Source organism: Heloderma suspectum, chromosome 2 (assembly GCF_057233095.1).
Source record: "Heloderma suspectum isolate Gila_16-S chromosome 2, 16-S_ref, whole genome shotgun sequence".
Taxonomy (NCBI): Eukaryota; Metazoa; Chordata; class Lepidosauria; order Squamata; family Helodermatidae; genus Heloderma; species Heloderma suspectum.
The window spans coordinates 249,174,597-249,246,685 of record NC_139459.1 but is presented as its reverse complement, the minus strand read 5'-3'; positions in this window follow the sequence as shown (position 1 = coordinate 249,246,685).

Below are 72,089 nucleotides of genomic sequence, written 5' to 3'. Positions count from 1 at the left end.
AAATTGTGCTAGGGGAGCTCTATTGAATCCATTGAACAAGCACAACCAGTTGTGCAAGCAGTTGTGCAAATGCGTGCACAAGAATTATGTGCCACAGGTTGCACAGCAGGTTGCACAAGAGTTATGTGCAATGGATTTCACAATGGGTAGAATGCACAACCGCTCACACAATCGTGCTTGTGCAAACATAAGTTGAATTCCTCACTTATGCATAGTTCAGAACCTAGTTTCCGCTAGTGCAACATCATTTGCACTAACGGAATGACGCAGTTGGATTCTGCCCGTGGTCTTTACAGTGATAGGTTCAGGTTGCTGGAGAGTTCTTCTTAGAAAGGTTCATTGGAGTTTTCTTTTAGAACATAAAAATCGCTGGGCTGGTTCAGACCAAAGGCCTATCTAGTCCAGGCAGTCCAGCATTGTCTTTAAGGGAAGCCCCATAAGCAGGATATGAATGTAACAGCACTCCCCTACTCATGCTCCTTCCCAGCAACTGGTATGAAGAGGCATTCTGTCTGTGGTATTGATGATAATGGCTAGTAGTCATTGATAATTTTATCTTCCATGGATATGACAAATGCCCTTTTAAAGCCATCCACATTGGTGGCCATCACTACATCTTGTGCTAGTGAATTCCATGTCCTGAATGTCCCACCATTTAGCTTCATGGGACAACCCTGCATTCTAGTATTATGAGAGAGGAAGAAAACGTTCTCACTACTATCCGTTTTTTCTGCACCATGCATAATTTTGTACACCTTTGTCACGTACCCGTTACCCACCTTTTTTCTGCACTAGAAGTCCCAAACGTAACCTTTCCTCATCGGGGAGTTGATCCAACCCTTTGATCATTTTGGTCACTCTTTTCTGCTAGGAAACACATGGTAAAACATGTTTTGCTTAAGCAAGCTTTTAATTTCCCCTAGGAGCTAGGTTTGGTAACTAATGCAGAAGGGAAAGGGAACAGAATAACAGGAACCAGGATGACACAGAAAGAGAAAACACTGGGTGTCAGGGATGCCTCTGAGCATACGCAGTGGCAGAGTAGCTCAGAGTCCAAAGAGGAACCGCAAAACATGAGGGAGAAACTTTCCCAGACAGGGAGGGACAGACTCCTCAGGTTTCAATTGTCCAGCTGGATGGAAAGAGCCTCTCTTTACACACACCCATGAGACATAGTGAACAGGGAGAGGTGGGGCTTGGATAGCCTGAATTCTTAAGACTCCAGGAGCAGGCGCAGAGCCAAGAGAGAGATGGCAGGGGCAGAGCTGAGGCCCGACTGGCCTGGCAGGAACAGCTACACGTAGATTTCTCTGGAGACAGAGGGAGATCCCCCCCCCTTAAGTTAGGGAAGCATGACCACCTTTTCTCAAATGGTAGGCAACTTTCAATCTTCCTAGTTTCTCTTTGAACTTCCTGAAGACATTTCCTTTGTAGACTGTGAGTTACTGATGATTGGCATCTGTATGACCCATTGAAGTAAAAGGATTAAAGAGTCATGGATAGAAGCCTCTTGTCTGTGTTTTGATTTTGGCTATTGAAGTTCAGCAGGGACAAAAGAGATACCTGACACTGGGAGAGAAAAATAGATGTACATTTAAAACATAAAAGGAAAGCATGATCCCCAAGAAACAGGGAAAGAATTTAGGATATGTAGAGGGAACAGGGATGTGGGTCTGGAGGGTTCAGATGGGCCATGAAATCTGGGGGCCTGTGGGGACACTTGAAAGAAATGATCCTCAGGAAGAATAAGAACAGACAACTGGAAGATGGAAACTAACCAGAAGGGTACAATTATTTCAATGTTTTACTGAATGTCAGTGACAGGGGAAATGGCGATACAAACAGTGCTTTGTGTTTTGTGGCTTGGGAGCTGTAATGGAGTGGGGATTAGGGATGTCAGAGAATTCCACCACGGACTCCAGTAGGCCTCCCCCCTCTGCAACCCCACGGAATCCCCCCGGGACGGAGCTTACCTGGCGGTGGATGCAGCGGCAGCTCCGGCAGCGGTGGCTCTGGCGGCGGCTCTGGCGGCGGTGGCAGATGCGACAGCAGCGGCTCCTCCAGCTGGTCTTCCGGCCACTGCCGGGCTGCTGTGGCTGCAAATGGCGGCCGTTGTAGCGGCCGCCATTTGCGTCCTTGCAGGAAGCCGTGATAGGCTACGTAAGTATTTACGTAGCCTATCACGGCAAAAGGCAGGGGTGCAAATGGCCACCGCTACGCCATTTGCGCCCCTGCTCTTTGCCATAATAGGCTACATAAGTATTTACGTAGCCTATCACGGCAAAAGGGAGCCACGCAAATGGCATAGTGGCCGCCATTTGCGTGGCTGCCTTTTGCCGTGATAGGCTACATAAATACTTACGTAGCCTATCACGGCTTCCTGCAAGGACGCAAATGGCGGCTGCTACGACGGCCGCCATTTGCAGATGCAGCAGCCCGGCAGTGGCCGGAACTCCGGCTGCGGCTGGCCCTGGCTCGCAGCTCCACATAGCCGCCATGGAGCAGAGCCAGCTGGGGAGTGGAGCCAGCCAGGGAGCGGAGCCGGCCAGGGAGGATTCCAGGGGGAAGGACGGAGTGCCTCCCCCCCACCGCGGATGCACCGGAGCAGAATAAGGTAAGTGTTTCGTACATCCCTAGTGGGGATTACATTGTCCTTGAAAAGGTTAAAGAAAAAAATCCAGCCTTCATCTGGAATGTTGGATATCATTTGTGGGCTGATGGCTCTCATCATCAGATGCACCTGTAGAAAACACATATAGCATGTGCACAGAGTAAAAGGCAATCCAAGTACAGAAGTAGGTTTTTTGCACATACATACAGGTCAACTCTGTTGCCAACACAAAAGTTGAACTGGGAAGGGCATGCAGAGCTTGACAAGCAGACTCTGCCCAAATGTCTTCACCATTGTCACCTGGCTCTGACTGCCCAATCACCTCTCTTAAGCACGTAAGAAAGAGGAAACAGACTTAATCTAGCCCTGCTTTCCTTTCATCTACTGAACACCTCTGATCACATCAAAGACAGAGGATTGCTCTGCAAACACAGCAGTAGGCATGCAAGCCTCTACTGAATTCCTGTTTACTTCAGTTAGAGCTAATCTGGCTTAATCCTGCAATTAATCCCAAAGGCAACGACATGTGGCCTGTTCAAGTAAGTCAGGAAGGGGCCATTTTTTAATTCTATTTAATAGAATAAATCAATCAATATGGTCATTTCAGGTAAAAATAATATCTGCATCTTCAAATTTTCTGCTTCTGCTTGGTAGATATTTTCCATCTTATCTTTGTACTTTTTATACTAGCAATGGGATCAACCAGTTTAAACTCCCCATCATCTTTTGGTTATCATCCGGAGGATTTTGGTTGATAAATACTCACCCCAAAACACCATGCTTCATTAAGTCATGAATTCAGAAAGGGGTTTACCACTGAGAAAGATCCAGCTGATTCTAGCCAACTAAATAAAAAGGGGACGGAGGGACTTCTGATTTTTGTTCAGTTCAATTACTTTTGGCTGTGCAGCAGGTAATTCATGAGCCCTGGGGAACAGAGCAAAAGCTTCGGTTTACTCAGATTTCTTCCATCAAACAAATGTTGGTCTTTGGAGGGATGAACATCTTAGGAATGGGTGTTTGTTCTTAATACTAACGTGTTTGTTCTGAAAATCTCTCTCTTGCCATCCTCAGGATCAAAGTTCTATCTTAGTCAATGGACAAAATACTCTTTTAAAATTGGCAGTCTCATAAGTACACCACCACTGCGAGCACATTGACTTGGAAGTAAGATCCACTGATCTCATGGGTACTTATGCATGCATTCAGCTCCATGCAGTGCATCCTCAGGCTCACTGTGTGAGATGACGGTGAGCCAAAGTAGGCAGATGAATCTGCTGTATCTTGCTAGTCTGGTGAGCTGTTGGGGATAGATGTGAAAAGTCAGTGCACAGCCCCTCTGGGATAGCTTTCTACATGACCGCTAAGAACTGGGCATGTTTAGCCTTGAGAACAGAAGACTAAGGGGAGATAGGATAGCGCTCTTCAAGTATTTGAAAGGTTGTCACAGAGAGGAAGGCCAGGATCTCTTCTCCATCATCCCAGAGTGCAGGACACGGAATAACGGGCTCCAGTTACAGGAAGCCAGATTCCAGCTGAACTTCAGGAAAAACTTCCTGACTGTCAGAGCAATACGACAATGGAACCAATTACCGAGGGCGGTGCTGGGCTCTCCCACACTGGAGGCATTCAAGACGAGGCTGGACAGCCATCTGTCAGGGATGCTCTGACTTGGATTCCTGCATTGAGCAGGGGGTTGGACTCGATGGCCTTGTAGGCCCCTTCCTACCCTACTATTCTATGACTCTATGATCACTGAAAGCCACACCATCTCCACAGTCCCTCCCAAAATTGGTTGTGCCTAATGCAGCCTGCAAAGGAGCTGTTACACAACTTTGTGACAAGGGTCTCCACAAGAAATACAAGAGCAAAGGGACACATGAGCAGCTGGACTTTTCAGAGTACATGTTGTATTGCCCCTGCAGTAGGCTTCGAACTCTTAATTTAGAGGTGCCAAGATAGTGATAAATCAGATCCAGGTTTACTTACAAGGAGATACTTTATTGAGTACAATCAGCACACAGGCGTACTCAATGGTTGGATCAGACAGCTTCTCTGAACCCAGAGCCATGGGGTAAAATGGGTTTTATACCATACATGTTAACAGTGAGGCAGCATGACAGCAGCAAGCACCCACTAGCGTTCATTCTCAGCATAGATTAGCAGTGCTTGGTTCTCAGCTAGGGGTCAGAGAATTCCGCGACAGATCTCGGTGAGGCTGAATGCCAGTGCATTCAGCTCCCTGAAATCCATCGCAGAATGGCCCGCCACCCCCCCCCGCCCCCTGCGGATCCCCCCCGGGACAAGACTTACCTGGGGCAGATGTTCTGGGCGGCGTCGGCTCCAGTGGCGGCTTCAGCGGTGGCAGCGGCAGTTGGTCTTCCGAACGGCTGCCGCTGCTGCCATTTGCAGTCTGTGTCTTTTTTTTCCCCCATAGACGTGATAGGCTACGTAAAGACTTACGTAGCCTATCACGTCTGGGTTTTAAAAAAAAAAACGCGTATGCAAATGGCGGCAGCTACAGCCGCCGCCATTAGCGTTCCTTATTTTTCCCCATCTTAGTCTACATCAATATTTACGTAGACTAAGACAAAGACAAGAAAGGGGAACGCAAATAGCGCCCACTACGCTATTTGCATTCCCCTTTCTTTTCTTTGTCTTAGTCTACGTAAATATTGACATAGACTAAGACGGCGAAAAATAAGGAATGCAAATGGCAGCGGCCGTAGCCGCCACCATTTGCGTATGCGTGTTTTTCTGGGTTTTTTGTTACCCAGAGCCCTTCACGGCCAGAAATCCAGCTGCAGACAGCCCTGGCCTGGGCCTGGCCGGCTGCTCCGCGGAGCTGCCACGGAGCACAGCCGGCCATTGAGGATTCCGAGGGGGAGGACTGGATCGCCTCCCCCCCCGTTGAGGATTCCGGGGGGAGGGACGGAACACCTTCCCACCACCACCATGAACAGAATCCGCAAAAAGGTAAGTCACTTTCGTACATCCCTATTCTCAGCACAACCACCTGCAGCTTGACATAAACATAGCCTCACTTCCCAGGCGCATCCTGATAACACGTGCTTGAGGCTGCCTTATGCGCTTTGACTCATCCTGGTAAATGAAGAGGCCTGTTAGGGAAAACAGCAGCCTTCTGAACCAAAGTCAGAGAGCGTTATGGGGTATCTAAGCCCCTCTAACACTACTAATAGCTTGGTTCAGGCCTGGGGCCTTACCCATGTCTTCAGGTTGGGTAAACATTTGGAACTGCTTAGCATCACCTTGCATTCATTCACCATCCTTGGCTGCTGATAGGAGTCAGAGACAGGAATGGTAAATGGCTAGGCAAGACTCTTTGGGAAGTGACAGATACTACAGCCTCCTGTCCTTTGAAATAATTTCAGGACCTTTAGCATCACCTGCAGCTCAGTAAGAAACGATGGCACACAAGCACTTGGAAAAACCCAACCTATCCTTCTAACATTGCTATGCAACTGGGCTGGTCAAGAGGGGAAGGCATTTTACTGACACCAACACATCGCTCGCTGGTAGGTACGTGTCCCAGAGACTGTACACTGTATCCATGAGATCACTCTTACATGTAGAATAGGCTCTGGCAAGTCATGCATATTAGAAAACTGTGCACCAAAAATGAGGCAGGAGCGGTTTCTACTGTTGGTGCACTAATCTGTAGGGATTGGAGAGAAATGTGTTCAGTTTTTATTTAAGGCAGATTTACCTAATTGCACACTTTCAAACCTGCACACAAACTGAAATGCAGTTATCCTTTAACACGTGCACTTCCCTGTATATTAGGGAACAGCGTGCAGCTAAACTTGTACATTAGGGGAAATAACATTAAAAATGCGTGCATCAGGAGACATGTGCTAAAAGTGTGTACAAATTTCATCTGAACTTCCTTTGAAAACACCCTGAAATTTTCATCTGAACATTAAAAAAAAAAAAAACTCATGTGGAAATGGGATGAACCAACTGAGGTTAAAACTGGGAAAATGAGAAACTGAAAGAATCCTAGAATCATAGAATAGTAGGGTTGGGAGGGGCCTACAAGGCCATCGAGTCCAACCCCCTGCTCAGTGCAGGAATCCAAGTCAGAAACCAAAATTGATTGACATATTTGTCTATCACTACTCGTCTGACCTGTAAATCTACTTAGAAATTTGAAGACAAATGCCCAAATAGCAAAAATGTGCTTGATTGCAAATATGTAGATATAGATAGATAGATAGATAGATAGATAGATAGATAGATAGATAGATAGACAGACAGACAGATAGATATTCAGAAATCCAAAGGTTCACTTTCTGGTTAAATCTTCCCAGCACATTTCAAGAAGAACTCAAGTTCTTCATCAAGAAAAGCTTTTATTCAGAGAACCAGCTTGCTTTGAGAAGACTGTTCCCTTTAACCACATGCTGTTCCCAGTTTCCATCATCCTATCATTTTCATTATTTTGCTCCACCACCCTGCTTTTTTCTGTAAGAAGCTGAGGCTTCCTCTATGTTTGCACCCAAGAATGAGAGACTTTCCGTGAGGGCGTGTGCTCCAGCTTGTTGGTCATGCCATCTTTAAAGGAAGAAGCGCGCCACATGGATACAGAGCTGCTTTTCATTAGCTTCACTAAAATGAATCCAGCTCCTGTGGAAGAAATTACTGATTATTTATGGATGGAATGGAACACTTATCTTTCCAGCTTCATGTCGGTCCACAAGCATAGCAGCTGGCTATGCATCCATAGGTGTGCTTGAGGGGCCACAGGAAAGGCTTGCCTCAGAGGGACACAAATGCAAAAGTGAAATGGTCTGGAAATGGTCAGATTCGCCGATTCCTACAATTTAGTGGTGGAATCCACATACATGTTCTAGTCTGTGTTTCCTGAGGGACAAAACACATTACTTTAAATGTGTATCTTGAAGCTACATCTTTTTTTTTAAGATCTCTAGAGTAGGGGTAGGGCCCCTGACCTGGATTGGGACCCTAGCATGGGGGGGGGGGGGGTAGGGGAGCTTTTAAGATCTGGTTTGGGTCCTCTGCGCCTACTCTGCAGTAAAACTGCAAAAACGTCTTAGGGCAAAATCCTATATAGTTGCCAGCCTCCAAACACGGAGGCTGCCAAGCAGGGATTTACGGACTCACCTCAGTCCGTCCTCACCGGGTGCTTGCCAAACTGCCTCTGCCTGCCCCCGCTTGCTACACCACATGAGCTGCTGGACGGCTCAGCGAGCGCCCGATGGTTGCCTGTCCCCTCGCCGAGCTACCATTTTGTGAAAAAATGATGGCTCACGTTTTTCTGTAAAAGTAATGTTGCACAAATGGCAGCCATAAAGGGGCAATTTATGCAAAATATATTGGGCTACTGCCCCAGTCTCCTCCCTGCCCCACCCCCAAAAACACACACCCCTTTCCTGTCTCCATGCCCCATTTCTGAGGGGGAGGGGGTGGGGAGTGCCATTTCTGGGCTCTGAGGTTGGCCCTGCAACCACTTCCCCTGCAGGTTCAGGCTTCTTTGGGACTGGTGGCAGTCCCTGAGCTTCTGGGGCTTCTAGCTCCTCCTCTGAGGAGGGCTCCTCCAGTCGGGGCATGACAAACTGAGGGTATAAAAGGAGTGTGTGTGTACTGATGTGTAGCATTGCATAGACTGGGGAGGAGTTGTAACCTGGGGTACAGCACCAGCTCATGTGCAGAGGAGGGAAAGAACCAGTGGTGAGGTCAGCTGCACTGCATCTCCAATCCTAAGACTTCTTTTGAAATACCAAACAATATAATAACAAATATAGGGAGCGTTACTTTTCAGACATCATCCTAACAGCGATGACAATGAAAGCAGCAATACTGCCCCCCCACACCCACACACTAATAGAAATCATAGAATCATAGAATAGTAGGGTTGGAAGGGGCCTACAAGGCCATCGAGTCCAACCCCCTGCTCAATGCAGGAATCCAAGTCAGAGCATCCAGCCTCGTCTTGAACGCCTCCAGTGTGGGAGAGCCCACCACCTCCCTAGGCAGGTATCATCGTGAGTCAACTAATCATCGTGAGTCAACTAACACAGGGTTACCTTTGTCCATAACAGAATGAAGATTATATCTGGTATACCTCAGCAGGCTACAGTTTCATATATCTGAAGACACCAGCCACAATTGAAGTAATTATAATACATAATCATTATTATTATTCTAAATAGGTAATTCCATATAAATGTTACTCTGCTCTATGATGATTTATGTTTATACAGCAGTCAAACCTGGAGTGAATTTGGATTATTGCACTTTGTCATCGTTCCTCCCACAATTAACAGGCCTCCATTGTCCACTGCAATATCACAATTACAGTTAACTCTGAGAATATGGATGTTCAAGAAAAAAAAAAGTTGATGGATAAGACTGGCTTCCAAATTGAAAAGAAACTAAGAAAGTAAAATATTTGGGAGTCTTTTTGACAAATATGAATTGTATGCTCTTTCAAAATAACTATGTTAAAGTGTGGAATGAAATTAAACAAGACCTATCAAAATGGGAAAAATTACAGCTATCACTTTTGGGAAGAATTGCAATGATTAAAATGAATGTATTACCTAGAATGTTATTTTTGTTTCAAATGATACCCATTATTATTTCTGATTTACCTTTTAAGCAGTGGCAGAGAGATATAACAAAGTTCATATGACAAGCAAAAAAACCAAGAGTTAAAATAAAAATTTTACAAGATGCAAAAGAAAGAGGTAGCTTGGGATTACCAGATTTTAAAACCTATTTTTCTGCCTGCTGCTTGATGTGGATGAAGGAATGGGTGACACAGAAAAATAGAAGACTTTTAGAATTAGAAGGACATGAATCGAGATATGGGTGGCATGGTTATTTGTGGTATGATAAATCAAAAGTGAATGTAGATTTTAATAATCATTATATAAGACGGGCTGTATTAAGAATTTGGAATAAATATAAATTAAGGTTTTATCAAAAAACACCATGTTGGATAATCACAGGAAGCAATGCATAGAAGAGAATTTGATAGCACACGTAAATGGATAAGATATAATGATTTACTGGAATGGTCACAAGGGAAATATAATTTGGAATCAAGGGAAAACTTATTGGAAGAAGGTCATGTTTGCCAATGGTTTTCATATTAATAGCAAATTAAAGAAAGGTTTAAAACAGATAGGGATGGCGGTAGGGATGTCAGAGAATTTCGCCATGAATCTTGAGGAGGCCGAATGCCAGTGTATTCGGCCCCCCGAAATCAGTGGCGAAACGGTCTGCCCCCCCCCCGGGATGGGACTTACCTTCGGCGAATCTTCCTGGCGGCGGCGGCTCCGGCGGCAGTTCGGCAGCGGTTCGGCGGTGGTTCGGCCGCAGCGGCGGCCGGTCTTCCGACCGGCTGCCGCTGCCGCCATTTCCAGTAAAAAACAAAACAAAAAATGTAATAGTCTACGTAAAGATTTACGTAGCCTATCACGGCTAGATTTTTAAAAAATACCGTGATAGGCTACGAAAATGTTTACGTATCCAATCACGGCTGATTTTTTAAAAAACAACAACAACGCCCATATGCAAATGGCAGCGCCCATGGGCGCCGCCATTTGCGTTCCTTATTTTGACATGTCTTAGTCTACATAAACATTTACGTAGACTAAGACGGCGAAAATAAGGGGAACGCAAATAGCGTAGACGTCTACACTATTTGTGTTCCCCTTATTTTTGCCGTCTTAGTCTACGTAAATGTTTACGTAGACTAAGACGTGTCAAAATAAGGAACGCAAATGGCGGTGCCCATGGGCACCACCATTTGCGTACGCGCATGTTTTTTTTCTTCTTTTAAATCAGCCGTGATAGGCTACGTAAACATTTACGTAGCCTATCACGGGTGACTGCAGGGACACAAACGGCGGCGGCTATGGCTGCCGCCATTTCCGGACCCGGCCGGCCAGGATTCGGGGGGGGAGGGACGGAGCGCCTCCCCCCCGGCCAGAATTTTGGGGGGAGGGACGGAGCGCCTCCCCCCCACCTTGAATCAATTTCGTAAAAAGGTAAGTGACTTTCGTACATCCCTAGATGGCGGAGAATTCCGCCACAGTTTTCAGTGAGGCCGAATGCACTGGCATTCAGCCCCCTGAAATCTGTGATGGAACAGCCTGCCCCCCCTGCGGATTCCCCCCAGGATGAGGTTTACCTGGGGCGGATGTTCCGGATGGCGGTGGGTCCGCTGGCGGGTCCAGCGGAGGCGGCTGGTCTTTTGACTGGCTGCCGCAGGTGCCATTTGCATCCTGGTCTTTGCCGTGATAGGCTATGTAAGTATTTACATAGCCTATCACAGCAAGCCAAGCAAAAACAAAACAAAACACGGCATATGCAAATGGCGGCTATGGCGGCCACCATTTGTGTTCCCTATTTTTCGCCGTTTTAGTCTACGTAAATATTTATGTAGGCTATTACGGCGAAAAAAAGGGGGAATGCAAATAGTGTTGTGGGCGCTATTTGCGTTCCTTTTTTCCCCACCGTTTTAGCCTACATAAATATTTATGTAAGCTATTACGGCAAAAAAAAAAAAAAAAGGAACGCAAATAGCGCCCACTACGTTATTGCGTTCCCCTTTTTTTTTCACCGTAATAGCCTACGTAAATATTTCTGTATACTAAAATGGCGAAAAATAGGGAACACAAATGGCGGCCGCCGTAGCCACCACCATTTGCGTATGCTGTTGGGGGGGGGGGTTGCCTAGCCATGATAGGCTACATAAATACTTATGTAGCCTATCACAGCAGCCTGGCTGGACGCAAATGGCGGCCACTATGGCAGCCGCCATTTGCATCCGCAGCAGCCCATCCGCGGCTGGAACTCCGGCTGCGGACGGGCCTGGCCAGCTGCTCCGTAGAGCTGCCACAGAGCAAAGCCAGCCAGGCAGAATTCCGGGGGGGAGGACTGGATCGCCTCCCCCCCCATTGAGGATTCCAGGGGGAGGGACGGAGCGCCTCCCATAGGGATGTACGAAAGGCACTTACCTGGTCCCTCAGCTTGCTTCGTGGTGGGGGAGAGGCGCTTCAGTTCTCCCCTCGAAATTCAGGCCGGGGGGGAGGCGCCCCGCCTCGCCCGGCCGAAATTCAGGCCAGGGGGGAGTTGCCCCGCCTTGCCCGGCCGAAATTCAGGCCTGTGGGGGAGGGGCCCCACCTTGCCCGGCCGAAATTCAAGCCGGGGAGAAGCACCCCGTCTCCCCGGCCGCGAAATAAAAAAGTGGGGAAAAAAACCCACCCGTGATAGGCTACATAACGATTTACGTAGCCTATCACGGCTAGATTTCCAAAGTTAGCCGTGATAGGCTATGTAAATCGTTACGTAGCCTATCATGGGTGACTTTGGAAAAAAAAAAAAGCGCATACGCAAATGGCGGCGCCCATGGGCGCCGCCATTTTCGTTCCTTATTTGGTCCCGGTAGTTTACGTAAAGATTTACATAGACTATGGCGAAAATAAGGGCACCGCCATTAGCGTTCCTTATTTGGGCCCGGGTAGTCTACGTAAAGATTTACGTGGACTACGGAGAAAATAAGGGCAACGCAAATAGCATTGCCCTTATTTTTGCCGTAGTCTACATAAATCTTTGCGTAGACTACCTGTGCCCAAATAAGGAACGCAAATGGTGGCGCCCATGGGCGCCGCCATTTGCATACGCGCTTTTTTATTTTTCAAAGTCACCCATGATAGGCTACGTAACGATTTACGTAGCCTATCACGGCTGACTTTGGAAATCTAGCCGTGATAGGCTACGTAAATCGTTACGTAGCCTATCACGGGTGTTTTGTTTTTGTTTTTTACTTTATTTTGTAATGGCGGCGGCAGCAGCCGGTCGGAAGACCGGCCGCCGCCCCCGCCCCTGCCCCCGATGAACCGCCGCCGAACTCCCGCCGGGACCCGCCGCTGAGAGGGACATTCAAAGGAGGTACGTCCCATCCCGGGGGGGGGGCGGAGAATTTCACCAACAATTTCAGGGGGCCAAATGCATTGGCATTTGGCCTCCCCTAGATTCGTGGAGAAATTCTCCGCCATCCCTAGCCTCCCCCCACACACAAATCAATTCCACAAAAGCGTAAGTGACTTTCATACATCCCTAAAAATAGATGAGAAAAATGGTGGATTTGAACAAACGGAATCTGAATTTGAAACAGCGCTGTGTACAAATGATGAACATGTTATTGCTAAACTGTATAAATTTCTGTTAAGGTATGAGAGGATGAGCAAGTAAAAGATTGTATGATAAAATGGGCACAAAATGTTGGTCATAGTATATCAATGGAAGAGTGGGAAAGTATCTGGGGAAAAGATCTAAAATTTACTTTATGTACAAATCTTAAAGAGAATTTTTATAAGATGATGTATAGATGGTATATCATATATGTCACTATTCAAACTGTCTAAAATATATAAAGGTGTTGGAAAAAGTTGGAAATGTAAAGGTCAGGATGGAACGTTTTATCAATTATGGTGGACTTGTAAAAAAGCTAAAATATTTTGGAAATGAACACAGTCTTTAGCTCAAAGAATATTAAAGACTGCTCTAGAATTAAAGCCAGAAACTTTTTTATTGGGACAGATAAACACGTAAAAGAGAAGGGGGGACCCCTTCTTTCTCTACATGACAACAGCTGCAAGGTTACTGTATGCACAAAAGCAGAAAAATGAAACAATACCAACTGTGGGCGAGTGGATCATGAAAATGATGGAGCTGGCAGAGATGGCAAAATTTACTATTATAATTAAAGAAGGATCAACAACTAAATTTATGTTAGATTGGAAACCTTTTATAGAATTTGTACAAGAAATTGAGAAAAATTGTATTTATGTATGTGGATTTTGAACTTTGAGATGGTTAGTTCTCCTTTTTTGTTGTTGTTAAAAATTAGGAGAGAAATGAGATAATGTCTGTGAACTCAATGTATGATATACAACTAAGATAAGGAGTAGAGAATAATAATAAGCATTTGTTGTGTAAGTGGAGCCAAAGGTAGATCTCTTACAATCGTAAGAGATATTTTAGTGCATGTGTAATGTGTATTGTGTGTTTATGTTGTTGTTGTTTGTTGTTGTTTTTCTCTTTATAAAAAATAAAAATTGTTATATCCAATTACAGTTAACTCCCTTCTTCCACCAAAGCTTGCTTCAAGTGGCTGTGCTGTTCAAATGACTCCATGCCAAGATCATCTCATTATATGCAGGAAATTGAACTGTCCAGCTCTGTTAGTCCTGTTGGCCATGGAGACTCTGGCCTGCTCCAGGAGACTGCAAAAGTGAACTTGATAAGACTTTGCAAGACCTCAGTTGCAAAAGAAAATGGACACCCACCCTGCTTTCAGTAGCAGCAAGCCCTGCGCAGAAACAAGTTTCCATGTGCAGTTCTGCACGACTGGGTGCTGGGAAAAGGGAAAGTCTGCATCCAGAAATCACTTACTGCATCCAGAACAGAGTGACTACCGTGTGCCCTGCTCCTACAGTCCTCTGTTTGAAGGCATCCTCTGTTTGAAGGAATATTCAGTCCAAGTCTGGCTTCAAGATAAAGAACTATAAAAAGGGAGAGCAGGGCCCATGAGGTTGCTCATAAACAATTAGCACCTGAACAGCAGACTGAGAAGGCACATGGGTCCCCTGATCACACTCTTCCCCACTGCAATGAGATGTATTGTACTTCTATTGAAATGATAGTAATTATTTCTGAATTTGCATCTATACATATACATCAGCATATGCACATTTTATGCAAACGCCTCTCCTCTTTTGTTTTCTTTCTTTGGTGACACATTTCCTCTGTTCTGGCAATGTGTGAGTGGCCACCCTAATCTGCAACTACGTTACAGTGTGAGATTCCTCCCGATGAAGCTAGATCTTCCCTGGCAGATAATAAATTAGTATGTGAGACATTAACATAACAGGAACTATTTTGAAACAACTTATCCCTCTGAGCTATTAGCTTAAAAAAAAAAAGAATTGAAGAAATCTAACTTAACTAGGAAAGGGTTCACTATGGCAGCAAGGCAACGGGGTTTTTTTTTTTTTCATGCTCCCTTTCTAAAAATAAAGTTTTTAGCAAACTAACATCTAATGCTTCCTTTTTCCCACCCTCAGCCTTTCACCCAGTATCCCCATGATCCTGATGGTGAAAGTACTGTTTCCTCCCATCTAATCCTGCTTGTCTACTGCGATTAGCTGGTGATGCTCATCTGCACATTCCCACTACCTTCTGAAGCACGATTGGAGGGAACACATGGAAGGTCCTTTTGGGTTGCAGCTCCCAGAACATGGAAATCCTTGACCTGGCAAGACTCAGTCATTTACATACACACACACACACACACACACACCCCTTCCTCACAGTAATTGATTGCTGGCTAAATACTCTCCATTGTTTAATCCAGTTTTTTTACTTTTTCCATCTGCTGCTTGAACCTGAATTTGCTGTTGGTTCACTGCTTTTTATATCTTGTTATATTGTTTTACAATTTGGTTGTTCTAGCTTTATGGCTTTATTATTGATGTTTGCTGCCTTAAGCGCTGTTTCAGAACTGAAAAGGGGGGACTGAGAAGTCCCTCAATAAATAAATATAAATGTTAGATTCCTGACTTCTGGAACCACTTATCAGTCCTGTTTCCTACCTAAAGATACCTGAATCTACCTACTTCCTAGACCAGCCTTCCCCAACCTAGCACCCTCCAGATGTTTTAGACTACAACCTCCATCACCCCTCACAACTGACCATGTTGACAACGGCTCATGGGAGTCATAGTCCAAACATCTTGAGGACACCAGGTTGGGAATGGCTGTCATAGACTGAAGGCACTCTCCACTGTCTCACCCCACTGGGCAATGTCTTTTCAAAGAGTCTCAGCCTCAAATGGAAGACAGCCCCACTTACAACCCACCTGATGAGCATGCCCATGTATCTCCATCATTCTTTGGCTCCATTGACATTTTCTTTCTGAGCCAGCAGTAGGAGTGGCCATCTGTTATGGCTGCCTTGGCTTGCTTGGCTCTCTTCTGAGCCTCTTTGAGCTGATCCCCAGAATGTTTACTGCCAGTCCTCCCACACTGTGACTGAATCTACATGTGTACCGATAGTTATCATTGCAGTGGTAAAACTGCTATGTGTAGATTCAGCCTGTGTCTATCCCTTTCTTGTTTTCCTGGGGCTGTCTTCGATCTTAGTGGTGGGGGGTAATTCAGTTATCATTCAACATTTGCAATTCTCTGAATTTTACAATGGAGCTCTCCAGTCGAAAAAAGCACACAAAATGTGTATATTAGAGAAAAGTGCACATAAAATATATTTGTGAAAACAACATTAAAAATGCATGAAATTAGGAAATTGCTTGCAAACACATGTGTAGATTAGGCAAAATTGCGTGCAAAAATGAGTGTATTGGGAGAAATGCTCACAAAAATGCACACGAATTTCCATGGGGGTTTGTTTGTTTTTTAGTCTCAACACTTGGGATGAACCAAAGTTATGATTGGAAAGGGGGAGAGAGAGAGAGAGAGAGAGAGAGAAATGGAGAGAAACTAAAATTAACAGGTTCATCCATCCTTAGTCTCTTTACTTTACCAGACTCTGGCACTCCATCATGCTGCAAGTCAGTTCTTACAGCACATTTCCCCTGTATTTAATAACACAAATCAAGCTAAGAAAGTCCTTGCAGCACTAGGATTATTGTGACTCTCTCAAAGAGGGGTGAGTTTCTACATGATGAATGGTACAATGCAATGAATAGGTGTATGAATACCGGCCCATTCTGTAGGGAGGTTAAGAGCAGTCAAATGTTAGCAAAATGTCTTGGAAAGGTACAGGGCTGGCAATCCTGGCAGTGGGCAATATTAATCAAATGAGAGGACAGCATTTGTGTAAAGTATCACAAAAAGAGTAATGGGACTCTTAATGTGAGATATAAGATAAAAGTTGTCATTCAGGCTTAGCAAAGAAGTGATAACGTAGCTCTGGGGAATTTATAAAACAAACTCATCCACCTGAAAGTCACCTACTTTCAACTCCACAGCACAGGGCCAGCACTTCTTAGGCAAGGTGAAGCCCTTGCCTCAGATGGCAGAGCATAACATGGTAAAGGTATGTGGGAGGCATGATGAAGTAAAGGTACAGGGAAGGGGGTGGCAGGTGCAACACGGTAAAGAGGGTGGGAGCGTGACGTAGTGGGAGTAAGGGGAAGGAATGGGGAGGGTGATACGGTGGCAGCATGTGTGCTCTCTCACCTCAGGAGGTGGGAGAGCTTGCACCGGCGTTGCCACAGCATATCAAAACTCTGAGGAAACATGGAAGGGACATGGATTTGCACCAAAGTTGTTCAAGTTCAACCTCAAATATTAAATTTCAGTGCAGAATCTGAGAGGTGAAGCACAATATCAGCCAGCCACCTCAGGTGAAATGTCTGTTGCTGGTTGGATTGTACCACTTCAGACTGGAAGCATTGGACCCAAGTGTTTGAATGTTCTTCCAGCATGTCAAGGAGAAGACTAATTCCGGGACAGCCTACCATTAGGCTGAATGATTTGGGGAGTCATGAAAAGGCGGCCAATTGTTAGTTATTTAATATTTATTTATTATTGTTAGTTATTTGTATTTATTATTGTTAGTTATTTGTATTTATTATTGTTAGCTATTAAATTTATCAATGTATTTTGACTACCAGAAGGAGGAGAAATGCTTACGGGATTTCCTGCCTTTGGTGCCAGAGTAAGCTGACTGGCCTTGACTTGGGATAGGGGGATTGGATTGCCATTTGTTGTTCCATCCAGGCAACAAAATGTCTTGGGCCAGCCATATCTTCCTCTCAGCCCAGAATCTTCCTCTCTGAAATGTCTGGCTTGGGATGTGCAGAGATTTTCATGCGGAGTGGCATTCAGACAAGCAATTGCCCACCAACAGTAAGAAGTGGGATAGTCCAGGAATGTTTATGTGAGGATGCTGATTATGTAGCTTGGCTGGCTCTCGTTCATCCGGGACAACATGAATATAATATGTCATGGATCCTTCCCCTTGCATCTGTCAGGTCAGCCACTTTGGTTCCAGCTGGACCACAATGCTTCAATCTATTATTCTCCATTGTCCCTCTGACCTCGAAAGAGGTTACTGTTTGTGTCTGAAGTTCAAGAGCGCCACCCCCTGCACAGGCCAGTTATGTCTGTCATTCTGGGACTGTGTTGACAAATAAAGAAATATCGTTTTTAAGCAGCTCTTTCAGAATACCTCAGTGGAATGTCAGGATAGTATATATCAGCCTGCTGCAATCCAGGGCCTTCCAGATGTGTTGGGCTACAACTTCCATCATCCCCAGACAATATGGCTGGCACATCTAGAGGGTACCAGGTTGGGGAAGGGTCATATACATTAACAGTAATATTTTGTAGGGGAAGCTAAATTATTATTTAGGTGGTCAAAAGTTAGACCATACATATTTCTTTGGTGCCTTGAACACAGTACGAAAGGAAGGATGATGTTTCCACATTGAAAACAAGATGCCAGGATTAGGATCCCAAGACTGCAATCCTATGCACATTTACTCAGAAGGAAGCCCCATCAAAATTCAGTGGACCTCACTTCTAAGAAAACATGCACCAAGCTGGGCTTTGCCATCTTTGGGCCAAAAAACATGAACAGGCTTGGCACTCTTTCAGTGTCTTCCATTCCGAGTTTATTCTGCTTCCTTGGCAAAGCACATCTTGCCCAAATACCCATTTTTAAAAACTTCAGCCTGCTGCTAGACAATGGCAAATCAATTCAATTTGACAAAGTTGTGTGGCGCAGAGTGATAGGTGGCAGTATTGCAGCCGAAACTCTCCCCACGACCTGAGTTCAATCCCAGCGGAAGCCAGGTCTCGGGTAGCCAGCTCAGGTCGACTCAGCCTTCCATCCTTCCGAGGTCGGTAAAATAAGTACCCAGCTTGTTGGGGAAAGGTAGTCATGACTGGGGAAGTCAATGGCAAACCAACCCGCTACAGTCTGCCAAGAAAACGTCAGCAAAAGCAGCATCCCTCTAGGAGTCAGCAATGACGCGGTGCTTGCACAGGAGGAACCTTTCCTTTCCTTTCCTAGCTTTTTGAGCATGAGATTTAGCTGATGATTCCTTGAGTGGTGTAAGAGGCCTGCTAAGAAACTCTGCAGTATGCTTAATGGCTGGAATGCACGTTAAACATCCTGAATGTGGGATGCTTATCCAGAGTGACCCAACAAAGATGGCGTGGTTCATTTTCTACCCACAGAAGGATATTGGTGTGCATTTCACTATGAAGTGCCCCTCCCCATGGCAGTAAGCATTTGATTTGAGTACTCTGAATGTTTTCGTCTTTCACTGTAAACAATTGAAGGGAGGAGGACAGAGGATGTCAATCAGACCATTACAGGCTGTAACTAAACTGTTATCCACTTGAATACAATAAGATTATAATTGGTGCTTGTAGCCTGCAGAATGACGTCAATCTTCTGAGGAGGAAGGTGCTAATGGCTTAATGAGTATTGCTGGAGAGTGTGTAGTTTTCCCATTCACAAAAGAAAATGAAAAGAAAAACAGTCCATGCTTTTATGCTAAAGTAGAGATTCATTCACTTCTATTTGATTGTAATGCATGGACATCTCCCTTTTCATTTTGGACAAAGGAGGAGGAGGAGGCCCAGAACAGAAGCTTTGGATGTGATTGTGCGTGACTAACGGAACAAGGTAACACACAACTTGAGTTTCAGCCGCCCTTTTAGGCAGCAAACAATTAGCCTATGGTTTTTATGAAAAGAATACGCTAACAGCAGTTCTTTAGAGTGCCACTTCATGTGTGAGTGTGTTTTCCCTTCCAGTGCTGGCAATCTTGATTTGGAAATATCCTCCTCATGTCCTTTTTACTTGGATATATCTTTTAAAAAAAAATCCTTTGGTAGCTTTGGAATGGACATAAATCTACACATAGTGACTGTGGTCCCCTTCACACATAAGTCACATGAAGGTGACCTCACATGAGTACCTAAGGTGGCCATATGTCCTACTTTACAGAGGGCAGTCCTCTATTTGAAAACATCCTCTTTTTAAAGGACTGTCCAGTCCAAGTCTGACTTCAAGATAAAGAACCATAAGAAGGGAGAGCAGGAGCCTCAAAGTTGCCCATCAACCCCAGTTAGCACTGGACAACAGACTGAGCAGGTACACAGGTGGTCTTCTTGTAATGCATTTCTATTTTAATTTGTGTAATTATTTCTAAATTTGCATATATTCATATACATTTTGCACATTTTATTCAAATCGGTGTCCTCTTTTATCATTTTTTTGGAGGGGTGATTCATTATTCCTTTTCTGGTCATTCATAAGTGGCCACCTTACAAATACCAGGGAGCAGGGGTGTGCTCCTGACTTCACTCCTGCAATCGGGCATGTTGCCTGGTCCGACCTTTAGATACCCATTCATAAGCATTGTTGTTGTTGTTCAGTTGTTCAGTCGTGTCCGACTCTTCGTGACCCCATGGACCATAGCATACCAGGCCTTCCTGTCCTGCGCTCTCTCCCGGAGTGTGCTCAAGTCCATATTCATTGCATCGGTGATGCTATCTAGCCATCTCATCCTCTGCCGTCCCCTTCTCCTTTTGCCTTCAGTCTTTCCCAGCATCAGGGTCTTTTCCAGAGAGTTTTCTCTTCGCATTAGGTGGCCAAAATATTTGAGCTTCAGCTTCAGTATCTGTCCTTCCAATGAGCATTCAGGGTTGATTTCCTTTAGGATTGACTGATCTGACCTCCTTGCAGTCCAGGGGACTCATAAGAGTCTTCTCCAGCACCACAGTTCGAAAGCATCAATTCTTCAGCGCTCAGCCTTCCTTATAGTCCAGCTCTCACAGCCATATGTTACTACTGGGAAAACCATAGCTTTGATTAGACGGACCTTTGTTGGCAAGGTGATGTCTCTGCTTCTTACTATGCTGTCTAGATTTTCCATAGCTTTCCTCCCTTGCCCCTTGGAAGGGTCTTTTAATTTCATGGCTACAGTCACCATCTGCGGTGATCTTGGAGCCCAAGAAAATAAAATCTGTCACTGCTTCCATTTCTTCCCCTTCTCTATGCCAGGAAGTGATGGGGCCAGATGCCATGATCTTAGTTTTTTTAATGTTGAGTTTCAAACCAGCTTTTGCCTTTTGCACTCTCCTCTTTCACCCTCAACAAATGGCTCTTTAGATCCTCTTCGCTTTCTGCGATTAGGGTGGTATCATCTGCGTATCTGAGGTTGTTGGTAATTCTCCCGGCAATCTTAATTCCGACCTGTGATTCATCCAACCCGGCGTTTCTCATGATGTACTCTGCATATAAGTTAAATAAACAGGGCGACAGTATGCAGCCTTGTCATAGAATCATAGAATCATAGAATAGTAGGGTTGGAAGGGGCCTACAAGGCCATCGAGTCCAACCCCCTGCTCAATGCAGGAATCCAAGTCAGAGCATCCCTGACAAATGGCTGTCCAGCCTCGTCTTGAAGGCCTCCAGTGTGGGAGAGCCCACCACCTCCCCAGGTAATTGGTTCCATTGCCGTATTGCTCTGACACTCAGGAAGTTTTTCCTGATGTTCAGTCGGAATCTGGCTTCCTGTAACTTGAGCCCATTATTCCGTGTCCTGCACTCTGGGATGATCAAGAAGAGATCCTGGCCTTCTTCTCTGTGACAACCTTTCAAGTACTTGAAGAGCGCTATCATATCTCCCCTCAGTCTTCTCTTCTCAAGGCTAAACATGCCCAGTTCTTTCAGTCTCTCTTCATAGGGCTTTGTTTCCAGTCCCCTGATCATCTTTGTTGCCCTCCTTTGAACCCTCTCCAGCTTGTCTGCATCCTTCTTAAAGTGTGGTGCCCAGAACTGGACACAGTACTCCAGATGAGGCCTAACCAGTGCTGAGTAGAGGGGAACTAGTACTTCCCGGGATTTGGAAGCGATGCTTCTATGAATGCAGCCCAAAATAGCATTTGCCTTTTTTGCAGCCACATCACATTGTTGGCTCATATTCAGCTTGTGATCGACGACAATTCCAAGATCCTTCTCGCTCGTAGTGTGGTTGAGCCACGTATCCCCCATCTTGTAACTGTGCATTTGGTTTCTTTTTCCTAGGTGCAGAACTTGGCATTTGTCCCTATTAAATGCCATTCTGTTGTTTTCTGCCCAGCACTCCAGTCTATCCAGATCACTTTGAATTTTGTTTCTGTCTTCCAAAGTATTAGCTATCCCTCCCAATTTTGTGTCATCTGCAAATTTGATCAGCATTCCCTGCACCTCCTCCTCCAAGTCATTAATAAAAATATTGAAGAGCACTGGGCCCAGGACTGAGCCCTGCGGTACCCCACTCGTTACCTCTCCCCAGCTTGAGAAGGTCCCATTGATAAGCACTCTTTGAGTCCGATTCTGTAGCCAACTGTGGATCCACTGGATCGTTGTTTCATCTAGCCCACTTCGAGCTAGTTTGCTCATCAGGATATCATGGGGCACTTTGTCGAAAGCTTTGCTGAAGTCGAGGTATATGATGTCTACAGCATTCCCACGGTCTACAAGGGAGGTGACTTGATCAAAAAATGAGATCAGATTTGTCTGGCAGGACTTGTTTTTGACAAATCCATGTTGGCTTCGAGTAATCACTGCATTGTTGTCAAGGTGCTTCCAGATGGATTGCTTTATGATCTGCTCCAGAATTTTCCCAGGGATTGATGTCAGACTGACTGGTCTGTAGTTCCCAGGTTCCTCCTTTTTACCCTTTTTGAAGATAGGGACAACGTTAGCCCTCCTCCAGTCACCTGGCACTTCCCCGGTCCTCCATGATTTCTCAAAGAGAATAGACAGCGGTTCTGAGAGCTCTTCTGCCAGTTCCTTTATGACTCTAGGATGCAGTTCATCTGGCCCTGGAGATTTGAACTCATTCAAAGTAATGAGGTGTTCCTTGACCATATGCCTGTCGATCTCAAGCTGCAATCCTGCCCCTTCAGCCTGTACTTCGCCTTTGCCAGGGGGGTCATAGACCCTCTTTTGGGAGAAGACTGAGCCAAAGTAGGAATTGAGCACCTCTGCCTTTTCTTTGTCCTCTGTTATCATTTTGCCATCCTTATTTAATAGCTGAACAACCATTTCTTTCCTCTGCCTTTTACTATGCACGTAGCTGAAGAAAGCCTTTTTGTTGTTTTTAGCATCCCTCGCTAACCTCACCTCGTTCTCCGCTTTAGCCTTCCTGACGCCATCCCTGCAATTCTGTGCTACCTGCCTGTACTCTTCCTTTGTTACTTGGCCTTCTTTCCACTTCCTATATGTGTCCTTTTTTGTTTTCAGGTCATCCCTAAGCTTTTTGTGAAGCCACATTGGCTTCTTCTGTTGTCTTCCACCTTTTCTTCTTGTTGGAATTGTTTGTGATTGTGCCTTGAGAATTTCCTTTTTTAAAAGTTCCCACCCATCTTGGACTCCTTTTCTCGCTAGCATTGCTTGCCATGGGACCTTACTGATCATTGTTCTGAGTTTATTAAAATCAGCTTTCCTAAAATCCAGGGTACGCGTTTGAGTACACTCGGCTTTTGCTTCCCTTAGAACCAAGAACTCAAGTACAACATGGTCGCTTTCCCCCAGAGTTCCTGTAACTGCTACTTTATCCACTAAGTCATCTCTGTTGGTTAGGATCAAGTCAAGGATAGCCGATCCTCTAGTTCCTTCCTCTACTTTCTGTAGGAGGAAGTTATCCGCCACACAAGTCAGGAATTTCCTGGAGGGGCCATGTTTTGCAGAATTTGTCTCCCAACAAATATCGGGGAAATTGAAGTCCCCCATTACTACTACATCATGCTTCCTTAAAACATTGGCTATTTGCTTTTCAAAAGTTTCATCCTTGGCTTCTCCTTGATTGGGTGGCCGGTAGTAGACTCCGACCACCAGGTTCCTTTTATTCTTTGCTCCATTTATTTCAACCCAGATGCTCTCGATGGGGCTACCAAGCTCCTCCTCCTGTATTTCTGTGCAGAGATATGTATTTTTCACATACAGTGCAACCCCGCCTCCCTTTCTGTTCCTCCTGTTCTTTTTGAACAAGTTATATCCTTCAACTGCTGTATTCCAGTCATGAGAGTCATCCCACCAAGTCTCAGTTATACCTATCAAGTCATAATTTCCCTCCTGTATTAAGAGTTCAAGTTCGTTCTGTTTGTTTCCCATACTCTGGGCATTAGTATATAGACATCGAAGACTATGTGCTTCATAGTCTGGCTTTCTTCCTACATGTGTCTGAAGACTATTATTGGGCGCTATCAGCGCTGTTCTCTCCATTGCAGTGCATGCGCCTACGTCCATTGTTACCCCCAACATTACATCTCCCTTCCCCGTAGGATTCAGTTTAAAGCCCTCCTGATGAAGTTCTTCATGCTGTGGCCAAACACGTTCTTCCCAGCCTTTGTGAGGTGCAACCCATCCCTAGCCAACAGCCCATCTTCCAGGAAGTATAGCCCGTGGTCCCAGAATCCAAATCTCTCTTGTCGGCACCACCTTCGTAGCCAGTCATTCACCCGGAGTATTTTTCGTTCCCTTTCTATCCCTCTTCTAACTACTGGAAGGATGGATGAGAAAACTATCTGGGCCCCAAAGTTCTTGAGTTTCCTTCCCAAAGCTTCAAAGTCTGACGTGATCTCTTCGTAGCTCCGCTTGGCGGTATCATTTGTTCCCACATGGATGAGAAGAAAGGGATACCTGTCAGTGGGCTTTATGAGTGCAGGCAACCTTTCAGTCACGTCTCTAATCTGTCCTCCCGGGAGACAACATACCTGGCGAGTCCATGGGTCTTCGCGACATACTTGGGTCTCGATCCCACGCAGCAAGGAGTCTCCCACTACTACCACTCTTCTCTTCTTCTTCTTGTAGGCCTGGGTTTCATCGCCTCTGTTTGACTGACCTTTAGCCTCTTGCTCACTCTCATGCAGGTTCCCCTGTGATTCTTCCTCTGCAGGCTGTCCTCCAGTCTCATCTGCAAGTACCTGGAATCGGTTCCACAGCTCCACCGCTTCCACTGGTGCAGAGTGGCGTCTAGTTCTTCTTCTCCTAACTGTCACCGTTTTCCAAGGAGTATCCTCTACTCCATTTTTCTTCACCTCAGCATTTCCCACTGCCTCATCTTGCTGTTGCTCTTCAAGCTTCTGGTCTGCCCTTTGCTGCTGTAGTTCCCCCATTCTGTTCAAGAACTCTTCGTGTTCTCTTATTCCCCGGAGGGTTGACAGTCGCCGCTCCAGTCCACTTACTTTTTCCTCCAGCAGCGTGATCAACTTGCACTTGTTGCAGGTGTAGGCCATGTTGTTCTCAGGCAAGAAAACAAACATTGCACACACCTTGCAGGTCACCACCACTGGAGAGTCTTGTCCTTCCATTGCCTCTTTTCCCTTTTTGTGTCTAGCTTTGTGATTGTTCTAGACTAGCCTGTGCCTGCTCCTCTACTCAGTAGAGGTTAAAAGCAGAGTCCCACTGGTGTGGAAGTGTGTGTTACAAGACAAATAAATGGAAAAAAGTTAGTAAAGAAAAATAAAAAAAAAAAATGTTAGGGGCCTCCCCCTTGACCTCCCCTGCCGAACTCCCCTGGCCAACTCCTGTTTGCTCCCCCTGACCGCTCGCTCTGTTCGCTCGCTCTCTGGGAGCTTGCCTGCTTCTGTAGTCCCTGGACCAGCTGGAGCAGCTTGCTCTGCTCTGCTCTGCTCAGCTGGGAGGCGGGAAACAGACTGAAGCTTCCCGCCCAGTCAGCTGCTGGGAGTACTCAGGCCACACCCCTCCAATTCAGTTGGAGCTCTCAGAAGCTCCTGGTGAGCTCACAGCCAGTCAGAAGGATAAAGGGCAGCGCCCTGGGCTTCCTGCAACCCACTTACCTCTTAGCCTCTGTCTCCTTTGTCTCCTTTGTCTCTTCAACCACTGCAACTCCCCTGGCCAACTCCTGTTTGCTCCCCCTGTTCGCTCGCTCTGTTCGCTCGCTCTCTGGGAGCTTGCCTGCTTCTGTAGTCCCTGGACCAGCTGGAGCAGCTTGCTCTGCTCTGCTCTGCTCTGCTCAGCTGGGAGGCGGGAAACAAAAAATCTCCATGTGAACAGTTGCTTGCTCATTGGCTTCCATACAATGAAGACACCAGTTTGATTGTGAGCCCCAATTGTGTGGAAGCTTGTGAGCCATGTGAAGGAACAGAATTACCCTACATTTTTTAATGTAGTTTAGTTTTAGAGATTTATATGGTTAAACCTCATGCACACAGCAGTCAGTTTCAGCTAGGGATGGCGGAGAATTTCTCCCCGAAACTTCGGGGGGCCGAGCGCCAACGTGTTCAGCCCCCCGAACAAGTTTCGGGGAGAAATCCTCCGCCCCCCCGCCCCCCCCGGGACGGGACTTACCTTCCCTGAATGTCCCTCCCGGCGGCGGGTCCGGCTGGCGGTTCGTCGGGTGTTCGAGAGGGGCGGGAGCGGCAGCCGGTCTTTCGACCGGCTGCCGCCCCCACCATTACAATGAAAGAAAAAAAAAACGTCCCCTGATAGGCTACGTGACGATTCACGTAGCCTATCACGGCAAGATTTGCAAAGTCAGCCGTGATAGGCTACGTGAATCGTCACATAGCCTATCACGGGTGACTTTAAAAAAAAAAAAGTGTGTACGGATAATGGTGGCCCCCATAGGGAGCCGCCATTCCCCTTCCTTATTTGGTCGCTGTAGTCTACGTCAATGTTTACATAGACTACGGCGAAAATAAGGGCAACGCTATTTGCGTTGCCCTTATTTTCGCCGTAGTCTACGTAAACATTGACGTAGACTACAGCAACTAAATAAGGAACGCGAATGGCGGCTCCCTATGGGGGCCGCCATTCGCGTACGCGCTTTTTTTTTTAAATCACCCGTGATAGGCTACGTGACGATTCACATAGCCTATCACGGCTGACTTTCCAGATCTAGCCGTGATAGGCTACGTGAATCGTCACGTAGCCTATCAGGGGACGTTGTTTTTTTGTTTTTTTACTTTCGTGTTCGCGGCCGGGCGAGGCGGGAAGCCTCCTCCCCGGCCTGAATTTCGGCCGGGCGAGGCGGGAAGCCTCCCCCCCCCGGCCTGAACTTCGCGGGGGGAGCAGCGAAGCGCTCCCCCCCACCGCGAAAAAGCTGCGAGAAAAGGTAAGTGACTTTCGTTCACCCCTAGTTTCAGCCCAAAGCTTAACAGTTGATAGGTCAAAAGTTTTGTTAGAATGTAGAGAGCAGGAAGTTTTTCCCATGAAGTCAGGAGACTATAAAGTTCAACAGAAGGTCAGAGAAAGAGAGAGAAAAGTTTCAATTCAAGACATAGGAACTTCGTTTGAAGAAAAGAACAAGAAACTACCTCACTGCTTCATTGGAGCTGGAGAGAGAGGGAGAATAATTTTGGAGATGCAAGCCAAAGCTCTCTGCAGAAAGAGAGAAAGGCAGAGAAGCAGAGAGAGAGAGAGAGAGAGAGCTTAGATAAGGGACCTGGATAAAATAAGGACCCGGTCTTGTTAGATTAGATGGATGCCCTGGTTGGTTTAGTACCCTGTTACTCACATGTGTGTTTGTACGTGTGTGTGTGTATCCGTTCAGATTTTAAAACTTTCTTATTAACATTTTTCTTCAGTATTCATTCATTCATTCATTCATTTCTATACTACCCAATAGCCAAACCTCTCTGGGCCGTTCACACCACCCAGGCAGTTCTCTGGGCAGTTCTCTGGGTGGTCCTCTGAGCAGTTAAAGCACAAATTTAAACCTTGTTATTTGAAACTTTATGGTGTATTTTTCTGTGCAGTTACCCACCGCACATCTAATAGCCAGCTGCCACACTACCTAGAGCAGATACCTGAGAGACCCAGAGAGCTGGTTTGGGTGGAAGCAGCTACAGAAATAAAGATCTCCACCTGGTGGCAGCAGAAAAGGTCACAGGAAGGGAAGGGCAAAAAGGAGTCTGGGCTGGGCACCCTTTTGCCTCTTTTCCCTTCCACTCAAGGGGATTGCCAGTTCATGACAGGCCTTTTCTTTGCTAATGCATATACATCTTGCATTGTTATCCTTCCCTTTTTTGCTGCGAGTTTGATGTGGATGAAGCATCTCGTTGTTAGCATGAACAGCTCATTGAATGGTTTAATGCCAGCATATGTAGTTATCAATACTGGCTATTGTTAACTGACCTACTGGTATGTCTTGTGCCAATTTAAATGCTGACATGTGTTAAATGAATTGTAATTGAGTTCATCTTGTATTGTAATGTATCTTCAGTATGGCTCTTGTATGTTTGTTTTGTGAACCACTTTGAGCACAGTGTATTGTGGAAAATGCAGTATACACATAAATTGACCATGACATCTAGAGGCAGGGCAGACAGGATGTCTGATGTTGGGGGTAGGCCAGGAGCATGGCCCTGCTCCCCAGTACTATTGGGCTGCCCCCTTCACCCACGTAAGGTATGAAAGAGGCCTCTTCTTTGCAAATATAATACATTAGCAAGCTTTGCTTGGAAAGGATATAACAGGGAATGTGCTTGTTCCTCATTCAGATACTTTTTTTATTAGGGATACATTTAATGTCCTGCTTATATAAATGTGGTGAATTATGAATATTGAAAACTAACAGCACTCCTAGGTAGGGATGCCTACAAAATTTATTTCAGTTCATTTTTGATCAGGATTTACCCAGTTTTCATCTTCAAGACAAAACATGCAATCTGCAGCTGAAGTCTGCACGTTTCCAAGCTTGCAAATAGGGGTGCATTAATTTGATCAATAGTTCATGCATTGCTGGCAGCAGCGTGGAGCACCCAGTGAGCTGAAGAAGCAGGCCTAATAGTGAAGATCTGACCATTTAGAAGTCAAAAAACTCTCCTGAGCTTCTTGGCAGTTAGCGATTTGGGGTCAGCATCCTATTCATGCGAAGTCTTTAATTTACTGTAAATGTTGCCAGTCCTAAATTTATGTTAAGACCAGTGGCAGCTGGTGACTCCAGTTCTGGAGGGGCAGTGATTCCATTCTGGGTTTTAGTAACAACCAGCCAAAGCTCTAAAGGTGATGAATCCATTTGGGGGATAAGGTTCAGCATCCTGGACAGTTCCTTTAGAGTTTTGGCTGGCGGCAACTAAAACCCAGAACGGAATCACTGCCCCTCCAGAACTGGAATCACCAGCTGCCACTGGTTAAGCCTGAGAATTTTTGACCCCAGCATCTTGTGTAACTGCGTCAGAATAAATGAGGAGATGAATGCCGCCTATCACCCACTCTCCATGATTATCAATCTATAGCAATGATGTGTGACCTGGAAAAAAAAAGTCTTGCAGGAATGCTTCTAAATCTAAATTCTCTCATAACACTGCATGGATGAGTTCTAATCTACACCCAGAGAGAGGGCTAGAAAAAGTCTAGAAAATGGAAATGAAACTAGCAAACAGAAGCAGGTTTGGGTTTTGCTTTTCTAATGTGCAACAAGTGTTTTTCCTGGGGACTGTCAAAGCAACACGGCAATTCATCTTCATTAGCACGATTCGTGTTGCAGTTTGTGAGTGCTTAGAATTTTAGAAGATTAATGGACAGAAATGAATTGTGAAAAATAGTCCAAATAGAGCAGCTCTAATTGTCTCTAAGATTACAATATTGTAGCAGAAAAGAGTATTTTAAAAAACATCTTGATCTTCCAAGGAACAAGGCTCATTTCCACCAACAGCACACAGCAGGGAGCTTAAAATAATGTTAAAATTGTGTGTGTGTGTGTGTGTGTGTGTGTGTGCGTGTGTGTGTGCGTGTGTGTGACTTGAAAAGAATTTCTAAGAGAAATGAAGAAGGTCAAACATTTCCCTTCAGTACAGCGTTGGTTGCATTCACCACCTTTCAGGTTCAAGTTGAGATAGTTTAATGCAAGCATCTAATCTGGGTCATCCACACTGGATAATGTTGGTACAGCACTGCCACCATGCAACATATACAAGTATAAACATGGCCAAACATCTCCACTTCAAGTGACTGTGCATTGTCTCTCAAATAAAGTTCCAGATTTCTGCATGTCTCTATGCATGTCTCCCTGAACCTTCAAGAAAAGATGATCTGGTAAGCAGCATCAGCCGTGGTGAGCCTCAGCACGCGCATGCCAGCCCAGGTGCCAATGCCAGGCCTGTTTGCTGTTGGATCCATCATCTGATGAATTCTGAGTGGTCATTTGTGGGGTGCCTGGGCTGCTGGGCTTTGAACTTCATGCTCTCAGTCCAGCCATGGCTGCGCCACTATTGCCATCTGTAGCTGAGCCATATATACCCTTTTCAACCTCTTCCTGACTCACAGGTAATTCTGCTATCTGCATCCACAAGTGTGTTTAGCATAAATGCAGCTCTTCATGAACATCTGCACTTGACAGACCCAACTGAGGCATCCAGAGGCATCCATAGTTGTTCCAGCGTAATCCAAGCAATCTTTGAGATCTAGAACTCCATTTCAGGATCCACTTTCAAGGAAACATTCTCTAGGGAGGCCCTTAGAATAGGCTAGGCAGAAAGTAGAGAAATGCTTCTTTTTTAATTCATTTCATTCATTTCCAACCCACCCTTCTTCCAAAGGTCTGTGGTCTCTGCCCACTCAATTTGATCCTACATGTAACCCAGTGAGGTAAGTTAGGCTGAGAGATGGTGACTAGCCCATGTTCATCCAGTGAGAACATCATGGTTGAGTGGAGATTTGAACCTAGGTCTCTGTGGCTGAAGGCCAACACACTGTCCTGGAAATGGGAGAGTCTAGACAGAAAGCCAGAGCAAAGAGCATGCCAGAGCAGGAAGCAGACACCAGAAGCACAGATATTTGTAGCTCGCTAGTTAGTTTATTGTTTAATAGCCAACCAGACTTCTGCATAGACATCGGACTAAAACACAAAGCAAGGAAGATACATAGAGCCTATCTACACTTATGGGTTTTTTCGCTTCCAATGAGGTTTCACCGCCCGTCTTTCACACTACGCAGTACCCGCCTCAAATTGGAACTAGAATTTCCCGCTTCCATGCTCCTGCTTTCAATACACTGATATCCCAGTATTTCCCCTTAATGTGCTCTGAAGATTTGAAGCTTCAAATCTTCGAAGATTTGAAAATTCAAAGATTTGAAGCTTCAAATCTTCAAATTTTCGAGTCTTCGAAGATCTTGCCTGAATTAGAAAAAAAAAACATTGCAGAGATGCCACGATTCTTCGAAGATAACACCTTCATTTTAAAAAAAAAATCCGAAGCGGGGTCTAGGAGGGGGTAAAACTTAGTCTCATTTGAAGGGATAGAACAACCCCCTGCTCAGTGCAGGAAGCCTGATTCCCAGACAGTCGCCCATCCAACTACTGACCAGGGCCGACCCTGCTTAGCTTCCGAGATCAGACAAGTGCACGCACATCCAGCCCTTTGCTTGTTGCTGAGGAAACATTAAGTGCTGAGGAAGCTATGTGATCAGTAGCTGGAAGACGACATGGGGCCATCGAGAGCTGTGAGCGTTGTGGGTGTGGAATCAGCAGAAACAGGAAGAGTTTCTGATCCTCCAATGAGAGCCTCCGTCTTTAAGAGCAGAAAAACAGCACAGCACTCGAGTGTGAACCGAGCTCATGCATTCGATGAAGCACCGCAACAGGGAAAATGGATGAGTGTAAATAATCACGTTTTAATGCGAGAAGCGTTTAACCCGACAGGACACCGAATTCATTATGATGGCGGGCGCAATGTAGATCGGCCCATAGTGTCAACATACAAATAAATCAGGCTAAATATAATAGGAAAATAAGCAATAATTTAACAAACCATCAACAACTGATGATATACAAAAGTGATTAAATAAGTAAAATAGCACAATGGCCTTTGTTGTTTATTCAGTCAGTCGCTTCTGACTCTTCGTGACTTCATGGACCAGCCCACGCCAGAGCTTCCTGTCAGCTGTCACCACCCCCAGCTCCCCCAAGGTCGAGTCCGTCGCCTCCAGAATATCATCCATCCATCTTGCCCTTGGTCGGCCCCTCTTCCTTTTGCCTTCCACTTTCCCTAGCATCAGCATCTTCTCCAGGGTATTCTGTCTTCTCATTCTGTGGCCAAAGTACTTCAGTTTTGCCTTTAATATCATTCCCTCAAGTAAGCAGTCTGGTTTGATTTCCTGGAGTATGGACTGGTTTGATCTTCTTGCAGTCCAAGGCACTCTCAGAATTTTCCTCCAGCACCACAGTTCAAAAGCATCTATCTTCCTTCGCTCAGCCTTCCTTATGGTCCAGCTCTTGCAGCCATAGGTTACTACGGGGAATACCATTGCTTCAACTATGCAGACCTTTGTTGTCAGTGTGATGTCTCTGCTCTTAACTATTTTGTCAAGATTTATCATTGCTGTCCTCCCAAGAAGTAAACGTCTTCTGATTTCCTGGCTGCAGTCAGCATCTGCAGTAATCTTTGCACCTAGAAAGACAAAGTCTGTCACTGCCTCCACGTTTTCTCCCTCTATTTGCCAGTTATCAATCAAGCTGGTTGCCATAATCTTGATTTTTTTTGAGGTTTAACTGCAACCCAGCTTTTGCACTTTCTTCTTTCACCTTCGTCATGAGGTTCCTCATGAAAAAAAAGGATTTACGTAGACTACGGCGACCAAATAAGGAATGAGAATGGTGGCTCCCTATGGGGGCCACCATTTGCGTACGCACTTTTTTTTTTTAAGTCACCCGTGATAGGCTACGTGACGATTAATGTAGCCTATCACGGCTGACTTTGCAGATCTAGCCGTGATAGGCTACGTAAATCGTCACGTAGCCTATCACGGGGGCGGTTTGTTTTTTTTTTACTTTTCTTGGAATGGCGGTGGCGGCAGCCGGTCGAAAGACCGGCTGCCGCCCCCGCCCCTGTCGAAGCCCTGCCGAACCGCCGCCGGGACCCGCCGCCGGGAGGGACATTCGTGAAAGGTAAGTCCCATCCTGGGGGGGGCGGGGGGCAAGGGGGGCGGAGAATTTCTCCCCAAAACTACTTCGGGGGTCCGAATACGTTGGCACTCGGCCCCCTGAAGTTTCGGCGAGAAATTCTCTGACACCCCTAGTTAATCGTCACGTAGCCTATAGCATTGCCCTTATTTTCGCCGTAGTCTACGTAAATCTTTACGTAGACTACAGGGACCAAATAAGGAACGCAAATGGTGGCTCCCTATGGGGGACACCATTTGCATATGAGCTTTTTTTTTTTTAAGTCTCTCGTGATAGGCTACGTGACGATTAACGTAGCCTATCACGGCTGACTTTGCAAATCTAGCCATGATAGGCTACGTTAATCGTTACGTAGCCTATCATGGGGGTGTTGTTGTTGTTTTTTCACGGCCGGGTAGACGGGGTGCTTCTACCCGGCCTGACTTTCACCGGCAAGGGATGGGTCGCCTCCCGCCTGGCCTGAATTTCGGCCGGGCGAGGTGGGAAGCCTCCCCCCCCTCGCATGAACTTCGGGGGGAGAAGCGAAGCGCCTCCCCACCACCGCGAAAAAAGCTGTGGGACAAGGTAAGTCCTTTTCGTACATCCCTACTTTTTTTTTTTTTTTTTTTACATAGTAGTGATAGGCTACGTAAAGACTTATGTAGCCTATCACAGATGGGTTAAAAAAAAAACGTATGCAAATGGCGGCGGCTATGGCCACCGCCATTTGCGTTCCTTATTTTTGGTCATCTTAGTCTATGTAAATATTGACATAGACTAAGACAGTGAAAATAAAGGGGAACGCAAATAGCGCCCGCTACGCTATTGGTGTTCCCCTTTCTTTTCTTCGTCTTAGTCTACGTAAATATTGACGTGGACTAAGACGGTGAAAAATAAGGAATGCAAATGGCGGCGGCTGTAGCTGTTGCCATTTGTGTATGCATTTTGGTTTTTTTGTTGTTGTTTTTACCCAGAGCCCTCGGCGGCTGGAAATCCGGCTGTGGGCGGCCCTGGCCTGGGCCTGGCCGGCTGCTCCATGGAGCTGCCGCGGAGCACAGCCGGCCATCGAGGATTCCGGGGGGGAGGACCAGATCGCCTCCCCCCCCGTCAAGGATTCCAGGGGGAGGGATGGAATGCCTCCCCCCCACCATGAACAGAATCCGCAAAAAGGTAAGTGACTTTCGTACATCCCTACAGTATACACCATATGAAAAGATTCCTTTCCACTAACCAATTTCTTACCACTGTAGTTCGCTGAACTGACAACACAGGAGAATAATATGTTGGGCCAGCCCTGTAGCTGACCCACCATACTAGCACACCTAGCGTTGGGACCTCTGACTCCTAAGTTTAACATCTCTTTCCACTGAAAGTGGGAGGAATACTCTCACTTCCCTTTCCTTGCTTTGAACATAAGAATATTGCTTCCTAGGGACAAGGGAGGTCTTCCCAGATAAAGGAGTGTCCTGGTTTTTCTTTGGCTTCTGCTGTCTTCATTGTCATGTTGATGTGGGAGAATGCAAATGAGGAACATGCTGGCTTCTAATAGGCTTTTCTATAAGGATCAGGAAAAGGAAAATAACAATAGGGTGATGTGTATGGTTGTCGGTCACTAAACCATATGTCTTTCCCCCACCACTTTGAGATCAGTTCTAATGATTACTACTGATGTTCTTCCACTATTTATTTTTATTTTACTTTTTGGTAATATGTGGAAATGGTTTTTAGATAATTTTAAATCCTGTTTGTAAGCTGACTTGGAGGGGGGCAGGTTTGAAACTGAAGGATGGGCATCAAATGTTTTAAATAAAGAAATATCCCTCTTTTGCACTATATTTGGCTTGAAGCAGGAGTGTTGAACTTCAGGCCTGCAGGCTAAATATGGCCCACTTGGGGTCCCTATCTGGCCTACTGGGGTTCCCCAGATGATCCTCCCATGATTCCTCTGGCCCTAGCCAGGGCCAGCCCAAGACATTTTGCTGTCTGAGGCAACAAACAAGACAGCGCCCTCCCCCTTTCCATATACAAAAGCCAACTGGGCTGTTTCTTCAACACTGAAATTGGGACAGCATCCTCAACCACACCTGAAGGATCAGGCTAGTTTAGGGGGCATAGTGCAGGCTGCATGGCCCACAGCTGCCACCTTTCAGCAACTGCCACTTCAGGCAACCACCTCGCTCTGCCTCATGGTAGGGCTGGCCCTGCCCCAACCCCCTTTCCTGCAACTGGTGATCATTTGGTGGCCTCCTGGCAAGCCCGGAAACCACCAAAGGTTTTTTTCCCCCCACATTCTAAAGTGTTGAAATGCCCCTCTTAATGCTTGGTTACATGGCTGGCTAGGGAATGCTGGGAGTTGTGGGACTTTTTTATGTCTAAACATGCATCAGATTGCGCCTTTAGAGATATTCTGGGGGAACTAATTTTGTGTCGCGGGGTGCATACGCAAGGATGAGTTTGATGTTTCTCATGAGAGAAACTCACGAACGGTACTGCAGTGGGGGCGGGGCTGATATATCCACTGGGATCATTAATGGATCGACATCAATGGCACCATATATTCTATCTTTGCCACCTCTAAGCAGCTAGTCAAAAAGCCAGACAATTTCCACATTCAGCTGTGAGTGGCTGAAGGCAAGCATGGCAGGAAATGTCACCACAAAGCTGCTTATTATGCGGTTGCCGTGGTCCCTCTCTTCTGCCACGCATGCACACATCTGATTTTTCTTTTTCTTTGTTTTATGGTGATATTGAGGGGGGGGAGGAATGCAAACAACACACACACACACACGCCTGTTGCTGTTTTCTACGATGAAGCAAGCTAGAGTGTACTCAAGCTGAGGGGATCACTTGAGAGTCATGGTTGTCAAAGGAAATAAATTCGACAGCTAGGGCCCTGTGATGGGCAGAGCAGCAGTGATAACTTTTATCCTTCAAGCACTGTTAGAGATATCACAACTGCAGCTGTGCAGAAGGGAAGCTGCAGCTCATTTGTATGGATGAAATTCTATTACACAGATACAGCGATAATCCCTATTACCAGAGGCTAATTAATTTTATTCCAGAGGTTTCTTTGGGGGACCAAGCTACAAATTAAAGGGCCTAGATTGATAGGAAAATAGAACTTTAGGTTTTATTAGATTTCCATCCCCCACCCCATGCTCTGCATATCTGCTCAGAAGAAGAGAGGCTCTTTCAGAATATAGTACAGAAGCATACCGTTTCCAGATAATGAGCCAGCGCCCAGAGAGAAGTTAATGTTAATTGGAGAGCCTGGTAATTCAGAGAAGGACGAGCTGAGGAATCAATCTCTCTTCGACATCCTTTTAAGGATTGGCAGCATGTTCTTTGGCAGCCAGAATGAAGACACAGCTGTGCTGCTTGCTGGACTGTGACATTACCAGATGTTGGATGTAAAGAGAACGGTCTCCCCTACCTGATTTGTGTGCAAATAAATGTTGTGTGCCTTTGTCTGTTCTCAAAGCACACATAAGCCACTAATGAATGCGTGTTTACTTGTCGGTTTGTTATCGCTCTCTCTTCTGCAGGGGCTGGCTCTGATAGTACAAACTGGATCTCATTTATGCCAGGGTTCAGTCCCAGAATCTGTTTCCACCACAACAGCAGCATCCTGGAATATATGAAGAAACGTGATTCTGATCATGTGCAAAGTGCATTCTCCCCATCACTGAGAAACCATACACTTAGGATGAAGAATCCAGCCTTCCAGGCAAATGAGCCCCATTGATTTCCTCTCCCCCCACACACGCACACACATTTTTGTGGTTTTTAAGAACTTAAATATTCTGTACATATTTATGTCATCAGTGCTGGCTGGCTCCAGGGCTTTCTTGGTGGGGATGGGGGCTTGGCCAAGACACTCTTAATGGATGTGAGGCTACCTTCTCACCACCTTGTAGACCCCTTCCAACCCTACTATTTTATGATTCTATGATTGTCACCAGCTGCTCCCCCTCCTTTCCTCCATCACTGCTATCATCTGTTTGCTTTCCAGGCAGAGAGTCAGTGAGCCAGCAGGCAGTAGCATCTACTCTACTGTTCTTCCTTCTCACCACCACCATTGTCTGGGCCAGAGTGAGAGGCAGGGGAACAAACAGGTTTCTATGGTGAAGAGGAGGTGCAGCTCCAGGGGGATCTTGTCAGTGGGCTCGCTGCTAGAGTGTGGTCCCTCAACAAGTGCCTGGCCATGCCAATCTTTGACTGTTTCACATTAAGGTACAGCCCGAGGGCAGGGAAGCAGTGGCCTTCTGGATGTTGCCGGACTGCAACTCCGTCTGCCCAGCCAACATGGCCCGTCAGGGATGATGGGAGATATAGTTCAACAATATCTAGAAGGCTACATGTTTGCCACCCTGGATCTAGACTCCGCCCCCTTTCAGGGCATCTGAAGGACCTGTAATGGACTGTTTTCTGAAGGTTTGATTTTCATGATGAGCTGAATACATACCTAGACAGACTATTTACATTAGTTGTTTTTAGTGCTGGATGTACAGAGGTAAAACTTATAATAAATATCCTTAGTTTCTGTTTAGGCACTGTTCATTTCTGCCCTATGTATAGGTGCATTACTCAGATACTTGATCTGTCAGGACATTTGGATCTAAACGACAACTGGACATGGGCTAAAGCTGTATCTTCAGCCTATCACATGGCGATGAAGGCAGCAAAAAAGGAATATTTTGCTGCCCCTATCTCATCCACAGAGTGCTGTCCTAGGAGGCTGTTCCAAGTGGTCCAGAGCCTGGTTGGTCCAGTGGCTCCGGAACTGCTGGAGCATTCTAAGGCCTCCTGTGAGGCCTTGGCAAGGCACTTTGCAGATAAAATTGATCTATCAGGAGTGTTATTCCATGCACCGTGGATGAAGTTAGCAAACGAGTGGTGGCCTGTGGCAAACCAGTTTTGTGGGATCGGATCCAGCTTCTTCCTTCTGATGAAGTGGACAAGGTGTTTTCATCTGTAAAGCCGACCACCTGCATACTTGGTCCTCGCCCATCTTGGCTCATTATGAGCTGCAGAGAGAGGCTGGGTGAGGGGATCAGGGTGGTGGTGAACGCCTCCCTTGAGGAGGGAGTGATGCCAGCAGCCCTCAAGGAGACAGTGATAAGACTGCTCTTAAAGAAGCCCTCCTTGGATCCCCAAGTTTTGAACAACTTTCGCCCAATCTCAAATCTGCCATTTTGGAGCAAGATCATTGAGCGGGTGGTGGCGATGCAGTTAAAGGCACACTTGGAAGAAGCTGATTATCTGGATCCATTTCAATCGGGCTTCAGGCCTGGGCATGGGACAGAAATGGCCTTGGTCACTTTGGTGGATGATATGAGGAGGGTTTTGGATAGGGGCAAATGCTCCTTCCTTGTTCTCCTGAACCTCTCAGCAGCTTTTGATACCATTGACCACAGTATCCTCCTGGACTGCCTGGAGAGGATGGGCATTGGAGACATCATATTGGAGAGGGTAGCACTGGGAGAGGAGGTTTCGGACCCACGGCCGCTCACTTGTGGGGTGCCACAGGGTTCCATCCTCTCCCTGAAGCTATTTAACATCTATGTGAAGCCGCTGGGGGCTATCATCAGGAGGCTTGGGGTGCGGTGTCATCAATATGCGGATGACACACAGCTCTACCTCTCATTCAACTCTTCACCATGGTTGGCCATGGAATCCCTGTCCAAATGTCTGGAGACGGTCAGTGGCTGAAGCTGAACCATGACAAGACCGAGGTACTTTTGGTGGGAGACAAGAGGAGGTTGGAGGAGGTTGACCTGGTGTTGAATGGGGTATGGCTACCCTTGAAAGACCAGGTCCGCAGCCTGGGGGTCATTTTAGATTCCCAGATGTCCATGGAGGGTCAGGTGTCAGCTGTGAGCCGGACAGCGTTGTACTCCATCTGATATGGCAGCTGCACCCCTACCTTCCTGACCATCTGTTCCCATCGGTAGTACATGCCCTGGTCTCCTCTCATCTAGACTACTGCAATGCGCTCTACATAGGGTTACCCTTGAAGATGGTTCAGAAGCTGCAGCTGGTGCAGAACGTGGCGGCTCACCTTATTAAAGGCAGCTGCCGGTGGGATCACATCACTCTGGTGCTGAAGAAGTTGCACTGGTTACCAGTTGTTTTCCGGGCCAAATTCAAGGTGGTTTTGACCTTTATACGGTTCTGGCCCAGCCTATCTCAAGGAGCGCCTCCAGCAACATCAGACAGGGCGCTCAACAAGATCAGCCTCAGATGGCGTTCTCTCTGTCCCATCAGCCAGGACAGCTAGGCTGGTGAGGACAAGGGAGAGGGCCTTCTCTGTGGTGGCCCCCACTCTGTGGAACTCCCTCCCTAGGGAACTCCGCCATGGCCCCTCTTTAATGAGCTTCCGCCACGCACTGAAAACTTGGTTATTCAGGCAGGCATTTGGGGTGGGTTAGGGTATTTTTAAATAATGTTTTAATGTATAATTTTACTGTTTTAAATTGTACTGTTGTACATCGCCTAGAGTGGCTAGGTGACCAGCCAGATGGGCAATTAAGAAATTTAATTAATAAATAAATAAATAACAAGCCAATAATTAATTGCATAACAAATATGGGAAGACTGTACAAATTGATGATGACATTATGTTGTCACTTAGCTTGAATAAATATAATTCCTTGGGTCCATATAGTCAATCAAATGCCATACAGCAAATGGGATAACTTTATATTATCTGATGATGCCATTATGAGACTGAACGCAGGCCTAGGTACTTCAGATAGCTGCAAAAAAATGAACAGATTGATAGGGTTAACATTGCCATCACCATCACCATCCCAAAAAATTAGAGGTAAGGGAAAGGGAAGCTATTCGGGTAAAGCAAAAATAAACTTGAAAACACAGGAGGAATTTTGGCTCTGTCTAAGAAAGAACTGGTGAATGTGGTCCTACTTTGCAGGGATGGGATTATGTTTCAGATGCAACAATGCAATTAACTACTTACAACTCTGAGTCTGAGTTGATCCATAGATCAGAGGGCCAGAGAAATGCAAAACTTGGGAATAGTTCATGTTTAATTGTAGGGAAATGTGATGCTTGAGTTTCAAAAGTGATTCGTTTGTTTTTTAATTGTTTGTTTTTACTGGAAACCATGTCCTAAATCCAAAATATAAGCATTCATAAATAAATTGCACAGTACCTGCAAAACTGATTTTTTTTTTCAGAATGTAAGTTTTAAGTTTCAGATTTGAAGTGCAGATTATGGAAGCTCTAAATCAGTCCTCCCCAACTTGGTGCCCTCTAGATGTATTGAATGACAACTCCCATCATTCCCAGCAGCATAGACAATGGTCTTATTAGCTGAGGAGTTATAGTCCAGTACATCTGGAGGGCACCAGGTGAGAATCTTCACATGAAAATGTGAAAAATTCACTGAGATTCCACCACCCCATCCCTAAATTTATATTGAACTGATTATTTAGGAAACGGATGGGAAGTGTATGAATCATGGGGGGGGGGGGGTTATGTTCTGTTCTCACAAATGCTAACAAATATAAGAGTCCCCACATTTACAGATTTAAATTTTCTATTTCTATTTTCCATTTCTATTTTTTCTGCTTCTGCTATATTAATTTTTAATAGCAAAGGCAAGTGGTCACTGACTAAGACTTGCAAAATCTTCAAATACTGAAGTTTTTACACGAACACTGTCAGTGCTATAGTACTCATAGTACAACAGTTACTATGTTCTCTAAAATGATTTGCCTATATCAATGTTATTAACTGCTCTCCTGTCCTGAATAATTACTAATCCTCATACATAATGACATTGGCTTCAACACATGCCTACTCATTCTCATGAGAGGGAAGTGCTGACAATATCAGGTCTTCAGCTATTTTGTTGTTGTTGTTGTTGTTGTTGTTCAGTCGTTCAGTCATGTCCGACTCTTCGTGACCCCATGGCCCATAGCATGCCAGGCCTTCCTGTCCTGCGCTCTCTCCCGGAGCGTGCTCAAGTCCATATTCATTGCATCAGAGATGCTATCTAGCCATCTCATCCTCTGCCGTCCCCTTCTCCTGTTGCCTTCAGTCCTTCCCAGCATCAGGGTCTTTTCCAGAGAGTTTTCTCTTCGCATTGCACTAGGTGGCCAAAATATTTGAGCTTCAGCTTCATTATCTGTCCTTCCAATGAGCACTCAGGGTTGATTTCCTTTAGGATGGACTGATTTGACCTCCTTGCAGTCCAGGGGACTCGTAAGAGTCTTCTCCAGCACCACAGTTCGAACGCATCAATTATTCAGCATTCAGCCTTCCTTATAGTCCAGCTCTCACAGCCATACGTTGCTACTGGGAAAATGCAAACAATGAGAGGATGCCTCAAGGAATAAATGTCTTGAGCCTGCCCAAGATCAGCCCCAGGCGCCCTCAGGCAGCTGCCAGGGCCCAGCACCTTGGTAGGCCCACCAGCACTGACATCTGACTTGGCTCCCCAACATCAGGCATAGCGGCAGTGAGCAGCCATTTTAAATTCCCTACTGACACTATGTCAAGCACTCCAGGGCATTGTGGGAAATTTTAAAATGGCAGCTTCCCAGCACTGCTGCCTGTCAGCCTGAAAGAGGGGGGAGACCGACATAGGAGTGGGTTCACTAGAAGTCACTTTGCTGAGGGCCTTCAATCCTGGAGCCACCCTTGGTTTGGCTGCTTAGTAGAACACTACTTCACAATTTATGGCAATGTGGCAATCATCTGTTGAAGGTCAGATAACTTTAACCATACTTCTGTTCACATATGTCAGGATCCAAAACACTACTTTACATGTACCCAAACACTTGGGCTTGCCTAGTGTAGGGATGGCAGAGAATTCCGCCACAGATTCCAGTGAGTTCTAAAGAATCTGGGCCCCCGGAATCCATGGCGGAACGGCCTCCTGCCCCCCCCCCCGCAGAATCCCCAGGGACGGAACTTACCTCGAGCAGATTCGGCGGTGGCGGATTCAGCGGCAGTTCCGGCGGCGGCGGCTCCGGTGGCTGGTCTCCCGGCCAGCCACAGCCGGGCTACTGCAGCTACCATTGGCATCCTTGCAGCTGTGATAGGCTACATAAGTATTTACGTAGCCTATCACAGCTAACAACCCCCCCCAAAAAAAACCCAGCGTACGCAAATGATGGCAGCTACAGTGGCCACCATTTGCGTTCCCTATTTTTCGCTGCTCTAGCCTACGTAAATATTTACATAGGCTATTACAGCGAAAAAAAGAGGAATGCAAATAGTGTAGTGGGCGCTATTTGCATTCCTTTTTTGTTTCGCCGTTCTAGCCTACGTAAATATTTATGTAGGCTACTACGGCAAGAAAAAAAAAGGAACAGAAATAGCGCCCACTACGCTATTTGCATTCCCCTTTTTTTTGCCGTAATAGCCTACGTAAATATTTAGGTAGGCTAGAATGGCGAAAAATAGGGAACGCAAATGGCAGCTGCCATAGCTGCCACCATTTGCGTATGCTGGGGGTTTGGGGGGGGCTTAGCCGTGATAGGCTACGTAAATACTTACGTAGCCTATCACGGCAGCCTGTCTGGATGCAAATGGCGGTCGCTATGGTGGCCGCCATTTGCATCTGCAGCAGCCTGTCCACGGCCGGAACTCCGGCTGCAGACGGGCCTTCCCGGCTGCTCCGCAGAGCCGCCGCGGAGCGGAGCCAGCTGGGCAGAATTCCGGGGGGAGAGGACCGTATCACCTCCCCCCCCATCAAGGATTCCGGGGGGAGGGTTGGAGCGCCTTCCCCCCCACTGCAAAAAATTCCGCGGAAAGGTAAGTGAGTTTCGTACATCCCTAGCCTAGTGGGATATTCCTCCCACTTTTTTAAAAAAATCAGCAGAACCCTATGCCATATTGCAAACTACTTTTAGGGAGAAATCCTATGGCTGCTAGTCAGCGGCTATATTGCCATAGGATATGCTGTTTACCAGGAACCGACCTCGGAGCCCGCGCTCCCGGTCGACCTCACCCCACTTCTGTGCTGTCTCAGAGGCAGCATGGAACAGCCCCATCCTCTGCACTCGCAAGAGGAGCGCAGAGCGGCCGGAAAGGGGCATGGCTAGGGGCGTGGCTAAGGACGTTCCAGGGTGGGGAGAGCGTAGATGCCTGTACGACACATCCAATGTGTCGTACAGCAGCCTCCTTCCCTGCTCCGTCCTCCCGTGGCTAGACAGCCACAATTGGCTGTCTAGCCGAGAAAGCAGGGCAGGAGAAGTGCAGAGGCAACGATCCCCTCCGTGCTTCTCCTGCCCTGCTTTGGATAGATGGTCGCCTCTGAGTTCGGAGGCAGCCACCTAACTAGATAGGATTGCTCCCTTAAAAGCCTTCTCTAAACTACTATCAAAAGACATGTGGTGTGATGGGTTGCTGTTCAAGAAACGCAAGCTAAAAAACCTCCTAAGGTGTACAGCAGGATGAATTGCACAGTTGTTTGGATCCTGGCAAGAGTAAGAAAATACAGTAAAATTGCCTTAAATTGTTCATAACTAGTCAATCTATTTCTGTAGCATTTGTGGATGCGCTAACTCAGCTTAGAATAATTCCATCTCTAAAATCCTTTTTTGAACAGTATGGGGAGGGTAGGGATACACACACACACCTCACTTCAACCAACCGGACCATGCGAACAAGAAATAGCTCACATACGCAGGCATCACACATACATTCATAACTCTCTGTTCAGGTGTGCAGATGGGTCCACTGATAAGGGAGAAAAATTTCAATTGAAGTGTGTCTGCTACTGCTGCTGAAAATTCAGTAAGAGAAACATACATTCTTTTGAGATAATGGTGTAATCTCTCTGTATTTACCAAAAATAATAATAAGATGTTTTTTAAAAGATACACATGTATGGACTATGTAATCTCAATTTTATTTATTTGTTTGTTTATTTGATTTGTACCCCACCTTTGTACCAAAAAATGGCACTCAGGGTGGCTTACAATCATAGGAACTATAAAAATAAAAAATAAAGACGTGATTAAAACAATAATAAAACAAATACTTTAAAAACACAACTACAGGATAAAAACAGCAATAATTCATATGTGGGATATGATTATTTTTTAAGTACATGTTACTTACTTCATGTTATGTAGCAAAAAGTCTAGAGTGAACTTTTGAGGACTACATCAAGGGGGTGGGAGAGAAATCTTAGCCACCAAGTACAGAGCAGTGCTAGCCATGTCTACTCAGAAGTAAACCCCACTTCATTTAGCAGGGCTTACTCCCACATAAGGATTGCAGCCTAAGTGACTGACCAAATGGAGTTTTGTGTTGAATGTGATCAGCTGGCTGTTTCCTGAACATCTAGGTGTTATATAGACCTGGCATTTGCATACAGTACATGGGTTTAGTGTGAAGCACAACCATTCATATGCCATGCCCGATGCCCCGCTGCTGCATAGGTATGCTCTAGCTGAAGAGGGTTTATTCCCTTTGTGTTTAGAGATTCAGCAGCTTCTCATTTGCATGAAGGGTTGCTCTGTGTTTGGAGTGTGCCACTGCCCTGACTATGCTTTTAACTATCGGTCTTCAAACTAATTTGGTGGCTTGTTTGAAACACCACAGATCAAAACGCTCGCTAAATCAAATTCGGAAGTGAACTAGTGCTCCTAATATCCAGGCTACTTGTTCATTCTGGCTGCAAGAATTAAATCATAGGCACACGAGGGATCTCTGCTAACAATCCTGTCACTGCGGTCTTTTCTTCTTCTTCTTCTTCTTCTTCTTCTTCTTCTTCTTCTTCTTCTTCTTCTTCTTCTTCTCAGGACCCTTGCACAGGTTTGGCATGAAGACTGCAGTAGCTATGACCGAGGGGCACAGTGTGTTACTGCCAGCTTTGGTATGCTCGAAGGATCAAAAAGGGAAAGATGCACTGTGAAAAAAGAAGCAGCTTTCCCATTCATGGTTTTATTGTTCCTCCTGTGCTAGGGCTTCTTCAAACATCTCTTTCAGAAACTATTTATAGCAATGGCTTCTGAGTTATTGTTAGCGCTCTTTTACTGAAACCTTTGCAGAGGTGGTTTTGCATTCTCAGCAGCTATCTCTGAATAGATTGGGGTTTGTTTGGTGGTTCTTCTTTGTCATTTGCTGTTCTCATGTGTAAAGACCACTTTTCAGAACACAGACCTCACGTCCACTTGTACATTATGGCCCAGCTGAGCTACAAAGCAATTCCAATGGGAAACTGATCTGTAAAGGGCAATAGTCCTATATCCCAAACAGATGCAATAGGCAATTGCCATTGCGGGAATGGTCATTATGGGGAAACCATCAATAGTTAACTGCTCTACCTCATCCCTGGAAAACAGATGGCTTCCAGCCCTCACTCAAGAGGTTCTCCATATCAAATTTCAAAATTGATAGAACAGATCATCTTGATTTTATAATCAGTAGATTTTTTTTAATGGTTTTCTCAGACAACTCCTGACATAGTTGCCCTCTTTCTCCTGCCCCCTGCCCCCATTCTGCCTTCACTGGCTAGAAACGACCTGTGCTACATAACTTGCCCACACACATATCCTCAGTGGTAGAGCCCCTGCTTTGCATGCAAAAGGTCCAAGGCTCAGTCCTTGGCATCTCCAGTTACAGCTGGGAAAGTGCCTTGTCTGGACTCTGGAGCCCCAAAGAGCCACTGCCAATCAGCACAGGAAATACTGAGCAAGATGAACCAATGGCCTGGCTTGATATAAGGGAGCTTCCTGGTGTAACCATTTCAGTTTCACCCCCAAAATGTTATTTATCAACCCCACCCCACCCCCAATGCCTGCAAGAGGTCTTAAGGTGCAACCCTATCCAGATAGTCAGCAGCCTCTGAACTCGGCGTATCCAATGCAGGGTGGGAGGAGAGTGGCAGCTCTGTGTTCCAGGCGAGCCACCTTGCATTTCTGCTAGACAGTTCTCTCTACGCTGGCTATGAGGGGGAGGGGCAGGGAGCAAGGTTTCCTGGCTTGGAGCTTGGAGCCCTGTCTCCAAGCTCAGAGCCAGGAAACCAAACTATCCTATGCCCCCCAGCCACCCAGACACTGTCTGGTGGGCATAGGATTGCTCTCCCAATCACTCTCCCAACTAAAATGTTTACATTGCTGTAGCTTGGTCATTTTTCATGTGATTTCTCTCAAATTTAGATAGTTTGTATAGAATCTCCATACCACATTTCATACCGATAGACAAAATGTGTTGATTTTATAAGAATGGGGTTTCTTGTTTATAATGGCAGAATACTAAAACAAAACAAAAACATGATACAACCCTTGTGTTACAATGAAGTAGAATCCTATTCTCTTTAGAGTATGCTGGAGTTTGCTTGCTGATGGGAACTCAGTAATGGATAATAAAGTACACCAAGGAACTTTTTTGTCCAAAATCACTTGGGAAAACAAGTTTGGTTTTTGCTGTGCTCATCTACCTGGGGTGGTGTGGAGATAACTTGAGATTGTTGTAGGGCCATTGCCGCCCGTGTGCTTGCTACAGAGCCCCTGTAATACTTTGTTGTTGTTTATTCGGTCAGTCACTTCCGACTCTTCGTGGCTTCATGGACCAGCCCACGCCAGAGCTTCCTGTCTGCCGTCGCCACCCCCAGCTCCCCCAAGGTTGAGTCCGTCACCTCCAGAATATCATCCATCCATTTTGCCCTTGGTCGCCCCCTCTTCCTTTTGCCTTCCACTTTCCCTAGCATCAGCATCTTCTCCAGGGTATCCTGTCTTCATTTTTACAGAAGCATCACAACACAAGTCTCCAGCACAATCTCCCTCAAAGAAAATGGGCATTGAAAAGGGTATCCTAAACTTCCTCCTTTCTGGGGAGGGGAAAAGGCAAATTAATATGATGGGCTAGAAGACATATAACAGTCTGTTACATCAGTGGCAACAACAGAAACTTAAGGCAGAGGGGAGGCATCAGAAATACCCTCTCAAAGGAGCTATAAATTCTTAATTCGTATTAAAATCAGGCTATTATACAGTCATTGCTATATCTACTGCTTCAAAGGTCAACACTGCCTATTTCTCTGTCAAGCAGGCTTGTTTACAAGCCAATGGAGAATTGTCGTTCTGGTTGCCTAATTACATGAACTAGCTGTATTGCAAAGCCTAGCCTCTCTCCAATCTTTCTAGAAAATCATCAGCCAAACTCCTGAGCCATTATCATACATTTTGTAGTGCAGGTTCATTGACCCTGTCTGGAAGTTCTACCTCTAGCAACAGCAAAATACAGGGATAATTATAGCCCCCACCGTTGATCTGCACCATGGCCAGATCAGTGGGGATTTGAAAGATAAGTAATTCTATTTGAATTTATATCCTGCAAAACCAACATTTGCATTCTTGTCTACACCCCTGAATGGGAATAAAAATGGAATCTAGGCTATAATTAAGCTTTTCTTTTGTCTCTTTTTAGTCCTCTGCTCCTCTGATGGCGACCCAGTAACAGTAGCACCATTAAAATGAGGAATCATGGCAACTGACTGTTCATGGAGGGATTTAGGCTTGCTTAGGAAAAAAAAGAGCATCCCAATGAAACACAGGAAATTGGAAATGGCATCCCCTCCCTTGCACAAAATGGAATGAGATGAAAACAGCAGAAATTGCCAAGGCATCAATCATTCATAGGCTGAGGAGAGACAGGAATTATTAACTAGGACCAGTTACAATCTCACCCACCATGGACAGGAATGGTGATTGGCTGGTATCAGTCAACTCCGATTCAGTTAGTTCCTTTACATGAGGACCTGACCTGATAGAATCAGTGTTTGATTGTGATTGATTGAGCCTCCTTTCTGGGTTAGAGGAGAAACAATGGGCCACTCCCAGGGATGGAGCAGGTGAAGAACTACCTAGGTAGCAGAGCACCTGCTTTTCAGGCAGAAGCGTACCTGGTTCAGTCCCTCGCATCTCAGGTCTGTGGGCCCAAGGAAGGCCTGTCCCTGGCTGAGTTCTTGGATAGCTGCTGCCAGTCGAAGGTGACAATACTGGGCCGGATGGACCAATGGCCTGAGGCAATATAAGGCAGCATCCCATGAACGGAATAGTAGAGCTAGGCAAATAGAGGGGGACCCAGAGTTTCTTGTTGCTGTTTGTGTCTGCCACTGGAAATGCCACCTAAATGGCAAACATCTGAGGATGGATTCATGCAACTTTTTTATTTATACATTTATTTATTATTTCATTTCTATACCACCCAATAGCCGAAGCTCTCTTTTTCTTTCGCACAAGTTGCTTTTTTGTTCATAGGTTTTGCAGTCACCTGGCTGTGAGATCCAGGAGAAACTGGCAGGGCCAGCGCAGGCTCTCTTGCCGGCTGAAGCAAGAGACAACTTGTGCCATGGCCACAGGCCCTCCCTCTCGCTGCCGCCTCCCCCATCCCCCACTCCCTCACCTTTGTCGCTGGTTAGCCTTTGGGGGCAATGACTCCACCAGTGGTGAAGAGTGGCTCCCTTCTGGGTTCTTCTTTGGCCAGTCACCTGTGAGGGGCTGGTTTGGGTATGCCCCCTTGACCACTATGGTGCCTCACTGTGCCCACTAGTGTCTCCCTATACTGTGCCTGCCAGTTTTACCTAGACATGTATTGCTCAGGCCCAGGCTAGATACTGCCAGCACCTGAATCATATATGAGCCTTGGTTTCAGTAAACCTGTGCAGTAAATATTTGCTTTTCAGGCGACTAAATGGGCAACTCAATTTTAGCTTGGCAATTTCTAAGAACACCTCAACTGGTTGGTAGACAAAAGGCAATGGTTAGAAACATCCCTGTTTTCTTGTCTACTTCCGCAGACACACGCAGGACAAACTTGCAGACTTTCATGTTATCATGCCTTCATCCAATCCATCTCATGTATGAAGTTTGATAGAACCTAGCTGGGGGGCGGGGGGGAGAGAGACTGTTTTTCATTACAGCATTATTTCCAAATGTCCCATGATGTGCTGATACACTGAATGTCATGGTTGTAAAAAATTAACAAAGCACAGATGGTTGGGTTTTGTTGTTGACCTGGGCAGTCCCGTAACAGACGTGGCTATTTTGATAACACTAATGAAGAACAGAGGGGCAAAGCCTGAGTCTTGCCCCGCACTGGCTCCATACTTCAGTACCAAGTCATTTTCTTTCTTCACATTTTCCCTTCATGGAAGATATAGTCAGAGAATAAAAAGTGATATCTTCTAACAGAGGTAAAATATAATTTGTAGCTTTCATTTACTCTGCTGTTCAGGGAGCAAAAGCAAAGCAATTTTATAGAGCACACATTTTTTACTCAGTTCTCTTATTATCTTTTTCTTAGTAGAGCTACGGACTGCTGCAATTGTAAACAGGATTTCCTTAACAATGCATGGTACATACACAGAACATCTCCTGCCTCTCTCTGCAAGGAGAAACTCTGCGCACACAGAAGCAGGAGCTTTGCCTGCCTTGTGCCTTCCTCCATTCTGGAGGACACAGTGTGGGCAAAGCACTGTGCTGCTTGACCTCCCAGTTGGGAGAGGGAACTGGGATGGGAATCCCTGCTATTATCTCCAATCACAGATCCTCTCCCTACCTTTTCCCCAAGCCCCCAGTAGCCTCCGCAGGATGTGGTTTTGCCCTCTTTACAGGGATCTGGGCTTGGATAGGGAAGAATGATCCAAAGTTGAATTCCCCCCACCCCAAAGCCCAGTTCAGGCAAGGACTAGGCAAGGAGCAAAGTGAAATCAGTCCAAAATCAAAGACAGCAAGTTCTCGGAGCACAGTAACAGATAAAGATTTAGGGAGAAGAGTAGTCAACAGCAGTGCAAGGTTACTTACAGGAATCCAAGAGTCAGCAGCACTGGAGATCAGTTCAAGAAATAGCAAGGTTAAGGAAGCGAGGTTTCAAGGTACTTGGTGCTGCTGTAAGACCTTGTTTTAGCAGTTAGCAGGTCTCAGTTGAAGGCCTGTATAGCCAGTCTCCCAGCCCATACCAGGTATATGCAAAGTGTTAGTCTAAGCTTCAGGGCCCCTCTACCTCTGAGGAGACCCTTGCTTTTGAGTAGACCTTTACTCAAGGAGCCTGGTTGTTTTGGGTCCTGTGGTGCATGCTTTGCCTCTGAATAGTAGCCTGTGCCTGCACCTTCTGGGACGCTCTCAGGCTGGGCAGCTGCTGACATCACAGGTGAGGTGTCTTCCTCTGGGTCCACCTCTGTTGAAGGGCCTGGTGTAGCTTTTCTACAGATGCGGGGGGGGGGCAGGGCTGGGATAGCACTAGTGTCAGGGGGTTCCATGTGGTCTCTTCAGGCTCTGCAACATCAGGCTCTTCATCTGAAGAGTCATCCTGGCCTGGGTCTGTGCCAGGCATGACAGATGACCTGGCTTGGCAGGCCAAAATTGGCTCACAGGCCAGAGATGGCCCCACTGATTTCAGTGGGGCTGTGAATCTATTCCAGGTTCTTGTCAGAACCAGCCAGAACTCTAAAGGAGCTATCCAAGGTGCTGAGCACTATCCCCAAAATATGTTAAGCACCTTGGATAGCTCCTTTAGAGTTCTGGCTGGTTCTGACTGAAACCCAGAATGGATTCACACAACCCCTCCAAAATCCAGCCTCCACTGGAGTATCAATTCCTGGCATATAGGATGGCAGCCTTAGTTTCTGCATTAAAGAAGAACCTTGCATTCAGATTGAAAGTTCCCCTTCTAACTCCATTCAAGGATCCTGTGCTGAGGTTATTCCTGAAGCAGTTCAGCTTTAGAGTTCTGTGCTCTAAATCTAGCATTCTATCCACTACACACCTACCTTCATAAAATGATCTATTGTAGAAGCTGGAAATAATGTCTCCCTCAGCTTGCTTACTCTTTGTACCACTCTATCGGCTACACTTAGAGATTTATATCCTCTAAAGATTTCTCTCTTAAAAAAAAAAAGAAGACGGGGAACATATCTGCATTCCTAGTCAATCTATTTCCTGTATGTGAAAAATTATATGGATAAGCAGAGAGAAAACCTGTTCCTTATTGCTATAAATTGGGATTGTCAAATGGAATGGTGCTGCTGACCTTAATAATAAAACTATCTATTATGACTAAAATCAGTAGTGGCATCCCATGTCATAAAGGGGGAGGGGGCAGGAAATGACTTTCACAGCAGGGTCTGGAAATCTGGTGTGTTTAATCTCAGTTTTTATATAATATCCCTTCCAAAGGACCTGAAAGATCAAGGTGTGCCAGCAGATAACCCTTGTAACAAAGACTTATGCACTGCTTTTTCTTCTAGGATACTCAAGATTTGAAAAGACATTACAAAGGTCACAAGCCCTACCATACATGGAAAAGGTGGTTAAACTCCAGTGAATTCAATTGAGTTGCTCTTACACACAAACAGATGCTGCTTCCTCTGTTGTAAAGGAACAGCTTTAACCTGCAATTTCATTTCAGGATGGAGAGAAACAGGAATCAGAAAGGTGGATCTGCAGCCAAGAGCCTTAGAAGCAGCCAGGTATGCCAGCAAATAGAAGCAAAATATGTTCTTATCTATGTTTTAATAACTGCCCCTGAAGTCTTAGTACCATGCAGGTAGGATCATTCATATTATCCTCTTAAGATGTAATCCTCTGCAAGTTTAGAGAGAGAAAGTGGTTGGGGCATGCTGGGAGGCACATTTTTCTGTCTATTTATTTATTTATTTATTTATTTCATTTCTATACCGCCCAATAGCCGAAGCTCTCTGGGCGGTTCACAAAAATTAAAACCAAACAGCACACAATAAAACAATTTAAAATATATAGAACATTATTTAAATAATAAGTCTAAACTTGCGTAGGATTGTGGCCTTAATTTAGAGGGATAAAACCGATAACCTTCTTAACTCAAAACAGGTAGAACCACCATTAAAAGCACCTCATATCATCAGAACCTAGTGCAGAATGTTCACCGACTCGATCTCAACATAATAACTCCCCCTTCCAAAAAGTATGACTTTAGAATTTCAGCCTAGGGCAAACAGTGTACCAGTCTGCTGAACAAACATTGTCCATCTCGCTCTGACCTGATTATCACTGTTTTATTGTGGGGGAAAACTCAAAATCAATAAGTACAATTCAGAGTAGGTCAGTGGAACTGATGCACAAATGTATTGATTTCCATGGGACTTGAGCTCCAAAGTTTGGTCAAAGGAGGGTCAAATTACACAATACGTTAAATAGGTAGTATGCAGGTGACCTTCTCTTTGTTGGACCTCTGCATTCAGGTAGGGAAGGGTTAAACCTCCCCCCCACCCCACTGCTTGTTTTCTGAAATTCACACATGTGCATTTGCGCATGCACTAAAAGAGGGGGGAAGCCTCCATTGGTGGAATTGGAAGCTTTCCCCCACTTTTTAGACCCCACAGCAGGGTGGGATTTTGGAAGACAAGCAGCTGGGAGGAGGTTTAAATCTCTCCTGCCTGTGTACAAGGGTCCCAATCTGGATTGGGGACTGCATGCTTTTTGGGGAGTAAAAAACAAAAAGCAGGCTAGCTGCACACTATGTATTTAACGTATCATTCAGTTTGACCCTAAGTTTCATTGACTGTAGAACCTAAGTGTGCTTAAGCATTTTGGGATTTGTGTGGTCTGGATTTTTTCTTCATTTGCAAGGTGACTCTAACCCTCTTGGGGCATTTGCTGCAAACTCTTGAAGAGGGCAGCAGCACTGTGTGTTAGCGCTGGCCCAGCCCCACCATTAGGCAGAATGAGGCAATTGCCTCAGGTGGCAGATGCTGGGGGGCAGCAGTGACATCCTCCTGGCTTCTCCTCATGAACTTTCTGGCTGTTCCCCTCTGTCCTGGGCCCCCTAAACTAGCTTGCTGTTTCAGGGGTGGTCGAGAGCTCTGGTGATGACCAGTCTTGAAGTAAGCTTCAGCTGCCAGCCCAGTTCAGTCTGCTCCTCTATGGACTGGGGAGGGGGGTCACCTCATCCTTTGCCTCAGGCAGCAAAATCTCTTTGGCAGGATCGGCTGTGTGTCCGAGCTAGGGATGTACAGACTAGGGGTGTATGAACCCCACCTACTTGGCTCCGCTGGGGGTCCGCAGGGGGGGAGGCGATCCGGTCCTCCCCCCCTGGAATCCTCCCTGGCCAGCTCTGCTCTGTGGCGAGTCCGCAGAACCGCCGGCCAGGGCCAGCCACTGCTGGACTTCCGGCCGCAGCCGGTCTTCGGACGCAAATGGCGTCCGGCGTAGTGGACGCCATTTGCGTCCCTGCTCTTTACCATGGTAGGCTACATAAAGATTTACGTAGCCTATCACGGTAAGGCAAAGGGACGCAAATGGCATCAGCTATGCCAGACGCCATTTGCGTCTGAAGACCGCCACGGATGGACCCAGCCGGACCCAGACCCGGCGGTGCCAGGTAGGATCTGGCCGGGTCGGACTTTGTGAGGTGGCGGGGTGGGGTGGTCTGTTCTGCCACGGACTCCGGGGGGGGGGGCAGATTCTAAGAATCTGGCCCCCCTGGAGTCCGTGGCAGAATTCTCCTCCATCCCTAGTACAGACTGTGTAAAATCCGTTCCATCTGTGTTTCACGGATTGTCAGGTGTCTCTCGTTCTATCATCCGACGATAGACGGAATCTGATTTTTGTTTGTTTGTTTCTGAATTTGCACAAGTTTGCATTTGCAGAAATGTGCATTTTCACAATTCTGCAGGTGCAAAAATGTGCACATTCCCCCCAAATGTGCGTTTTCACACTTTAGCCTATGGGGGAAATGTGCATTTTGGGGTGGGTTTTTTTATTTTGCATATTTTTCTACAATGAAATTTGCACAGTATTTAGGAGCTTTAGAGAACTGGTCCAAAGGTCCGCAGAATCCGCCTGACAGGAGAAACGCTGGTCTGCTGCAGAATCCATGGGCTGGATTCATGAAAATCAGAACTCATCTGGTTCCATTGCGTATTCCTCCAACATCCCTAGTCCAAGCCCCACCTCCAATGTCCTCGCACTATGCCCTCCATATCTGAGCTTTGTGCATTTAGCACAAAGGTCTGAGGGAGAATTCAAGGTGCGTGCGTTCAGCTGAATATGCCTAGAATCTTCAGCACAATCAGGAACCCTGACTGTGCTGTGTTCCCCATCACAGGGAGGATTTGAAGCAAACGCGCTTTAGAATATCCTTTCCGAGCTCTGTGCTGACCGTGTGAAGGCTGGGAATGGAGGGGCAGAGACATTGCATGTGGGCTACATCACACATCGCCACACACATCCTTTGAATGTGAGTAGATCCAGCAGCTGAACAGGGCTTCTGACAGCTAGTAATATTGGGAACATTTTCTGGTGAAATGTGCTATAATGGCACAAACTCATCAAAGCCATATTTATAGCAGGGATGGGGAAGAGTTTCATTTAATTTGTTTTTTTTTTAATAAGAACTTACCAATATTCACAAAGTTCTTAATAAACAGCACATAAGCAACTTGAGATTCAAAAAGATCAAATGCAAGAGAAGCAAAATCTCACAGATTCTTCCATCCAGGCCCAGGACATTGAGTTCTAAGCTCTTCAAAGTCTGGGTTTATATCCGTGTATATTCAGCCATGTTTGTATTGCTAAATTAGGGTAGCCACCTCTCTTTTTCTGACAGGCTCCTCATCTTTAACAGCTATATGGCAGGCAGGCACGTTGTGGCAATAGCTGTACTTTAGGGATGGACGAAAGTCCCTTACCTGATCCCGACGCTTGCTTTGCGGTGGGAGGGAGGCACTCCGTCCCTCCCCCCGAAATTCTGGCTGGGGGGGAGGCACCCCCTCCCTCCCCGCCGAAATTCTGGCCGGGGGGGAGGCGCCCCGTCCCTCCGGCAGCATAACCTCGTCTCCTGCCGGGACGCAAATTTTTTTTTTTTTACTTGGAACTGCCGCCAAACCACCGCCGGAGCCGCCGCCACCAGGGACATTCGATTCGAGCAAGGTAATTCCCGTCCCAGGGGGGCGGGGGGGGCAGACCGTTTCTCCACCAATTTTGGGTGAGATTCGTGGAGAAATTCTCTGACATCCCTAGTACTAGTTGAATTTGGCTGGTCTGGGTGAGGGTAGAAAGCCTTGCAGATTCTGAGCGTGTTTCTGCATGCGCTTCATTGAGAATCATTACTGTATCCCCAAAGAGAAGCTAAAGAAATTCAGGTGCAGCAAACCCAAAAGGAGGGCCATTCAAGAGTCGGCATGGCTGAGTATTTGCCAAGGGCCCACACCCCAGAAGGGGCCCACTGACAGAAGTTCCCTGGAGCTGGTCCTCCTCTTCATTAATACCACCTGCATGTTCACCTGCCTCTCACTGCAGCACAGACAACAGTGGTGGTGAGAAAGAGGAGCAGTAGACATCTCTGCCTGAATGCTCATTGGCTCTCTGCCTGACCAGCAAGCAAGAAATAGTAATGGTGAGAGAAGGATGAGGAGCAATAGCAGCTGTTGACAAAGGCGGGTAGAAGGTTGACAATGGCAGTGAGAAGGGAGAGGGCCCATTGACAGTATCTTGCCCAAGGGCTCTCAGAAACCTGGTGCTGTCACTGTCCAAAGCTCTCACTGCTGCAGGATGCTCATGTGACTGTACATTTCATTTAGGTGTTTGCATGTTACATTAACTGGTGTCTGATCTGCTGGGTAGTGTGTCTTAAACGGGCTATTTTATCATCTCCCCTCCCGCCCACACATACCTTTTTCTTGGATTGTTTTCATACTAGAAAACTACTGATTCGAAAGCTTTAAGAAGTTTCACACTGAACTAGCAAAAAACAAAACAAAACCCCACACATGCATAGTTTACAGAAGCCTCATGATTATAACATACAAGTTACTTGTAACTGCTTTCTAGACTAGGGATGTATGGATTTTGTTTAATTCATTCTGTGTGTGTTTCACAGCTTGTCAGGCATCTTTCATTCCATCGTCCAGTCATTGACAGAATCGGATTTTTTTTCCCCCATTTGGAAAAGTACACCAAAAAGTGTGCCACAAATTTACATAACTGTCACTGGCATATAACATTTTGCATATTTTTCTTAGCTCGGCATACAATCAATGAGCAGAGTGCACGCAGCAGAGGCTGAAGAGAGATCAGAGATGTATAAAATGTTGTGTGTGCTTTGTTTTTAAGTAATCATGTATATATTAGCATATTTTCCAGTGACTCATATTTTCATACAAATAAATTTGCATACAATTTTGGAAAGTAAAAAAAATGGTCCTCCTGAAGAATCCACTGCAGAATCCATAGGTCAAATTCATAGAAATCCAAAGTCATTTGAATCCATTTCATATTTCTCCGACATCTCTGTTCTAGACTAGAATGACAATGACATTGAAGTATAAGGACCTGGTTCTCTGTGAAACCGAGTGGTCTGTTGGCACACCATTGTTATACTTTAGTTTTGCGGCTCTTTAAATCATTTCATTTTTAAAGACACCATTTTAATAATTTGGAAAATTACTTTTATTAGTTATGATTAAGATCATCATTATAATAAGTATGAAGGACGGTGAAGATCATGGATAGAATTCTAATGATCATCATATCTTGGCCTAACATTCCAGAGGTAATGAACTGAAAGGTCATTCTACATGAGTCTCACAGATCAATGACTGCTGTGGTAATGAAACTGAAATAACGGCAGCTTCTCAGGCTATTGAATGCCATATTCATAGAGTAAAAACCCTACATGAGCTTTTAAGCCTATTTTGTGTTCCAGGCTAAAGGAGTCTTAATTCACTGCATATAAAGCTATTTTTTATGGTCTATTTTGCATGATATTGGAATGAATTCTGCTCAGGTGACCATATATGTTAGAATTACAGTATATTAATGTTCAGTATACTCATTTGCAAAAGGACTTAAGACAGCCCATTTACCACATGTCACAGAAACTCTGGATGCTAGGAAATGAGCAATTTGGCCTCCAAAGACATCTGCTTCCCCCACAGCTACAAGGAAAAGTGGGCATCCAATCAGTTCCCAAATCCTTAATGCACAATTTAGGGCACAATTCTATGCAAGTTTAGTACTACAGTACTAAAAGTACTACAACTCCCTCCAGCCAGCCATGATGGGAATTGTAGGACTTTTTTCTGTCTAAGTAGATAGGTGGCCACCTCTGACCTCAGAGGCGACCGCCTATCCAAAGCAAGGCAGGAGGGGCACGGGGGGATCGTTCCCTTTGCGCCTCTCCTGCCTTGCTCTTTTTTGCTAGACAGCCATTTTCAGCTGTCTAGCAGCAGGGGGGCGGACCGGGAGAGGAAGCTGCCATATGACACATAAGATGTGTCGTATGCGCAGCTCTGCTCTCCCCGCCCCGGAACACCCCCCAGCCCTGCCCCTTTTCAGTCATTCGATGCTCGTCTTCTGAGCACAGAAGACGGGGCTTCTCCATACTGTCACTGAGGTAGCACGGACGAGGGGGGAGGTCAAATTTCCAGGCAGGAACCGACCTCGGAGCATGAGCTCTGAGGTCAGTTCCTGGAATACAGCATATCCTATGGCCCTCTAGACAGTGTCTAGTGGCCATAGGATTGCTCCCTTAATTGCTGATTCTGTCCTATTTAATGTTCACTCTTAAAGTCCTTTTCAGGCACTGGGTAGAGCTCCATGCATCCAGTGTACATAGAGCAGGGGTGGGACTGGGGCAGACACATTCCACCATACACTTGCAACATCCCTATGCATGTATGCACATCCCAAGGCCATGGCAGAGCACATGTGTTTGGAACACATGTGTGGCAAACTATTCCCTGTGAATAGTTTTATTTATTTAAAACATTTGGGTACTGCCCCTACTACAATGAATTTCAGGGTGGTGAACAACAAATATAAATAACAACAACAATAATAGCCTGTATATACAAATAAACATGCATTATATAGAATAACAAAATTATTAAATAGGAGGCAGCAGCTAAAAATATACATCATTCTGAAGCATTACACAACTTAAAATGCTTGAGAAAATAAAAATGTCTTCACCATGGCCAGAGGGAGACCCATCCATCTGCCAATGACACGGATGCTCCAGGGAGCTTGTTTACCTCCTCCCTGATGGAAAGACCACTCAGCTCCAACTGTCAGGAATTACTTTAAATGTGCAACTAGCACCCATGACTTTTTTCATTTTTACTATACTTTTTTTCATTTTTTACACTACTATAGGTGTAGGGCCAAGAGGCAGAAGAACTAGAGATCAAATCGCCAACATTCGCTGCATCATGGAGAAAGCAAGAGAATTCCAGAAAAACGTCTATTTCTGCTTCATTGACTATGCTAAAGCCTTTGATTGTGTGGATCACAACAAACTGTGGCAAATTCTTAAAGTGATGGGAGTACCAGACCACCTTACCTGTCTCCTGAGAAACCTGTACGAGGGTCAAGAAGCAACAGTAAGAACCAGACATGGAACAACCGATTGGTTCAAAATTGGGAAAGGAGTACGACAAGGCTGCATATTGTCACCCTGCTTATTTAACTTATATGCAGAGTACATCATGAGAAATGCCGGGTTGGATGAATCAAAGGTCGGAATTAAGATTGCTGGGAGAATTATCAACAACCTCCGATATGCAGACGACACCACCCTAATGGCAGAAAGCGAAGAGGATCTCAAGAGCCTCTTGTTGAGGGTGAAAGAGGAGAGTGCAAAAGCTGGTTTGAAACTCAACATTAAAAAAACGAAGATCATGGCATCTGGCCCCATCACTTCCTGGCATATAGAAGGGGAAGAAATGGAAGCAGTGACAGATTTTACTTTCTTGGGTTCCAAGATCACCGCAGACGGTGACTGTAGCCCTGAAATTAAAAGATGCTTGCTCCTTGGGAGGAAAGCTATGGCAAACCTAGACAGCATAGTAACAAGCAGAGACATTACCTTGCCGACAAAGGTCCGTCTAATCAAAGCTATGGTTTTCCCAGTAGTAATGTATGGCTGTGAGAGCTGGACTATAAGGAAGGCTGAGCGCCGAAGAATTGATGCTTTCGAACTGTGGTGCTGGAGAAGACTCTTACGAGTCCCCTGGACTGCAAGGAGGTCAAATCAGTCCATCCTAAAGGAAATCAACCCTGAGTGCTCATTGGAAGGACAGATAATGAAGCTGAAGCTCCAATATTTTGGCCACCTAATGCGAAGAGAAAACTCCCTGGAAAAGACCCTGATGCTGGGAAAGACTGAAGGCAAAAGGAGAAGGGGACGGCAGAGGATGAGATGGCTAGATAGCATCACGGATGCAATGAATATGAACTTGAGCACGCTCCGGGAGAAAGCGCAGGACAGGAAGGCTGGCGTGCTATGGTCCATGGGGTCACGAAGAGTCGGACACGACTGAACGACTGAGCAACAACAAGGTGTAGGGCCACTAATTCAGATTGGGAACCTAGCATGGGGGGGGGGGGTATGGTGTTTTTAAGATCCACATTGGACTCTCTGTGCCCACCCTAAAGTAAAAATGAAAAAAAATGCATAGCTACTAGACACTTGTTTAGGGTGCAAGCCTATGCATGTTTAGATAGGGGGGGGAAAATCCTACAACTCCCAGCATTCTCCATGCTGGCTGTGGCATGCTGGAAGTTGTAAGACTTTTTTCTGCCTAAACATGCATAGGATTGCACCCTTAATGTCTGTTTTTGGCCCTCAGTTGCCCCAAAAGTGCAGAGCTAAAGGGAAGTACACTCTGTCCCCATCCATTAGCCAGGGTTTATGTGAATTTCGGGTTTGTGTATATGAATTGCTGTACTGTAAGCTGCCTTGAGGATAATTTGATTGAAAGGGGGTATATAAATCTTCTAAATAAATAAAGTCAGCGTCAGGCACACCCCTCTATATGCAGGGCATTCTATAAGTAGGCCCCCACCACCAAGAAAGCCCTCACCTTTGTTATTCCATAGCACACTTCCATCGAGGAGTGTAGGGCCAAACTAGATGTTCACCTGATATGTAGTGTGCATCTAGGTATCTTGTTTTCTCTTAATTGCAGATGTGTGTTGGGCAGATCTGACTTGGGACACAAGTCCCTCCCCAGTGCGATTGCAGTGAACACTTTCCCCACCCCACCCCCATCCCCACACACATGACCAGAATACTAAGATGAAGAGTTCCCATTGGCACTGAGATATGGTGACTGGCCCAAGGGATTTTTCCTTGGGGATTTTCATGCTAGAAACCTATGGGGGATTCGAACTTCAGTGTCCTCAGTCCTAACCTGGTACTCTAACTATCACACCGTATGTGTTGGTTTTTGTTAGATTCCCAGGTGGCAGATAACTAAATTTACAAGAAGACCTTATGTATGCAATCTTCTTTTTTAAAATAAGTCATGAAAATATTATGGCCTTCAAAATGTGCCATCTAGACTATTATCACTTTGATGACTCTTCATCCTGCATTTATAGCCTCTACTTAGGCATTTCAAAACTGCCTTATTGGGTTTTTCCCAGTCTCCTAGCACTAATGTAATAGAGTTGCTGCCAAATTCTGGGAAAATACCAAATTTGGCAGCAGACTTAAGATTGTGGTCATGAATAGTACTACGCTGCGGGGCTCAAGACTTATCAGGATCCAGTGAGTTCAGGCATAAAACCAGGAGCCGCCGGTTTCTGGCAGTTGCTGTTGATGCCCATGGCCAGAGTTCCCCTGTATTAGCAATGCGCTATGATGTCATCAGGAAGCTCAAGGTAGAAGCCAGACTCAGAATTAACCAGGCTTCTGTGTTAGTCAATGGATTACTAAATGGTCTTCATGTCCATAGGACAGCCTTCACCAACTTGATACCCTCCAGATGTTTTGGACTTCAACTCTCAACAGCCCCACCCAGCATGGCCAATGGTCAGGAATCATGGGAATTATCATCCAAAACATTTGGAGGGCACGAGGTCAGGGAAAGCTGCCATCAGCAAATCACATAAGCATCTGTTGTTGTGCGACTTCCCTGATGTTTTAGTTATTTATTTATTATATTTCTATACTGCCCAATAGTCAGGGTGGATACGTCTTCTGTCAAGTGCTCGACCAAGCAACAGGAGGCAGTGGTCAATCTTGGTACCAGATACTAAAACTACAAAAGCAGCATCTAGGTCTAAGAATGCTGCAAATAGGTGTCCCTTCCTAAACTGGGAATATTTCTTTACTGGATGACTCAAAACAAAGCAGTTATCCAGGCTGAAATATCCTCTCCTAAATCCGGCCTGCTGAAATCTTATTTTCTGTTGCCCAGTTTTCAAGTTTAGCTAACATGTACCTAGCATATATTTTGGCAACAATGTCCATCAATCTGATAGTTCTATAATTTGACTCTTCAGTCAACCCTGAGCCTGCCTTTTCTGCATTCTCTAAGGTATAAAAGGCTGAGGGTGGGGATGTCGGAGAAATCTGCAATGGAACTGAGCGAGTTTGGATTTTTATGTATCTGACCTGCTGATTCTGCAGTGGACCAGCTTTCCCCATGTTGGGCAGATTCCACAGACTTGCAGACCTTTTTCTAACATTCAGGAATTTTGCGCAAATTTCGTCATAGAAAAATACACAAAAATTAAAAAGAAACCTGGCTGAAAATGCACATTTCCCCCATAGGCTAAAGTGTGGAAATGTACATTTGCACATTTTGTGGGAATTTGTGTATTTTTGGAAGTTTGAATTTGTGCAAATTCGGAAACTGAAAAAATCTAATTCTGTTGATGGGAGGACAATGGAACGAAAAACACTTGACAACCCGCAAAACACAGCCAGAACATATTTTATACAATCTGTACTTCCCTGGCTGTGGCTGCCTGAGATGCTGAGCTGGAGCTGGGGAAAGTGGTAGTGCCTGGAGATTGACTCTGAAATCCCTCCCTCATTCTTCAACCAACCCTGAGCCTGTATTCTGCTTTGGATTGGAGAACTCATGGCAATTCACAGGGGAGTGATTAGTCTCAAAGGGAGCACATCCCAATCCTTCTGGGGTGGGAAAATGGACCTATGCTATGCATTCTTCAGGCTCAGTTCTTCTTTCTCTCCTGTCCTGATCATAGAAGAGATCACACCTGTCCCTTCACTGCTGAAAGGACTCCTGTCACCAAGGACTCTAGGGAGCCAGTCCAGCAGAAGAAACAAACTGTGGGGAGACTAGAGCCACATCCTGGGTGTTCTCAGGATGTGGGGACCATCTCCCCAGAGCAGTTAAGGGCTCCCTTGGAGTCTTACTCAACATTTTCCATTTGTCCTTGCCTCCACCCCCATACTTGATATAAACTCTGGTTAAGCCCACATCCATACCCCTTCTTGATAAGTTATATGAGGGGAGACTTACAGGAGTTGCTGTCTTCACTGCCACATAGTGTATTTTGAACACTGATTTCAGTAGGCATTAAATAAATGCATGCTTCACTGGTAATTGAACAGGGCACAGTTTAAGCGTATGCTTAAAATTATGGACCTACTGAAGTGATGCACTCAATGACAGTTTAAATGTGGCCAACACATTTGTGGATATCATTTTGCAATGATCCGTAGAGATGGTTTGGTTTTATTGGAAAGGTTCTAACAAAGGAATTCCAAAGCAATCAGAAGGAGTGTTCAGCACCATAGGATTTTAGGAAAAGCCCAAGTGGTTTCTTTGTACAGTCAGTTAAGTCACTGTTTTGAACATTTTAAATGCCATTCAGTTCTTATTTGTCATGGGTGGGGGGGATGGAGAGGTGGGGGGAAGCATTACCATTTGCATGACAGTCATCTGAAATACCCATTTAAAATTACCCTCTCCCATTACAGTCATTTAAGTGGAACAAATCAAGCAAAATTGACAATGTTTGCTGGTGATCGCTTCGCTTCCTAATAAGCTCCCTGTCTCAAGCATTTTAATTTCTTTTTCACTAATGACTTGAAGCTGGATTTGCTACCAATGTGCATCAATTGCTTCTCCTCTGATGCTACTGGTGTCAGAGCTACTTTACATCACTTTTCAACAATGGCCATTTTATGACCATTCCAGGGTAGACCTCTAGAAGTGATTGTGCTTAAAGCTCCACCTCCAGCATCAGCCACGCACTAAAGTGCCCCAGCGGTCTCAATGCACCCCACTTATCCCACTCTCCATCTTCTCCCTCTGCCATTCCATGCTGTAAGAATCTATGCAGATGATACATAATCTGCTGCGGAAAATTGTGCAAGAAGGTGGTGCCATTTGCACCTCATTCCACGATATTGCACTGGAAACACCACCTGGTTTTCTGGCACGAACACTTGCACATTAAGGTAGGGCTGAACCAAAGCCACTTCCTTCCTTTTAAAAGATTTCTGCACATTTTGAATAGTGCATCCTACTTTTGGAGCTGTTTGATACTTACAAGCATGGTTACTCATGGAGTTCTGCTGCTGTTCTTCTTTCCGTTGTTCCCCTTTGTCTCATTTGCCCTCACGTTCATCAGTCTCACTTGCCCACATGGTCACTACATCCTAGATGCTGTGGTGGCCCAGGTGATTTTTGATTGTTAACATCACAACGTTACTTCTCGAATGACACCAAAGGTACTCATAAAATAAGGCTGCAATACTATGTATGTTTAGACAGAAAAAAGTCCTACAACTCCTAGCATGCCTCAGTCAGCAATGCTGGCTGGGACATACTGGGAGTTGTGGACTTTTTTCTGTCTAAATATGCATAGGATTGGCTGGATGGGGCATACTGGGAGTTGTAGGACTTTTTTCTATCTAAGCATACCTAGGATTGGATGGCTGGTTGGGGCATGTTGGGAGTTGTAGGGCTCTTTTCCATCTAAACATGCATAGGATTGGTTGGGTGGGGCATACTGGGAGTTGTGGGACTTTTTGCAGTCTAAACATACATAGGATTGGCTGGCTGGCTGGGGCATGTTGGGGGTTGTAGGGCTCTTTTCTGTCTAAATATGTATAGGATGAGTTGGCTGGGGCATACTGGGAGTTATAAGACTTTTTTCAGTCTAAACATGCATAGGATTGGATGGTTGGGGCATGCTGGGAGATGTAGGGCTCTTTTCTGCCTAACTTGCATAGGATTGCACCCACAATCCCATGCACCCATAATCCCACTGGCCATGGTGGGGGGTGGCGATGATGGTGGCAGCAGCAGCGATAGTGGTGGCGGTGGAGCCAGTGACAGCAGCAGCAGAAGAAGAGGAGGAGGTGGCAGAGGCAGCAGCCCCAGTAAGGAGCTGGGGGTTTGTGAGGGGGTGTCAGGGGGGCTGAAGTGGGATTCGGATGGCTGAATCCTGCTTTGGGTTCAGGGCCAAGTTGGGTTGGAAACCCCCCGAATCAGCCCGAGCCGAATCAGGGGGCCCTCCGAAGCCACCAAGCGGCTTCCGTGTCAGATCTGGGGGGCCCTGCACAGCCCTACTGTATACGTACTTTGACAAACATGTGGCCTGTGCTTGCAGCACTTTGCTTCATGGTATTTTTATGAAAAGCTGATGGACAAGGCACAGATTTGATGCAAGCTAAGGACCAGCAACCTATTGAGCTCTGTGCTGTGGGCCAATGTAGCTGAGGACCCATATTCAGCGACAAAGCCCCTGCTTTACACGCAGAAGGTCCCAGATTCAATCCCCACATCTCCAGGTAGGGCAGGAAAAACTCTTGCCTGAAACCCTGGGGAGCTGCTGCCAGTCAGTGCCAACAATAATGCGTTAGATGGACCAAGGGTTTAACTCAGTCTAAGGCAGCTTCCTATGTTCCTGTGTGCTGGGAAGTTGCTCCTGTCTTTGTGGATGACTGTGGTCTGAACTGGCCCAGAGAGGGGTGTATCGGGCTGCCAGTGATAGTTCCTGGGAATTAAATCGCAGACTGCCAGGCCTGTGCTGTTCTCTAACTGCATTTTCAAAGTGACCTCTCACAGGAGGAGTCATAGCTCAGTGGTAGAGCACACGCTTTGCATACAGAAAGTCCCCAGGTTCCATCTCTGGCTTCTCCAGGTACGGCCCCTAGGAAAGAATCCTGCCTGAAACTTTGGAGAGCTGCTGTTGCCAGCCAGTGCTGGCAATACTGGGCTAGATGGATGGACCAAGGGTCTGACTTGGTGTAAGGCAGCTTCCTATATTCCTATGTTCCAATGTAGCATTCAAGTTGAGCCAATATAATGCTTGGGGAACAATGGAATTCTCAAGAGCTAGTGGCACTTTCAGCATCAATGATATGTTTCAAAATTGATACCCTACTTTAATTAATATTCATTAGGAATGGGGGAATGAGCGGTGTTTGAGATCACTAGGATTCTCAGAACATTCTCTTGCTGTTCATCCCATACCTGATTCCAGTTCACGTTTGCAAACGCTGCTCACTAAGGATGTCGCAGGAGTCTGGGAAGGGGGTGGGGTCTGGCAGACATCCCCTCACTCAGCCTTCAGGAGTCCAGTCTGTGGAACAGTGTGGTTGCCCAATTTGGTGTATGCCGAGCCAAGGAAGCGCAATGGTCCCCGATAATATTCATTGATCAGTTTCTCCTCCAAAGAACTCCAGGCAGCATTCAAGGTCATCTTCACAATAACCGTGTAAGCTGGGTTAGGCTAAGTCAGTCTCCCCCAACCTGGTGTCCTCCAGAAAGGCTGGACTGCAACTCACATCGTTCCCAGCAGGCAGCATAGCCATGACAGGAGTTGTCGTCCAACACATCTGGAGGGCACCAGGTCGGAGAAGGCTGGCCTAAGAGATTCTGACTGACCCATGGTGTAATTTGAACCCAGATCTCCCCAGGCCTAGTCCCACATCACACCAGGTATTACTCCATTCATTATCATTAACCATTCATGCATAGACTTTTCCCTCACTGGAGCTTGAGAATGCACTCCGAGCTATCCACTCTGAGCTGATGACCTGTATAAAGAAGCTGAAAGCCTATCAAACTTGACAGGCCTACCGAAGGAAGGCTACGGAGTTCAGTTCTTTTCCAACCCCATGCTCCACTTAGCCACTCACATGCTTCTTACCCTCCTATTAATGACTGAGGCCGTTATTGAGCAGAGCCAGGGGTGAAGCAGGACTGCTCCCCAAAAGATGTGCCAGTGTAGATTTCGGTTAGTTGCTGCTGAGTCATGAGTGCTCAAAGTTACCACTCCCCCCACCCACAATTGATTTTGAGAGGGGAAGCATGTGGGTCTCCTGTCTCTGGATCCATGACAATAATCCCTTGGAAAGTAACCATGGAAACTGGCAGTGCCTGAAACTGGGTGAGCAAAGCTCTTATGCTAAGCAGCGATCAGAGCCAACGTTTACAGTAAAAATAAAAGCAAGCTACAACCAGCTGAGTGAAAGGTAAGGGAGAAGTCAGAAGAAGCAGGGAGAGTAGCAGGGATGTCATTAAACTGGAAGTTCTTTTCTTAGCTGCCGTATCTGGCAAGAGAGAGAACAAATCTTTGCACGGTTTTCAGTCTTCCAAGCAGGAGAACTGTACTTGTTTGCATAGTGGATGAAACCGGAAGCAAATCGCAGCCGTTGAGCTGTTGCAGTCATCAAGTGACCGGTGACCCACATGTATGCCACTGGAGCATTCTGCCAGGCCCAAAGATGCTCAGGCCCTTTAAAACAGTATACAGAAGAAGTTGCTGAATCTTGAACCCAAATGCTACCATGTCCTTCAAATCAATGCTCAGTAAAAACTAGCACCCCTTCATGGATCACTGCCTTGTTGTGGCGAAGGGGCTTGCATAACTCAGTGAAGCCATAAGCTATGCCGTGCAGGGCCACCCAAGACGGACAGGTCATGGCAGAGAGTTCTGACAAAATGTGGTCCACTGGAGAAGGAAATGGCAACCCACTCCAGTATTCTTGCCAAGAAAACCCCATGGAACGTATCACAAGGCTAAAAGATATGACGCCGGAAGATGAGCCCCTCAGGTCGGAAGGTGTCCAATATGCTACTGGGGAAGAGCAGAGGGTATTTCCAAGTAGCGCCAGAAAGAGTGAAGCGGCTGGGCCAAACCCGAAAGGACACTCAGCTGTGGATGTGTCTGGCGGTGAAAAGAAAATCCGATGCTGTAAAGAACAATATTGTTTAGGAACCTGGAATGTCAGATCAATGAATCAAGGTAAGCTGGAGGTGGTCAAACATGAGATGGCAAGATTGAACATCGACATCTTGGGAATCAGCGAACTAAAATGGACAGGCATGGGCGAATTTAATTCAGGTGACCATCATATCTACTATTGTGGGCAAGAATCCCTTAGAAGAAATGGAGTAGCACTCATAGTCAACAAAAGGGTGGGAAAAGCAGTACTGGGGTACAATCTTAAAAATGATAGAATGATCTCAGTACGAATCCAAGGCAAACCATTCAACATCACAGTAATTCAAGTCTATGCCCCAACCACTGAGGCCGAAGAAGCTGAGGTTGATCGGTTCTATGAAGACCTACAACACCTTCTAGAACTAACACCAAAAAAAGACGTCCTCTTCATCATAGGGGATTGGAATGCTAAAGTAGGAAGTCAAGAAATCACCGGGATAACAGGCAGGCATGGCCTTGGTGTACAAAATGAAGCAGGACAAAAGCTAATAGAGTTTTGCCAAGAGAACATGCTGATCATAGCAAACACTCTTTTCCAACAGCACAAGAGGTGACTGTACACATGGACATCACCAGATGGTCAATATCGAAATCAGATTGATTATGTCCTTTGCAGCCAAAGATGGAGAAGCTCCATACAGTCAGTAAAAACAAGACCTGGAGCTGACTGTGGCTCAGATCATGAGCTGCTTCTTGCAAAATTTCGGCTTAAATTGAAGAACGTAGGGAAAACCACTAAACCATTCAGGTATGACCTAAATCATATCCCTGATGAATATACAGTGGAGGTGAGGAATAGATTTCAGGGATTAGACCTGATAGACAGAGTGCCTGAGGAACTATGGACGGAGGTCCGTAACATTGTTCAGGAGGCAGCAACGAAATCCATCCCAAAGAAAAAGAAATGCAAGAAAGCCAAGTGGCTGTCTGATGAGGCTTTACAAGTAGCTCACGAAAGAAGGGAAGCGAAAAGCAAGGGAGAAAGGGGAAGATATACCCAACTGAATGCAGAGTTCCAGAGAATAGCAAGGAGAGACAAGAAGGCCTTCTTAAGTGAACAATGCAAAGAAATCGAGGAAAACAACAGAATGGGAAAGACTAGAGATCTCTTCAAGAAAATCGGAGATCTCAAGGGAACGTTTTGTGCAAAGATGGGCATGATAAAGGACAAAGAAGGCAGGGACCTAACAGAAGCAGATGAGATTAAGAAGAGGTGGCAAGAATACACAGAAGAACTATACAGGAAAGATCTGAATGTCTCTGATAGCCATGATAGTGCGGTCACTGAACTTGAGCCGGACATCCTAGAGAGTGAAGTCAAGTGGGCCTTAGGAAGCATTAGTAACAATAAAGCTAGCGGAGATGACAGTATTCCAGCTGAGCTATTTAAAATCCTAAAAGATGATGCTGTTAAAGTGCTGCACTCAATATGCCAACAAATCTGGAACACTCAACAGTGGCCACAAGACTGGAAAAGGTCAGTTTACATTCCAATTCCAAAGAAGGGCAACGCCAAAGAGTGTTCAAACTACCGCACCATTGCGCTCATTTCACATGCCAGCAAGGTGATGCTCAAAATCCTACAAGCTAGGCTTCAGCAGTATGCGAACCGAGAACTACCGGAAGTACAAGCTGGGTTTAGAAGAGGCAGAGGAACTAGAGATCAAATCGCCAACATTCGCTGCATCATGGAGAAAGCAAGAGAATTCCAGAAAAACGTCTATTTCTGCTTCATTGACTACGCTAAAGCCTTTGATTGTGTGGATCACAACAAACTGTGGCAAATTCTTAAAGTGATGGGAGTACCAGACCACCTTACCTGTCTCCTGAGAAACCTGTACGAGGGTCAAGAAGCAACAGTCAGAACCAGACATGGAACAACCGAGTGGTTCAAAATTGGGAAAGGAGTACGACAAGGCTGCATATTGTCACCCTGCTTATTTAACTTATATGCAGAGTACATCATGAGAAATGCTGGGTTGGATGAATCAGAGGTCGGAATTAAGATTGCTGTGAGAATTATCAACAACCTCCGATATGCAGACAATACCACCCTAATGGCAGAAAGCGAAGAGGATCTCAAGAGCCTCTTGTTGAGGGTGAAAGAGGAGAGTGCAAAAGCTGGTTTGAAACTCAACATTAAAAAAACGAAGATCATGGCATCTGGCCCCATCACTTCCTGGCATATAGAAGGGGAAGAAATGGAAGCAGTGACAGATTTTACTTTCTTGGGCTCCAAGATCACCGCAGACGGTGACTGTAGCCATGAAATTAAAAGACGCTTGCTCCTTGGGAGGAAAGCTATGGCCAACCTAGACAGCATAGTAAGAAGCAGAGACATCACCTTGCCGACAAAGGTCCGTATAATCAAAGCTATGGTTTTCCCAGTAGTAATGTATGGATGTGAGAGCTGGACTATAAGGAAGGCTGAGCGCCGAAGAATTGATGCTTTCGAACTGTGGTGCTGGAGAAGACTCCTACGAGTCCCCTGGACTGCAAGGAGGTCAAATCAGTCCATCCTAAAGGAAATCAACCCTGAGTGCTCATTGGAAGGACAGATACTGAAGGTGAAGCTCCAATATTTTGGCCACCTAATGCGAAGAGAAAACTCCCTGGAAAAGACCCTGATGCTGGGAAAGACTGAAGGCAAAAGGAGAAGGGGACGGCAGAGGATGAGATGGCTAGATAGCATCACCGATGCAATGAATATGAACTTGAGCATGCTCCGGGAGAGAGCGCAGGACAGGAAGGCCTGGCGTGCTATGGTCCATGGGGTCACGAAGAGTCGGACACGACTGAACGACTGAACAACAAAAAACTAGCAAATTGCTTGTTTTTTCAGCGGAGTAATAAAGTGGACAAGCTACTAGCACAATAGATTTGGTTTGGTGACATCCTCATGGGATTAGGCACAATTCAGAAAATGCTACATAGGGTGGAAAAAAAGAGACACTATGGCTGCAATCCTACACACACTTACCTGGGAATAAGTCCCACACTGAATGTAATAGGACTCACTTTTGAGCAAACACACATAGGATTGGGTTGCACATTTAATAGGACATGGCCCTGCTATCCCATAGGATCATAGGAAGCTGCCTTATACTGTGTCAGACATTGGTCCATCTAGCCAAGTGTCAGGGTTGGATCGGAGCCCAGAGAGCCCCAAAGCAGTTCTGATTCTGAGGAAGAGATAGAAACCACGGGAGAGGAACCCGCACGCTGACACTGTTCAGAGGAGCAGCCAGAGGGAGAGCCCCTCCGGTACACATTCCTGAGAGTGATAGTGACCCTGGCAGGGAGAGGGAGGCACAACAGCAGTTTCTGGATGCTAGGCACCGGCACAGCGTCAAGCGGAAGATGGCGGGCACTGAGAGGAGGTGCTCATCCCGCTTGGCATGATGGCAACAACGGCGCCCCAATGCCCCACGGGAAAAGGGTGGACTCTCTCCTCCTAGCCCATAAGTACAGAGCTTTCCCGCCTTCCCCTCCAAATGGAGATCAACTGATTCCTAAGGTTAGAACCACCAAGTAGGCAGGGTTCTTAAGTCTCACTCGTAGGATCAAGCAATTAGCATCTGTAAGCGTCATTAGGTTGAATGGGAATAAAGCCTTGGAAAAGAGCCCTATTGTCTATGTGTTGATTCTGGCTACCTGAGGATTTCAGAAGGCTGCAGGGGCGACCTCCCAACACCAAGTACTCTTGACACTGACTAGCAGCGGCTCTCCAAAGTTTCAAGCAAGAATTTTCCCAGCCTTCCCAGAGACTTCCTGCATGCAAAGCAAGCACTTTGCCACTGAGCCATGGCTACCACTGAGCCACAGTCCAGCTTGGACATGGAGTCAGAAAGCTCTGGCCACAATTTGCACATACAGGGGCTACTATTTGTACATACAGAAGCATGAATGGAGTGGGTTCAGGGATGAGTGAGCACCAAATATTTGAAGATAAAGCACGGAAGAGCCTTGGCTGAAATCATTGCCCCCCCTGCATGGAAGGTGTGCTTGGAATAATAGTAGGAATCCAGAAGTGGTGGACAAGAGACAATTATACTGGAGGCCTACAGGAGCTTTTCCATCCATGCACAGAGGATGCAGAATTGCACCCTATATTCATATCATGGTTGTAGGGCAAGAGGAATTGAGATAACAGGAATTTTCCTGAATATTCAAGGCCCCCTGTCCATTTTAGGTGGGGGAGGGTCACTGAATCTGTTAAACTGGTAGATCAAACATACTAAGTAGGTTTGAGTTTCCATAAATCTATACAGTTGTCACCTTTGTAGCTTCCCCAGTGAATGGGCAGAGTGAAAAGGCAGACTACCTAGCTAATAGCAAACTAGCTCGGTATTTGCTGAAAAGAAGGCATGGAGAACCTAGTTACTTACAGTCATCTGCAGATGACATTACTTCCTTTCCAGAAATGTTTTGGAAGGGGAGGGAGCAAAGCTGCAGAAAGTGATGAGACAGAAATATTAATTTGATTTTATTGTATGAGGTTTGACTAACAGGGCACATGAATAAATCTGCAGCCTTAAACGGTTACATTTTCTGCCAGCACTAGGTTTCTATGGCAACAGCAACCCATCATGTTTTCAAGAATTTCATTAGCACAGCACAGAATGAAACAAAAAGAAGGGAGGGAGGAAAGGATTTATCACATTGCATATGACACTTCTCCAAAAGAAAACCATCTTTCTGGATTTTTTAAGGTGCATTTTAAAAATTCAGATCATGCTATTATGCAAAACCAACAAAAGCCCTTCTTAACTAGGGTCGGGGAGGCAATTAGGTGCAAGCAAGCAGGAAATATATACAATAAATTAAAGTCAGGTCTGTAGTGGCTCAACAGTCAAATGAATCCATTTGCACACAATTACTGATCAGAGTTGGCTCCTGTCCCACCAGATGGAAATGTGAGAAGGGAAGAATGGCGAGTTGACTAGAAAAGTAGCATCTGATGGATGTAAATACCATGAGAAAAACTATTCAGTGCAGAGGGGTCTTATCACATGGCAGATATAGCCATGTAATGAGCTTCTGCCTGCAGAGGCCTAATTCAAAATGCGCTTATAACTGACATACTTGAATTTCCATTGCTCAAATAATGACCTCCATCTCCTTCCATTCTTTTGCCCCAACAATGTATCGGAAGCTAACCTGTAGCACCAGTCTCACAGGTAGTGGGACTTGGTAGCACTCCTGGACTAGTCCATGAAGATCAGGGCCAGCGTCAAGGGTAGGCATCACTGAGCACCTGCTGAGACCCTACATCCCAGCAGGGGCCCACTCACAGGAGCCTCCCTGGAGTTGCTCCTCCTCTTCACCATCGCAACTTGCTTGTTAATAGTGCCTCTTGCTTTGGACCAGCTAATGTAGGTGGTGAGGATCAGGAGCAGCAGATGCCACTGCCTGCTTCATCCCCAACTCTTTGCCTCTCAAGCAAGCAAGGGGTAGCAATGATGGGAAAGAAGAGGAGCAGCGGTGGCTGGTGGCTCCGATTTCAGTGGGGCTGTGCATCCATTCCAGGTTCCAGCCAGAACTCTAAAGGAGCTATCCAAAGTACTGAACCTATGGGGG